The 70148-nt window shown below is 46.9% G+C and overlaps 4 protein-coding genes across 11 annotated transcripts in view; all 4 read left to right on the top strand.

Annotated features, from left to right (window-relative positions):
- The window catches only part of ZNF304 (zinc finger protein 304), a 23898-nt gene extending 20884 nt beyond the window's left edge, over positions 1-3014 (top strand). Inside the window, exon 4 of the mRNA XM_032388121.1 lies at positions 362-3014. Within this exon, the coding sequence (XP_032244012.1) occupies positions 362-1809 (1448 nt within the window). The 3' untranslated portion in view covers positions 1810-3014. The remainder of the gene's footprint in view (positions 1-361) is intronic.
- A 10060-nt stretch (positions 3015-13074) lies between these two features.
- On the top strand, positions 13075-22925 carry LOC116622022 (zinc finger protein 548-like). The gene is made up of 4 exons (XM_032388133.1): positions 13075-13288; positions 14967-15008; positions 18132-18258; positions 19889-22925. Exons 1-4 carry the CDS (start codon positions 13274-13276, stop codon positions 21454-21456), a joined length of 1752 nt encoding a protein of 583 aa, XP_032244024.1. The 5' UTR covers positions 13075-13273; the 3' UTR covers positions 21457-22925.
- A 5769-nt stretch (positions 22926-28694) lies between these two features.
- LOC116622030 (zinc finger protein OZF-like) lies at positions 28695-45111 on the top strand. Of its 8 annotated transcripts, none has more exons than XM_032388152.1 (9): positions 28695-28910; positions 29536-29695; positions 34346-34531; positions 37097-37315; positions 37774-37874; positions 40505-40543; positions 42242-42319; positions 42455-42581; positions 43427-45111. In XM_032388152.1, exons 5-9 carry the CDS (start codon positions 37782-37784, stop codon positions 44761-44763), a joined length of 1674 nt encoding a protein of 557 aa, XP_032244043.1. In that variant the 5' UTR covers positions 28695-28910; positions 29536-29695; positions 34346-34531; positions 37097-37315; positions 37774-37781; the 3' UTR covers positions 44764-45111. The 8 variants fall into 8 exon arrangements, with proteins under 8 accessions (XP_032244043.1, XP_032244041.1, XP_032244044.1 ...); XM_032388150.1 differs by having other exon boundaries at positions 36856-37315; XM_032388153.1 differs by lacking the exon at positions 42242-42319 and having other exon boundaries at positions 36861-37315.
- Positions 45112-51727: 6616 nt separating this feature from the next.
- On the top strand, positions 51728-53533 carry LOC116622046 (translation initiation factor IF-2-like). Its single transcript, XM_032388180.1, has one exon. It carries the CDS (start codon positions 52619-52621, stop codon positions 53480-53482), a length of 864 nt encoding a protein of 287 aa, XP_032244071.1. The 5' UTR covers positions 51728-52618; the 3' UTR covers positions 53483-53533.
- Positions 53534-70148: the final 16615 nt, after the last annotated feature.

The following is a 70148-nucleotide window of genomic DNA, read 5'->3' as shown; positions in this document are numbered from 1 at the left end:
GCTGCTGTGTTGCAATCACACATTTCTGCGTCTGGACCCAGTCTTGTGTCAGTGCTCACCGGTCACCAGCAGCTCTGGCCTTGTTGAAAGTCATTTGCAGAGGAGGGAGTTGGGGAGCCCGCCTCTCCTCCCTGCACTTCCCCCTTCCTCGTGTCCTTCCCCAGAGTCAGGGCTCTCCCATCATGGGAGCATGCCAGGCCGAGCTCTGCACAGCAGTCCTTCCTCTCACTGTCTCGAGTCCCCCTCGCCCGTCAGCAGTCCCGTGGCCTCGTCCGTGGGTGTGTCTGGCACACGTTCCCGATGGGGCCGCCTCCTCCCAACGAAGTCAGCAGGCACTTCACCAGCATTTCTCTGCTTACAGGTTGCTGGCATGGAGCCCAGGATGAGGAGGCCCCTTCAGAGCAAGATATTTCTGTAGGAGGGTCACAGGTCAGGACCCCAAAGCCAGGCCCATCCATCCAGAAGTCCCAGCCCTGTGAGACGTGTAGCTTGCTCTTGAAAGACCTTTTGCACTTGGCTGAGCATGATGGAACACACCCTGAGCGAGGCTTGCACACTTGTGGGGGAAAGCATTTCCAGCACCAAAAGCATCAAATTAGAGAGAAACTTTTCAGAAGTGATGACGGGAGGCCTTCATTTGTGAAGAGCTGCAGAGGTCACGTGACAGAGACGACCTTTACATGCAGGGAAGGTGAGAAGGACTGCCCAGCCAGCTCAGGCCTTCTCCAACCACAGGTTCCTCATGTTGTAGGAAAGCCACACTGGGACATGGCAGGTGGAGAGGCCTTTCAGAATGAACAAAATTATTATAAGTGCACCCAGTGTGGGAAAACCTGCAGTCATAAACATATACTTGTTGACCATGAGAAAATCCACACTGGAGAAAAGCTTTATGAGTACAGGGAATGTGGGAAGGCCTTCCTTAGAAAGTCCCGCCTCCATCAGCACCAGAAGGGCCATGATGAAGATCAGCTTTATGAGAACCCAGAACATGGAGGATTCTTTACACAGATACCTGGCCTCAGTGACCACCAGGGTATTCACACCAGGCCGAGGCCTTTTGAGTGCAACCAATGTGGGAAGGGTTTCCTTAGACTCTCCCAACTTGTTGGTCACCAGAAAATCCACACGGGAGAAAGACCTTATGGTTGTAGTGAATGTGGGAATTTTTTTAGGAATCGCTCTACACTCATTAGACATCAGAGAGTTCACACTGGCGAAAGGCCATATGAGTGCAGTGAATGTGGAAAAGCTTTCACCCGCAAACATAAACTTGTTGAGCATCAGAAAATCCACAGTGGTGAAAAGCCTTATGAGTGCAGTGAATGTGGGAAAGCCTTCAGCCGCAAAGACAAAGTTGTTGAACACCAGAAAATCCACACTGGAGAGAGGCCTTATAAGTGCAGTGAATGTGGAAAAGCTTTCAGCCGCAAACATAAACTTGTTGAGCACCAGAAAATCCACACTGGAGTAAGGGCTTATGAGTGCAGAGAATGTGGGAAATCCTTTATGGACAGCTCTTCACTCATTATTCATCAGAGAGTTCACACTGGAGAAAGGCCTTATGAGTGTGACAAATGTGGGAAATTCTTTAGGTACCGCTTCACGCTCATTAGACACCAGAGAACTCACACTGGAGAAAGGCCTGATGAGTGCAGCAACGTAGGAAATCCTTTAGTTGCAACTCCACACTCATTAGACGTCAGACAAATCACAGTAGAGAAAGGCCTTATTACTGCAGCAAATGTGGGAAGTTTTTGTGGTACAACTCCGGTCTCATTACACAACAGAGAGTTCACACTGATGTGAGAGTCCTTATGAGAACAGCGAGTATGGGGACATCTTTACTTACAACTCTGGCCTCGTTAAACACTGTCAAATTTGCAACAATAGAGAAATGCCTTATGAGTGCAGTGAATGTGGGAGAGTCTGTTGATTTATGTCATTTTACACTAATTTGCATTTTTTTAGTATTTATATATACTTGGAATCCTACAGTCTACTTTTGCATGCCTGCTTTTTATTCTGTTTTTACATAAATGGAATCCTAAAGTATATCCTTGTATAGCTATTTTGAGATTTATCCCTATTGTGTTCATTCCTTTTTATTGCTGAGTGGTACTCCATTGGGTGTATATAACACAATGTGTTTACCTATTAATGGACATGTAGGTTGTTTCTAGTGTTGACCTATTACCAGAACAACCACTATTATAAGTAAATACCTGAGAATAGAGTGTTGCTCATAGATGAATGTTTTAACTTTTTAAGAATTGGCCAAATTGATTTCCAATGTGAATGTGCCATTTTATACTCCTACCGGCTGTATATAAGAGTTCCACTTGGAACACATCATTGTCAATAATAGGTATAGTCTGTCTTTTTTAAGTTAAAGTAAGTGTGTCATAGTCTTATTTTAATCTGCATTTCTGTAATAACTAGTGATATTGAGTATTTTTTATGTGCTAAGCAAGACTGCATTATGTATTAGAGCTGTATTATGTATAAACAACAAAAGGACTTTTAAGGGTAGACAGTGACTGAGCAAAGAGTAAAGTAAGAAAGTAAAGTTTAAGCTAAGTCACTCAAATTTAAGTTCAGCTGCATATAAAGTGATTGCCAAAAAACTTTATGAACCATCTGCCCTCTACACAAATGTCCACCAAGGCATTGTTCTAGAATTTTCTCTTACTTGATTACTTTTTTCTTTTAGTGTCTTCAGGGTATGTTTTTGTAACATAAAATTTCTTAGAAACGTTTTAAATAGTTAATCATTTTAATAGTGATAAAAATAAATAATATAAAATTTGCTATTTTAATCACTTCTAAGTATTTGGTTCTGTCGCATATTAGAATTATCCAGAAAAACAGAACCAAACTAGTGTATGTCTGTCCATATATGTCATATATAGAGAGATTTATTTTAAAGTATTGGGTGACACGATTATGTTGGCTTAGCAAGTCCAAAATCTTCAGGGTAACCTGGCATACTGGAGACTCAGGTAAGAAATTGCAGGGCAAGGGGCGCCTGGGTGGCTCAGTCGTTAAGCGTCTGCCTTTGGCTCAGGTCATGATCCCAGAGTCCTGGGATCGAGCCCCGCATTGGGCTCCCAGCTCTGCGGGAAGCCTGCTTCTCCTTCTCCCACTCCCCCTTCTTGTGTTCCCTCTCTCACTGTGTCTCTCTCTGTCAAATAAATAAATAAAATCTTAAAAAAAAAAAAAAAGAATTGCAGGGCAAGCCCAAAGCAGTCAGCAGACAAAATTCCTTCTGGTTTATGCAGGTTACTGCTTTTCTATTAATGCCTTTGAGTGGTTGAAGCCTACCCTCATTACGGAGTGTAATCTGCTTTATTCAGAGTCTACTGATTTAAATGTTAATTCAAAAAGCATTTGAAAGAAACATCCGGAATAATGTCTGACCAAATATCTGGATGCCATGGTCTAGCCTAGTAGACCCACAAAATCAACCATCACATGTATTATTAAGTACATCACCATCCATCTTCAGAACTTTTTCATCTTCCCCAACTGAACATATTTTTGTATCATTAAACACGTTCTTCCCAACTTCACTCCCACCAACCCCCAGAAACCACCATTCTACTTTGTATCTCTATTGTCTATGAATTTGACTACTCTAGGAACCTCATATAGGAGAAATCATGCATTTGTCCTTTTGTGACTTACTTCATTTAGCATAATAGTTTCATCTTGGACATTTTTATTATGAATACATTGCATAGAAAAAAAGATCTTGAATTAAAGTCTATCACTTCATTTTTAAGAGCTATTTTTCTAGACTTGAATCCACTGGTTTTGATCAAAATTCATGGCTCAGTCCCATTTTTGTTCTAAAGTGATCTATTTTTTTCTTGTTGTCAGCTTGCAAGATTTTCTTTATTCTGTGATACTTTATTTTAATGTGACAAACTATAGAAATGATCCCTGAAAGTACAGTAGTTATGGGTTATTCTTTTATAAGTATTTGTCCCACTAAATTTTCCTTATTCATAGATTCTGTGTTCATGTCCCTTATTTTTTTAAATGTTTTTAGATTTTTAAAGCATCCTGTGATCTGAAGTTACAGCATTTTAATTCATAGCTAGTTGTATCCATTATGTTATTCATCCCACCTACTCTATTTTTCACATATTTTGTATTTTATAGTTATTTTGAGTTGAAATCCTCATTACTTACATGACTCTGCTGTTGTCCTTTCCAGTTTTTAATAAAATTTATATGCATGCTTTATGACTTTTAATCAAACTATTTTAAATTTATACAGTAAACTTTATAATGCTTTTACTTTTCAGGTACCTAAAATACTTCCTATGAGGTCATGGCCCACTAGGGGGTATCTGTCCAGCCATATGCTGAGGATGGGATTGAGTGTCGCCACTCACTGAAAATAAAACATTCAGACTTAATACTGAGCAGACATGCAGGACTGCCTCCAGAGGAGAAAAGCAGCTGCACAGGCTTAAACATGGTTTTTTTTTTTTTTTTGAAGATTTATTTATTTGACACAGAGAGAGAGACAGCTAGAGAGGAAACACAAGCAGGGGGAGTGGAAGAGGGAGAAGCAGGCTCCTGGCTGATCAGGGAGCCCGATGCGGGGCTCGATCCCAGGACCTGGGATCATGACCTGAGCCGAAGGCAGACGCTTAACGACTGAGCCACCCAGGCGCCCCTTAAACATGGTTTTTATTGAAAATCTTATCAGACAAATTCATCAAAGAGCTTCAAAGCAGGGAAGGCTTAGAACAAAGGGGAGCTATTACTTTTAAACATTAACTACTAACTCATCCATAGGATATGTGCAGTTATTCAGAAAGTACGTATAGAAAAAAAGATTGGTTATAATTACCCCTGCCCTCCTGAGCCTTGAAAGGGTCATGAGAGCTTTGTCTCAAATACCATCGCGTGAGACGGGTTGAGGCAAAGCTGATGCTGAGGTTTCAGTAAATGCCTTGGACTCATGCCCAGAAGTCAAATCATATTTTCTTTCTTTCTTTTTTTTAATTTTTTTTATTTTTATTTTTATTTATTTTTATTTTTTAAAGATTTTATTTATTTATTTGACAGAGAGAGACACAGCGAGAGAGGGAACACAAGCAGGGGGAGAGGGAGAGGGAGAAGCAAGCTTCCCGCGGAGCAGGGAGCCCGATGCGGGGCTCGATCCCAGGACCCTGGGATCATGACCTGAGCCGAAGGCAGACGATTAACGACTGAGCCACCCCGGCGCCCCTTTTTTTTAAAGATTTTACTTACTTATTTGACAGAGAGAGACACAGCGAGAGAGGGAACACAAGCAGGGGGAGTGGGAGAGGGAGAAGCAGGCCTCCCGCAGAGTAGGGCTCGATCCCAGGACCCTGGGATCACGACCCGAGCCGAAGGCAGATGCTCAACGACTGAGCCACCCAAGCGCCCCTCAAATCATATTTTCTAAAAACTCCACAATTGAGTTCAGGCCTTAGTTTTTGCCCCTTGAGTACGGTTGAAGCTGGCAAGAATAAACCCCTCACAACCCAACACTGCTGGTAACAACACCCACTTCTATCTTCCACTTTCAGATAGAACTTTCTCTTTTTTTTCAATTTTTGAAAATTTTAATTCCAGTGTAGTTAACATACAGTGTTGTACTAGTTTTGGGTGTACGATACAGCATTTCAACAATTGAGGCAGAACTTTCTCTAAATATTTGGAGACTGATAAACATAAATGCAAAAATCCTCGAAGAAATGCTAGCAAACCACATTCAGCAGCACCTTAAAAGTTTTATACTATGATTAAATTAGATTTATCCCTGGGATACAAGGATGACTCAATTTATGCAAAATGTAATACTCCACATTAACAAAGGATAAAAATCATATAATCTCAATAAATGCAGAAAGCATTTGACAAACTTCAACATCCTTTTATGATAAAAAGTTTGTAACAAATTAAGTAGAGGAATATACCTTAACATAATAAAAGGCATATACGAAAAGCACATAGCTAACATCATACTCAACGTTGAAAAGCCAAAATCTTTTCCTTTAAGATTATAAACAAGGGTGCCCACTCTCTCCACTTTTATTCAACATAGTACTGGAAGTCCTAGCCAGAGCAATTGGGTGAGAAAAAGAATTGAAAAGCATCCAAAATGGAAAGGAAGAAATAATGTCTCTGTCTGCAGATGAACTGATCTTATATGTAGAAAACTTGAAAAGCTGGGGCGCCTGGGTGGCTCAGTCGCCTTCGGCTCGGGTCATGATCCCAGGGTCCTGGGATCGAGTCCCGCGTTGGGCTCCGTCCTCGGCGGGAGGCCTGCTTCTCCCTCTCCCTCTCCCACTCCCCCTGCTTGTGTTCCTGCTCTCGCTATCTCTCTCTGTCAAATAAATAAATAAAATCTTTAAAAAAAGGAAAAAAAACTTGAAAGGCTGTACCAAAACAAACTGTAAAAACTAGTAAGTGAATTCAGTAAAGTTTCAGAATACAAAATCAACATACAAAAATCAGTTTTGCATTCCTACACACTAACAAATTATCTGGAAAAGACATTAATAAAACAGTCTGACAATAGCAACAAAAAGAATAAAATACTTAAGAATAAATGTAACCAAGGAAGTGAGAGATCTGAACACTGAAAGCTATAAAACATTGATGAAAAAAATCAAAGACACAAATGGGAAGATACCTCATGTTCATTGATCGGAAGAATTAATAATGTTAAAATGTCCATTCTACCCAAGGTAATCTACAGATTGAATGCAATCCCTATCAAAATTACAATGACACTTTAGGAAAAAAATCTAAAATTTATATGGAACTACAAGAGACACTGAATAGCTCAATCTGGAGCAAGGAGAACAAAGCTGGAGGCATCAAACTTCCTGTCTTCAAACTACACTACAAAGTTACATTAATGAAACCAGTACAATACTGGCATCAAAACAGACACATAGACCAATGGAACAGAGGAGAGAGCCCAGAAATAAACCTGCACATACAAAGTCAACTAATTTTTGACAAAGGAATCAGGAATATACAATGGGGGAAAGGATGGTCTCTTTAATAAATGGTGTTGGAAAAACTGGATATCCACATGCAAAAGAATTAAATTGGACCCATATCTTGCACCATACACGAAATCAACTAAAGATGAATTAAAGACTTAAAGACCTGGAACAGTAAAGCTAGAAGAAAACATAAAGGGAAAGCTCTCTGACGTTGGTATTGGAAATAATTTTTAATAGCAAAGCACAGGAAATAAAAATAAACAAGTGGGACTACATCAAACTAAAAAGTTTCTGCACAGCAAAGGAAACAACAAAATGAAAAGGCAAGGAGGTTATGCTATCTACTTTTCGTGTGTATCGAATAGCAAATACCAAAATGCATATGTCAATTTGTGGTGAGTTTTCTGAAGAGTTGGCATTAGATGATAAAACTTCCTTTCAAATGTATTTGTGTGGTATGCAGTTGTTCACTCAATATTGAAAATGATGAGTAGTCAAGTTCACAGTTCTCTCAGGAGTTTTCCCAGGTGTAGTCTAAAACCAGCTCCTGTATGCAGAGGGTGGGGAGAGACCAAAGAGAGAGGCCAGTCCAGATTGGTAGGTGCTGTTTTAATAAGCAAAGGGAACTTACGTACGAGGCTTGTCTTGGGTAGCTGCAAGACGAATGGATCCCTGCACCGCTTGCCAAATCTTTTAAGTTTATAAAGAGGCCTTACTTGGGTTCAGTCACATACGCTGTGCAGGTGTTCTCAACACCACATCATGATCTCAAGGCTGTGTCCTTGGAGCAGTCTCTGGGAGAGAAAGACAAGCAGGACCCACATTTCAAGGACAGGGGAGGGGGTGAGGAGCCTCGGAGTGCCTGGGGTCTAGCTCACAGGTCAACTGGCAGTCACATCTTTTTGGTGACGTTTTCCAACAGATATAAACCAGTATATACTAACAGTTAAACTTGAGAAATGTAGGATTTCCTTTAATAGCAAAGAAAATTATTAAAATAACATTTTATGTTACCTAACTGAAACTTTATGCCTGTTGATTAGTAACTTCTCATTTCCCCCTCCCTCCAGCTCCTGATCACCATTCCAGTCTGATTTTATGAACTTGACTATTTTAGATTCCTCATCATCTAAGTGGAATCATGCAGTACTTGTCTTTATACTGTGTCTGGCTTATTTCACTTGGCATCATCTCCTCAGGGTCTATCGCGTTGTCATGTATTGTAAAATTTCCTTTTTATTTTATTTTTTTTAAGATTTTATTTATTTATTTGACAGAGACATAGCGAGAGAGGGAACACAAGCAGGGGGAGTGGGAGAAGGAGAAGCAGGCTTCCCGCTGAGCAGGGAGCCCGATGCAGGGCTTGATCCCAGGACCCTGGGATCATGACCTGAGCCAAAGGCAGCCACTTAACAACTGAGCCACCCAGGCGCCCCTAAAATTTCCTTTTTAAAGATTGAATAATATTTTGTTATTTGTATATATCATGTTTTCATCATCCATTCATCTGTTGATGGGCACTTAGTTTGTTTCCACATCTTAGCTATCACGAATAGTGTTGCAGTGAACATGGAACTGCTAATATCTCTTCCAGGTCCTTTTGGGTGTATACCTGGAAATGGGATTACTGGATCATATGGTAGTTCTGTTTTTAGTTTTTTTGAGGAATGTCCATGTTACGCTCCATAGCAGCTCTACCATTTTGCATTCCCACCAACGGTGTGAAAGGGTTCCAGTTTCTCACATCATTGGCAAGACTTGTGTTTTGCTTTTTTGGTAATAGTTGTCCTGTCGGGTGTGAGGTGATATCTCATTGTGGTTTTGATTTGCATTCGCCTGATGATTAGGGACGATGAGCATTTTCTCATATACCTGTTGGCCATTTGTATGTCTTTGAGGAAATTTCTGTTCTTTGGGTGTTGAGTTTGGTAAGTTCTTTTTTTTTTTTTTTTTTTTTAAGATTTTATTTATATATTTGTCAGAGAGCACACAAGCGGGGGAGTGGCAGGCAGAGGGAGAAGCAGGCTGCCTGCTGAGCAAGGAGCCTGATGCAGCGCTCAATCCCAGGAGCCTGGAATCATGACCTGAGCCAAAGGCAGACATTTAACTGACTGAGCCACCCAGGCATCCCAAGTTTGATAAGTTCTTTATAGATTCTGGATACTAGCCCTTCATCTGATATGTCATTTGCAAATATCTTCTCCCATTCTGTCAGTTGTCTTTGGTTTTGTGACTGTTTCCTTTGCTGTGCCAAAGCTTTTTATCTTGATGAAGTCCCAGTAGTTCATTCTTGCCTTTGTTTCCCTTGCCTTTGGAGACGTGTCTAACAAGAGGTTGCTGTGACCAAGGTCAAAGAGGTTGCTACTTGTGTTCTCCTCTAGGATTTTGATGGATTCCTGTCTCACATTTAGGTCTTTCATCCAATTTGAGTCTATTTTGGGGGTATGGTGTAAGGATATGGTCCAGTTTCATTCTTCTGTGTGCGGCTGTCCAATGAAGAGACTGTCTTTTCTTCATTGGATATTCTTTCCTGCTTTGTCAAAGATTAGTTAACCGTAGAGTTGAGGGTCCATTTCTGGGCTCTCTATTCTGTTCCACTGATCTATGTGTCTGTTTTTGTGCCAGTACCATGCTGTCTTGATGATGACAGCTTTGTAGTAGAGCTGGAAGTCTGGAATTGTGATGCCACCAGCTTTGGTTTTCTTTTTCAACATTCCTTTGGCTATTTGGGGTCTTTTCTGGTTCCATACAAATTTTAGGATGATTTGTTCTCTCTCTGTGAAAAAAGTTGATGGTATTTTGATAGGAATTGAATTGAATGTATAGATTGCTCTAGGTAGCATAGACATCTTAACAATATTTGTTCTTCCAATCCATGAGCATGGAACGTTTTTCCATTTCTTTGTGTCTCCCTCAATTTCCTTCAGGAGTGTTGTATAGTTTTCTGAGTGCAGATCCTTTGCCTCTTTGGTTAGATTCATTCCTAGGTATCTTATGGTTTTGGGTGCAATTGTAAATGGGATCGACTCCTTAATTTTTCTTTCTTCTATCTCATTGTTAGTGTATAGGAATGCAACTGATTTCTGTGCATTGATTTTCTATCCTGCCACTTTGCTGAATTCCCGTATGAGTTCTAGCAATTTGGGGGTCTAGTCTCTTGGGTTTTCCACATAGAGTATCATGTCATCTGCATGACTTTTCTGTAACATATTGTAAAAAGCTGTGATACGGATATTTATGGTGTCCTGACAAAGTCAATGTAGGAATCAGGACCAAATCATTAAACACAGGACATGTCCTTGAATTGTGACAGAGTCTTGATTTATAAAGGTGACTGAGTGCAACATGGAGGGGTCAATGCCATTGAAAGGAAAGTTGTGCTACTCAACAGTTTCCTGTGTTATGACTGGTAAATTAACATTTGCTAAGTATAGCACGGGGTGCTGGATGGTGGGTCAGGTTGTGGTTCAGTGACAGACCATAAGAGAAATTGAAAAAGAGAAGTTTATACTCACAGGTCCTGGAGGAATTACATGGCACACTTCCAGGGGCCACACAGGGACATCAAGGCAGAGTGCAGGCAGAAAGAAAGGCATGACCTGGGGCACATGCCTTTACTAGGGTCCATGGGTTTAGTGCTTCCAGATTTCCCATTTAAGCCCAGATTGGTCAATTCTTTTTTTTTTTTTTTTTAACGTAGGCTTCACGGTGGGCATGGAGCTCAACACGGAGTTTGAACTCATGACCCTGAGATCAAGACCTGAGCTGAAATCAAGAGGCAGAGGCTTAACTGACCGAGTCACCCAGGTGTTCAGTTAAAACCAAAAAGAGCTGGGTTTTGGTAAGCTCCAAGGAGGTCTTATCTAAGGGTGAACATAAGGCATACAGGTGCTGGGAGGCTGGGGATGGTTCATTACAAGGGTCTTTGGCAGTCCTATCAGGAACTTTTATTTGCTTGTGGCTCTTTGGGCTGTCATGTAGGGCATGTGCTTCCATGAGGGGGTGAATGTCAGTGTCCCCGCAGGCGGCTTGGCCAAACAAAATGGATGCTGAGACAGTGACAGCATGAAGTAACTTAGCTAAATTCTCAACACCCTGGAAATAAGAGGCACAGCACACCATGGAGGGCCACATGAAACCATGTGACATGCAGGAAGGAGGGGGCGGGAGGAGGAACTGAGAGTATGCCCTTAAGACTAAAGTGCCTTATTGGGCAGGAAGTAAAAACAGATTAGGGTTTGTTCTTGTGTTTATAATAGCAGTTTTGCAAGTCTGTGAGAAGTATACATCTTTGACTATTAGTTTGGCCTTCAGATAAATGAATGCTAAATAAACAACTACAGAAAACACAGAACAATCCTGTATACAGAGAACAGCTGGCAACCCTATCCCCAGTGTGTCCTGTGCACCCACCATTGTGCCTGAAATCCAGCAGGTATGCACCGTACATTTCTAAGATCAGTAAATAGCACAGCACAGATGGTTGTTCATTTTCACCTTTGAGGTAACTCTTTAAAAATATCGTCTCTATCCCTTCCAAGCAGTTAATAGCCACATTGTAAAGTATAAAAAAGAATCTCAGCAAAAAACCTGATTGTGGCCAAGATTCATGCACAGCCATAGGCTTGGCTTCATCCTCTTGCTTTTCAGATTTCACTGTCTCTCAAACTTCACTGAGATCTTAACTTTTCTTAATGTTTTTTTTTTTTAAGATTTTATTTATTCATTTGAAGGAGAACATGAGCAGGGGGAGTGGCAGAGGGAGAAGCAGACTCCCCGCTGAGCAGGGAGCCTGATGCGGGGCTCGATCCCAGGACCCTGGGATCATGACCTGAGCTGAAGGCAGACGCCTAACTGACTGAGCCACCCAGGCGCCCCATGTGTTTAGTTTTGTGTGTGTGTGTGTGTGTGTGTTTAATGTATTACAGGTATGTTTCCCTAGAAGTATTTCTGCTAATCTGTCTAAATAACTGACCTGACTCTTAATTTTGGCTCAAGTCTTGATGTCAGGGTCCTGCAATCAAGCCCCACATCAGGCTCCGTATTCAGCACGGAGTCGGCTTGTCCCTCTCTCTGCTCCTCCCCCTGCTCTCGCTAAAATAAATAAATAAAGACATCCTTAAAATATAAAAATATAAATAACTGATCACTTCAGTAATTTCCATTTCACAAGTGTTTTTCTCAGGTAATTTCTACTCCCTGTGATGACACTGTTGCTAGAATTTCAGTGAACTGATCAATCTCTTCCCGGCAAGGAGATGCGATAGTGGATTCCTCCCTTTGTCTGAAGAACAGGATGCTCCCTTTTCACTGGTGCCCCAACTATGAAAGGAGCACACACCATCCTGGCAGGAGACGGATGTGTGAAGTCACTATTCTTTTCAGGCAGAGATCCGATTCTTAAAGGAATTGACAAATACCTCAGGTATGGAGTAGTAGTTGAAGAAATGCTACTCACTGTTCAAACACAACCACTGACTGATCAGGCGGGAAAGATGTTTTCCTGGGAATCCGAGGACAGCTTCACCCTTTCTCCCTGCTTCGGTGCCCCGTCATGCCTCCCCCGTCTTCCCCTCCATGGCTCCGTCTGAAGCCTTTTCTTTCGTGTCCTCGTTAGAACGGACTCCAGAGATTCAGTCTGTATTTGAACAGCGACAAGGTCGTAGACAGCTAAGCGGCCGTGCTGTCGTGACACGGTGTGTCCCTTTGGCTGTGTGGCCTCTGGGAACTTCCCGAGCTCCTTAGCATATGAAGTAACAGGTCCCTAACCGTTCTGTGACTTCCGGGACCGCGCTCCGAGAAACCTGGATAGATCCCCTTTAAGAGCAGGCGAGACCCCGCCCCCCGTTGGAGCCGCGGAACTCCATTTCCCAGAGCCCCTGACGAAGCCTCTAGTCTCATCCGCCGCAGAAGGGGGCGGGCCTTCGCCTGAGAAGGGAGGGCGGTGGCAACTACGAACCCCGTGAGTCTGCGGAGCGCGGCGGCGGCGGCCCCTGAGCCAATGGAGCCGTGAGGGCGTGGCGCCTGCATGCGCGCGCATCGCGAGGGGCGGGACATCCGGCGTGCCTTCGCGTCAGTTTGCTTGCTCTCGGGCTCGGGGTTTCAAGGCTTCCCAGGCGTTTGGCGGGTGCGGAGGTGACAGGGCGGGAGAACGCGGGGAGAGGCGTCGTTCCGGCCGCAGAGCCTGTGCGAGGCGACCTCGTCCCCGCCCGGTCGCCCGACGCTCCCCGCACCGCTCTTCCCACCGGTCGTTGGCGGAGGCCGCGCAGATGAAGCCGGCTCAGGTGGGTGCTGCGACCCCCGGGCCCTCAGCCGCCCGCCCCTCGCCCCGAGCGCTGCTTCCGGATGGAGGGGCGCCCGCTCAGCTCCCCACAGCCAGGCCCGCGGGGCGGGAGCAGAGGGCGCCCCGGCGTGGGGTCCCGGCTCCGTCCGTGCGGTGGGGCGTGGCGGGGGCGGGGATCCAGCAGGTGCTCCTGAGTCGAGACCAGGGGTGGGGGCACCGGGACCCTTGTGTGTGCGGGGAACAGGGGGCGGGGTGGAGTGTCGCCTGCAGTGGCCACGCCGGCGTCCGCGGGAGGTCGCAAGGGGCCGGGGATGGGAGGGGCGCGCCCCGAGTCGGAAGTTGGAGGTAGGGGGGAGCAGGACGGGGCATGCAGGTCCCCCCGGGGGGTTCTGGGGGGCTGGACCAGGGCGGCGGCGGCAGAGCGGGATGCGCGGAGATGCTGCGTAGAGTTGCACAGCAGAGCCGACAGGATTTCCTGCTGCATCGCACACACGTGTGAGCAGAAGTAGGGAGTGAGGGGCCCTGTTAGGCTTCTTTGCCTGAACATCTGAAGGGCGGAGGTGGGGTGAGCGAGCCCAGGGAGCGGGTGTCGGGGAGACCATGAGTTTGATTTTGGACGTGTTGATGCTGAGATATCTCAGGGGGAGACCTGACAGGAGCCTGTGGAGGTAAAGGTCTGGAGGCCGGGGAAGGGCTGGGCTGTCACAGGTGGGGAGGGCGTGGACGGCACCAGAGCGTGGCCGGAGGGCCGGATCAAGGAGGGCGTCTTAAGGTGATTTTAGATGGTGAGGGAGGCAAGGGCTGGAGAGTTACTGGTGGGCAGGGTATGGGAAGCAGGTGTTGGCATCCCTGATGCTTCCTTCAAAAAAGAGGTTTGCTGTGGGAGAGACCTTTCGCCTGTGTCTTTAGGAAGGGAGATGGTGGTGGGCTGAGGAGTTTCCCTTCGGTGCAGCCGCTGTTCTGTGCTGCTGTTGACTCTCCACTTGCAGCTCAGCTCAGGGCCACTCCCAGTGGAGCAAGGGCAAGGTCAGCCAGGCTGATGGAGCCTCAGGGTCCCAGACAGGGGACTGCTTCCTCGCCCCCAGCCCTCAGGGCGAGAGGGGCGAGCTGCTGTCCAGTTGAGGGCCTCCAACAAGCTCTCTTTTGGGGGTTATGTAACAGGCAGGTCTTGTTGCTGTATGGACTAGTAGCTTGTCTGCCTGTTCAGCCTTTTCCTACAACTCCTTAAGAACGTATAAAAAAGTTACTGACTTAAGTACTCAATCAATATCCTTTTAAATATGTACACCGAGGTAGACAATTAGAAATGAACCTATTCAACAAGTTAAATTTATGCAAACACTTCATGATTGATTTGACATTAATTTACCTGTTTGTTTACAGTGTGAAGTTTTATGTATAGTATCTTATGAAATCTTAGAAAGCGGTAAAAATAAAGACCTCAAATTTCAAAACCCTACTAGTTCATTTGCACTGAAAATATAACAAAACTGTTGATCCTGTGGACAGTAACAGTTGTCACCCAGTTGATAAGAGGCAGCACTGTTTTCTGGAGGAGCTGAACTTAGACCACCAGGCTGAGATCACTTTGCTCCAGGACAGGGCAGGGGTGGTGGTCCAGCTCAGTTCATAAGATCCTTCCATGGTACCCATTTCTCATGGTCTCCTTCTTACCATAGGGTCCCACGGAGGTGGCAGAAATGCTTATGGACCCGGTGCAGGTGAGTGGAGGATGTCCCACTTTTCAACCATCCCGGTTGTCACCCAGGTGTTTTTTGGCACCCCAGTATATATATACCCTCAGGGAGTGGTAGTGTCCTGAAACTTCTCTTATCCTTCTCACTCCCTTAAGTCTGAAGACCATGGGCTTTCCCCAGGCCCAGGATCCTATATTTAGATTATATGTAGAGCAGTTCCCTTTTCTAACTACTGGTGCAAGAAGTGGCAGGGAATCCTGGCCACAGGATTCAGGATGTTCACATGCTTGGAGATGAGACTTAGCTGGGATGTTCAGGAAACTGCACGTCTCTTTTCTAGCTGGTGAGAATGGGGAGCCAGCTTGGGGTTGGGTAGGGGTGCACAGGTATCAGACCTTGAGTGACAGCCTGGGGCTCTGGACCTCTCGTCTGAGGTTGGTGGGAGGTAGGGAAGGTTTGAAACAGAAGAGGAAGGTGCTATGACTGAGATTTTAACAGGTTCCCTTTGGCTACAGAGTGGAAGACAGACGGCGGTGTAAGTGAAATGCTTGCCGCAGTCCAGGGGAGTGTTGTCGCGGTGCCTACAAGGAGTGGTGGTTGTGGAAGCAGAGGGGGCACTGGTTTCCGGATGTGTTTGCAGCTAGAGCTGCTCGTGTTTCAGGATGTGGAGACTCAGGGAGATGAGGAGGTGGGATAGAGGGAAAAGTTGGGGATGCCCCCAGGTTTTTGGCCTTGTTAGGAAGGATGGATGCTTGAACTAAAATGGAGGAAGTCAGTGGTATGAGGAATTTGCAGGTGGAACATGAAGAGTCAGTTTTTGTCTATGTCACAAATGCCCCAGAGATTCCCAGGAGAAGTGTCAAGTAGGCACTTTTTTTTTTTTTAAGATTTTATTTATTTATTTGAGAGAGAGCGAGTACGAGCTGGGGGTGGGGGGGCGCAGAGGGAGAGGGAGAAGTAGACTCCCCACTGAGCAGGGAGCCCAACGTGGGGCTCCATCCTGGGACCCTGGGATCATGACCTGAGCTGAAGGCAGACGCTTAACCGACTGAGCCACCCAGGCGCCCCTCAAGTAGGCACTTGAACACAGAGTCCTGGAGTTCTGGGGATAGATTGAAGTTGGAGACAGCAACAGCGTGCTGGCTGGGGTGCGGGCTAGGATGAAGCTAGGGATCAGATTTAGGAGGCAGCATTTCTAGGTTATGGTGGCGATGCCATTAGAGGAGCAGGAATGGGAATGAAGGGCCTGAGTATTGGGTTTGTTTATTTGTTTGTTTTTAAAAGATTGATTTATTTTAGAGAGAGAGCACGTGAGTGGTGGGAGGGGCAGAGGGAGAGAGAGAATCCCAAACAGACTCCCCGCTGAGCGCAGAGCCCAACGTGGAGATCGATCCCATGACCCATGAGATCGTGACCTGAGGTGAAACTCAGAGTCAGATGCTTAACTGACTGAAGCCACCCAGGCGCCCTGAGTACTGGGTTTCTTCATTGGGCACCTGGGTGGTGGTGGGGGGCATCACAAAGCTGAGGAAGCCGTGTTTCTGTGTTTGTGTGTGTGTGTGAGAGAGAGAGAAACACGGGGAGAGAGAAAGAGAGACGGGGGTTTAGGAGTGAGAAAGTCTTCTGAGACTGGAGTGCACATGAGATAGATGTTGAGGGGGAAACTGGTCAGCCTGAAGCATTGCTAGACCTCATGTGGAGTGGGCATATGGGTGGAGAGCTAAGTGTTCCTGGGCTTCAAATGAGGAGAAAGGAAGGTTCTGACTGCTTATGGGACAGTTGGTGCGATACGGAAGGGAGAAAGGGCCGAGAGTGTGTGACGTCCTCACATAGGCAGGTGGCTGAGGGTGAAGCAAGAAGCTGGGCCTTCAGGGCGCCTGGGTGGCTCAGTTGGGTAAGCGACTGCCTTCGGCTCGGGTCATGATCCTGGAGTCCCGGGATCGAGTCCCACATCGGGCTCCCTGCTCAGTGAGGAGTCTGCTTCTCCCTCTCCCGCTCCCCGCTCTTGTGCTCTCTCTCAAATAAAAAAAAAAAAAAAAGAAGAAGCCGGGCCTTCAAAGCAGGGCTTGGGGCTGGACCTGGCGCTAGGGGCCTTTGGACTTCTGGTGTTCAGGGGCAGGGCCAGGGCTGAATTGGATCCTCGATGTATTTGCCTGTTAGGACGTGAAGGAAATGCCAGTGGTGTGGGCTGGGGGTGTCTGTGGAGGAGTCAGAGTTGTGAGGGGCGTGAGTCCGACGACCAATATGCAGGTGAGGTGGAGTGTGAGTGGTTGGCTCTGGTGCTTAAGGGAGAGGGACAAGTCTGAGTTTGACTTGAGGGTCTGAGTCTTACCTCTCAGACGAGCCCTGGGGAACCCCAGGGAAACTGGCTGGCTGGAGGGAGGGAGAGCCCTGCATTGCCAGGCCCACAACCTAGATGATGTTCTTCTGCTCCTTCACTACTCATGTCTTATGCTGTGTTCTGGACACAGTGACCGATGGGAATGAGGCGAGAGCAGGCAGCAGTGCCACCAGCCGCTGGTGACTCTTCCACATTGGGAAGTCAGGGAGGAGGACGAGCAGGGATGGATGTGTGCAGGAAGGACCGAAGGGCCTGGTGAGAGAAGTGTATCAGATACTTGCACCCACAGGATTTTAATTTATGGAGGTGGGTGAGTGATGACATGGAGAGACCAACGACACTAAAAGAAGGTTTTTATTCTGTTTCTCGAGGGGTGGGAGCACACCGAGTAACAGGAAGCACCAGTTTGGGTTAGGAGACAAACGCCAGCAAAGGGACTCCTTAGGTCAGAGGCTTTATGGAACTTTCTGGGAGAAATGCCGGAAGGGTACGGTGAAAAGCTTACTGATGGCTATTTTCTATAAATTTCGTGTACCTTTTCTATAATTTTCGGGGTAGAAGGGGTGTCCCTGGTTGTCTGGTACCTGGCCCTGGTTGATCTAGGGCAGGGGAAGTGTCGACTTGGTGTGTGAGTTAGTGAAGGAGGTGGTTCAGTGTGGGCCCCGGATTGCGAGGGAGATACAGAAACACATTTGGCTGTTCGTTTAGCCCTGTAATTAACGGATGGCAAATAGATAATTAGAGAATCCACGAGACACAGGTAACACAAGAAGCTGCTCATGAACCAAATGTTCCAACTTCGGCAGAGCCATGTGGCCTTCGAGGACGTGGCCATATATTTCTCCCAGGACGAGTGGGGCCTCCTTGATGAAGCTCAGCGATTTCTGTACCATGCTGTGATGCTGGAGAACTTTGCGCTCCTGTCCTCCCTGGGTAAGGCCCGTACACCCCCGCCCCGTGTCCTGGGCTGGGCTCTGTTCTTCCTCTTTGGTCCGGGGCAGCGCTGTCCTTTCCACAACAAGACCGTGGGTACGACTTCCTCTCCAGTTACTGGTTACTGGTGCCGGGACTGGGCCGTGCGCACTGCACCCACTCTCCCCACGCGGTCCCGTCCCTGCTGCTCTGAGCACTTGCAAGATCAGGCTCAGAGGTCAGAGATGTTGAAGTTTGTCTGAGATCCTCAGACCTGTCTCGTCCCTGGTTGGGTCATTTAGTCTGGATGCGTGGAACCCTGGTGCCCCGGGCTTTCCCCCGTTCCTCTTGCTGACTTTTCTTGGGTCCTGCCCGTGCTAGGAGTTTCAGGCACCAACCTAATTACTAATTTTGGGGAACACTGGGTTGTTTCTACAGTCTCTCCTGTGAAGTTCTTGTAATTTTAAGATGTTGGATATCCTGTGTTGGGTTACTCTGGGCGCACACTGGCCATGCCTTCTCCTTTCTTTCGTCTGGGCCTGGCCTGTCTCAGGTGCCACATCAGTGCTCACCTCGAGCAGTGGGCAGGACCCCAGGTCCCTAACAGGTGGACATTACTGTGTCACTGGCAGGAGACACTCCAAAGTACACGGCCCTGGTGGGAAGGAGCAGGGGAGGGGTGTGTCAGAGCGGGGAACCTGTCCTCTGTCCACCGTTGTGTGATGCCAGGGCCAGGGGCCACACCTCGTTTCTCCCTTTTCTTCTCCATTTTCATGTCTACGCTGAATTCGAATCCCCTTTCCACCACAATCCAACGCCTGTTGGCCTTCACCCGGATTCTGTTTCATTGCTCCCTTTGCAGGGCTCACCAACATTTGAGCTATAGTTAGGATATTGTGAGGCCTGCACGTATCCCTAAGTAGTTCTTGAGTTGCAGTATCTCCGTGTGGTTAGGCATTTCTAGGTCTGTTTACGGTTTTCTGCACCGTGCTCACCGGTCACCAGCAGCCATAGCCGTTTGCACAGGAGTGACTTGAAAACCCTGCCTCTTCTCCCTGCATAGCACCTGCTTTGTTTTAAGTGTTTTTGCCCCACCACCCCACCACCAATTCTTTGTTGCAAACTTCATGCCCGGTGTGGTGGTATTAGGAGATGGTGCCTTTGCAGGGTGCTTAGGTCATGAGGGCAGAGCTCCCATGAATGGGATTAGTGCTGTTGTAAAGGAGAGCCCACAGAGCCCCCTAGCCCCTTCCGCTGTGTGAGGACACAGTGAGAAGTTGGCAGCCCGGGAGGGGGCCCTCACCCGACCATGCTGGCACCCTGATCTCAGAATTCCAGCCTCCACGACTGCGAGAAATAAATTTCTGTCGTTTATAAGCCACCCAGTCTGTGGTATTTTGTTGTGGCAACCCAGATGGACTAAGACAGGACCCCTCCCTTATGTTCTTCCCCAGAGTCAGGGCTCTCCCATCACAGGAGCTTGCCAGGCTGAGCTCTGCACAGTGGGCCTTCTTCTCACGGTCTTGAGTCCCCCTCACCCGTCAGCAGTCCCGTGGCCTCGTCCGTGGGTGTGTCTGGCACACGTTCCCGATGGGGCCGCCTCCTCCCAACGAAGTCAGCAGGCACTTCACCAGCATTTCTCTGCTTACAGGTTGCTGGCATGGAGCCCAGGATGAGGAGGCCCCTTCAGAGCAAGATGTTTCTGTAGGAGGGTCACAGGTCAGGACCCCAAAGCCTGGCCCATCCATCCAGAAGTCCCAGCTCTGGGAGATGTGCGGCCCAGTCTGGAAAGACATTTTGCCCTCGGCTGAGCATGGTGGAATGTACCTTGATCAAGAGCTGTCCATTTGTGGGGCAAACCTGCACCAGCACCAAAAGGATCAGATTGGAGACAGCTTTTCCAGAAGGGATGAGGGGAGTCCTTCCTTTGCTGTGAACGACAATGTTCACATGGCAGAGAGTAGCTTCACATGCAGCAGAGGTGGGAAGGACTTCCCAGCCAGTGCAGGCTTTCTCCAGCACCTGGCCCCTCACGGTGCTTTGAAGCCACACAGGGACACTGAGTGTGGGGAGGCCTTTGAAACTGGACAGAAGGATTACAAGTGCACTCAGTGTGGGAAAGCCTTCAGCCAAAAACAGGTACTTGTTGAGCACCAGAAAATTCACACTGGAGTAAGACCTTACGAATGCAGCAAATGTAGGATGGCCTTCATTAAAAAGTTTCACCTTGTTCAGCACCAGAAAATCCACATTGGAGAAAGGCCCTTTAAGTGCAATGAATGTGGGAAATTCTTTAGGTACAACTCCACACTCACTAGTCACCAGAGGGTTCACACTGGATTAAGCCTTTATGAGTGTAGCAAATGTGGGGAGTTCTTTAAGTACAATGCCAACTTCATGAAACATCAGAGAATCCACAATGGAGAAAGGCCTTATGAATGCAGAGAATGTGGAAAATTCTTTAGGTACAACTATCGCCTGATACGACACGAGAGAGTTCATACTGGAGAGAGGCCTTATGAATGCAGCGAATGTGGGAAATTTTTCAGGTACAGCTCCACATTCATTAGACATCAGAGAGTTCACACTGCAGAAAAGCCTTATGAGTGCAATGAATGTGGAAAATTCTTTAGGTACAATTCCACACTCATTAAACATCAGAGAGTTCACACTGGAGAAAGGCCTTATGAGTGCAGTGAATGCGGGAAATTCTTTAGGTACACCTCTACACTTATTAGACATCAGAGAGTTCACACTGGAGAAAGACCTTATGAGTGCAGCTTATGTGGGGAATTCTTTAGGTACAAGTCGAAGCTCATTAAACATTGGCAGAATCACACTGGAGAGAGGCCTTATGAGTGCAGCGAATGTGGGAAATCCTTTAGGTACCACTGCAGACTCATTAGACATAAGAGAGTTCACACTGGAGAAAGGCCTTATGAGTGCAGTGTCTGTGGGAAGTTCTTTCGGTATAACTCCAACCTTATTAAACATTGGAGAAATCACACTGGAGAGAGGCCTTATGAGTGCAGCGAATGCGGGAAAGCCTTTAGCCACAAACATATACTTGTTGAGCATCAGAAAATCCACACTGGAGAAAGGCCCTATGAGTGCAGCAAATGTCAGAAGGCCTTCATTAGAAAGTCCCACCTCGTTCATCACCAGAAAATCCACAATGAAAACAGGTCTATGAGCACCATAAATGTGGGGAAATCTTGAGATACAACTCCAAGCCATTGACCAGAGAATTACACTGGCAAAGAAACTTAAGAGTGCAGAGAATATGGTGAAGCCTTTAGGTACTACTCTAGGCTCATTACACTGGAGAAGCACCTTATGAGAAGGGAATGTGCAAAATTGTTTTGGGACAGCTCGCCATTCATTAGACATCAAGAGGTCACCAGAGGAAGGCCTTCTGAGTGCAGTCAATGTGAGGTCTTAGGTGCAACTCCAGCCCCATTACACATCAGAGAATTCACGATGGAAAAAGACCTTACTTGTGCAACAAATACGGGCATTTGTTCATCTAAAACTCTAACCTTGTTCAGTACCAAAAAGTTCACACCATGCCAGAGAGTATTGTAGAGGGGGAAAGACTTCAGCCAAATACCTGCTCTTACTTGTTGCTGGGAACTACTGTAATATATATTTTACATTTATGTCGTGGCAAAGTACATGTAGCACAGTTTACCCTGTCTTTGAATTGTACAGTTTAGTAGTTAAAAAATTCACATATTTATGAAACTAATTTCCAGAATTCCTTTCATCTGGCAAAACTGAAACTATACCCATGGAACAGCTCCTCCTACCCGCTCCCTGCCACAGCTGGCTACTGTGGTTTTATACCCCATCTCTATGAATTCGGCTACTCTGGGTACTATACGTGAGTGGAATCATACAGTATTTGTCTTTTTGTGACGGGCTTGTTTTGCTTAGCATGATTTCTCCATTTGTCAGCATTTTCTTCTCTGAGCATTTCCTTCTGTTTTGAGAAGGAATCAGAGTTGACGTACCTAAGATAGAGGGAAGGGTGTTGATGGAGTCAATACAGATTTGCCAGATGTTATATTATTTCTAGAGGAAGAGGACATCCAGATTTTATATGGAATCTTTATTTCTTAACAGCTTTATTGAGGTATTGACATAAACTGCATTTATTAAAAGTGTAAAATATATTTTCATATATGTGTGCACAATGGGAGCATCACCAGAGTCTTGATAATGAGTAATCCATAGGCCCTGTAGTTTCCATTAGCACCTTTTCATATTCTCTCTCTCCCGGCCCTACCCAACTTGCCATCCCCAGGTGGACACTCTAGTTTGCATTTTCTAGAATTTCATATAAAGGGAATCCTACAGTTACTGTTGTATAGCTGTTTACACTGAGTGCATATATGTATTTTTAGTATTATCCACGTTGTGTGTGCAAAAGCATGGCATCAAATAACAAGGCTCTGTGTTACGTATTAGAGCTGCATTGTCTATAAACAACAAAGGTGCTAATCACTGAGCAAAAGAGTTGTGTAGAATGGGAAAGTGAAGTTTAAATAAAGTAAATTTAAGTTCAGTTTCATATGAATTCATTATCAATAAAAGTTTTTAAACCATCTGAACCACCTTTCTAGAAAATTCTTGTTTGACTTCTTTTTTTCTAGCAGTGTTTTTAAGCTATGTCTTTGTGTCATAAAAATTCTTAGGGCATTTAAAAAAATATTTGTTATTGTGTAAAATACACATAAAGTGTACTATCTTGTTATTTTTAAGTGTTCGGTTCTGTGGTATATTAGGTTCTCCAGAGAAACAACCATCAGGGTGTGTGTGTGGTGGGGGGGATATGTGTTTTAAAGAATTAGCTAAATTTGTGATTGCTTAGCAAGTTGAAAATCTGCAGAGTAGGCCAACAGGCTGGGGATCAAGGAAGTGTTGTAGTTCAGGCCCAAAGGCAGTCTGCTGGTAGGATTTCTTCTTGCTTGAGGTCATCTTTTCATCATGTAATCTTCAAACCAGGTGCCTTATTGAGAAATTTGAAATTTAGAAAGGAAAGCAACAAGCATTATAGAATAGGAAAGGGAGGGGCGCCTGGGTGGCTCAGTTGGTTAAGCGGCTGCCTTCGGCTCAGGTCATGATCCTGGAGTCCCTGGATCGAGTCCCGCATCGGGCTCCCTGCTCAGCAAGGAGCCTGCTTCTCCCTCTGACCCTCCCCCCTCTCATGTGCTCACTCTCTCTCATTCTCTCTCTCTCAAATAAATAAATAAAATCTTTAAAAAAAAAAAAAAGAATAGGAAAGGGAAAGAAAACAGTTTGAGAGTGAGACATGGGAAACAATTCCCAATTCCACTCTCTGATTGCATTTTTCAAATCTCAACATGAACAAAATATTTAATGAAAAAATTATCTAAATTTATATTTACATTTAACCTTTCTGTTTCATGAATCACTAAATTCTACACCTGAAAACAATTTTACCATATATGTTACTAACTAGAATTTAAATAAATTGAAATTTTAAAAAAACTTTGTTTCATCAAATTTTTAAGATTTGAGTGATTGAGAAGATACTTAAAATATCTAAATAAGCCTAGTTTTAGGTAATTATAGACATGCACATTCTAAATTCCTAGTAAGAAACAAGTCAAAGACTAGAACAAAATATGAGAAGATAGGGACTTTTGTTTTCTGTCCCAGCATGTAAGAAGCTGGAAGTTGCCATTACATCCTGACAAGTAAGCTGAAAATAATGGAAAATCAACAACTCTTCTTAGGTCTGTAAGACAAGTGAGGTGGCAGGACAAACTGCTGTTCCCCAAATTAGTCCAACAGAGGAACAGAGAATGAAGGAAACCCAGGAGCTGACCCTCCTCCACAAACCCCAGTGCTATGGTAGGAGAACATAAATCATCATACTTTTGGGAATTTGAAATACATCAGAACATTCTGTTCTTAACAAGGACTGCTCTCAGAAGAATCAGCTGGGGACTTTTCAGAGCCTGGGAAATACCCCAGTGCAGGCCACTCTAGCCATCTTGGCCCACTTACGTGGGGGTGCTGGAACTGGGAGAAATGTATGAAATTCATAGCCCAGAAGCAAAGGTTTACTGAAAGTCCTAATTGTAGTCCTATAGTATGCTTCCTCTCATAACTTACCACCAGTTACTACCACGTTGTGAAAAGTCTATTTATAGCAGTTTATTTTACCAGTGCCTCATGTCCAAGTATTAAGAAAAAATTACAACACATACTAAAAGGCTAAAAACAAAATTTGAAGAAACAGAGCAAGCATCAGAACCAGACTCACACAAGGCAGGGATGTTGGAAGTATCAGACCAGGAATTTAAAAAACTGTCATTAAGATGATAAGGGCTCTGATGGATAAAGCATACAGCATGCAAGAACAGATTGGTAATATAAGCAAAGAGATTGAAATTCTGAGGGGAAAAAAAAGTAACAGATCAAAAACACTAATAAAAATGAAAAATGCCTTTGATGGGCTTATTGGTAGACTAGACATTGCTGAGAAAAGAATCTTGAGCTTGAGGGTATTTCAATAGAAATGGTCAAAACTGAAAAGCAAACATACAGAAAATATACTAAAAAAAAATAAAATAGAATATCCAAGGACTATGGAACAACTGGAAAAGTGTAACATGAATAATGGCAATACCAGAAGAAAATGAAAGAGAGAAAGGAACAGAAGAAAGGTTTGAAACAATAGTGACTGAGATTTTCTCCCCAATTTACCCAAATTTAAACATTCAGGTACCAATCCAGGAAGCTCAGAGAACACCAAGCAGAAAAGACGCTAAAAGAAAAAACTACACCTAGGCATATCATTTTCAAACTACAGATAATCAGAGATGAAAAAAACAAAAACAAAAAACCCTGAAAGAAGTTAGAGGAAGGAAAACACTTCACCTCTGGAAGAGCAAAGATAATGACATCCAATTTTTCAGAAACCATCCAAACAAGAAGAGTGGAGGGAAATATTTAAAATGTTGACAGAGGGCGCCTGGGTGGCTCAGTCGTTAAGCGTCTGCCTTCAGCTCAGGTCATGATCCCAGGGTCCTGGGATCAAGCCCCGCATTGGGCTCCCTGTTCAGCGGGAAGCCTGCTTCTCCCTCCCCCACTCCCCCTGCTTGTGTTCCCTCTCGCTGTGTCTCTCTCTGTCAAGTAAATAAATAAAATCTTTAAAAAAATAATAATAAATAAATAAATAAAATGTTGACAGAAAAATCCGCCAACCTAGAATCCTATACTCTGTGAAATTATCCTTTCAAAAGTGAAGGAGAAATAATTTCTCAGAAAAACAAAAGTGGAGAGAATTTGTTGCTAGTAGACCTGCCTTGCAAGAAATGTAAAAAAAAAAAAAAAAAAAAAGTTCCTTAGAGAAAAGGAAAATGACATAGCTCAGAAGCTCAGATCTACAGAGAAAGAAAAAGCATCAAAAAAGGAATAAGTGAAGGTAAAATAAGAACTTATTTGTCTTATTCTTAACTGATCTAACACATTAGTTTGTCAAAAAATAATAGCAACACTGTACTTGAGTATGTATGTGTGCAAATATATATATGTGAAATGAATAACAGCAATGATACAAGGAATGAGACAGAGGAATTAGTATTATTTTGTTATATTAAGGTACACACACTACCTGTGAAATGGTGGTGTTACTTGAAAGTGGATTTGGATTAGCTGTAGATATATACTGTGCCTGTACAGCAACCACTAAACAAAATTTTTATTTTTTTTATTTTTAAGATTTTTTATTTATTTATTTGAGAGAGAGAGAATGAGAGACAGAGCACATGAGAGGGGGGAGGGTCAGAGGGAGAAGCAGACTCCCTGCCGAGCAGGGAGCCCGATGCGGGACTCGATCCCGGGACTCCAGGATCATGACCTGAGCCGAAGGCAGTTGCTTAACCAACTGAGCCACCCAGGCGCCCTAAACAAAATTTTTAAAAAAAGGAAGTATAACTGTTATGGTAAAAAGGAGAGAAAATGGAATCCATAAAATGCTCAGTTAAAACTACAAAAGGGAGGAAAAGGGTGGAGGACAAAAACAGGAACAAATTACAAGGGCAATAAATAGAAAACAATAACCAATGTGGTAGATTAGTAATCCAACTGTATCATTAATTACTTTGAATGTCTAAATGCAATCTAAAGGAAGACTGTTAGAGTGGATCAAAACACAAGACCCAATTACACATTATCTACAAGAAACCCACTTTAAATGTAAAGACATATCTAGATAGATTAAAAGTAAATGGATGGAGAGGGCGCCTGGGTGGCTCAGTTGGTTAAGCGACTGCCTTCGGCTCAGGTCATGATCCTGGAGTCCCTGGATCGAGTCCCGCATCGGGCTCCCTGCTCGGCGGGGAGTCTGCTTCTCCCTCTGACCCTCCTCCCTCTCATGCTCTCTGTCTCTCATTCTCTCTCTCTAATAAATAAATAAATAATCTTTAAAAAATAAATAAATAAATAAAAAATAAAAGTAAATGGATGGAGAAAAACATACCATGTAAACACCAAAAGAAGCAGGAGTATCTATATTACCTTTAGACAGGGCAGGCTTCTATGATTGAAGGGCACACACTACCTTGGCAGGAAAATCACATGCGATAAGCTGCTCTCATTTTCAGATAGGTTTCAGATTCTTAAATGCGTGAAAATTAATAAAAGAAAACCTCATTTAGAATGGATTCAGAGGGCAGCAGGGGCCTCCCAGCACTAGTTGTCAATTGCAGACCCAAGAGGAAGAGTAAAGGTGGACAAGGCAAGTCCATTCTACTTTACTATCCCATCAGGGGGAAGAAACATTTCTTCCTCCACCCCCACCTGCAACAGCCCAGCCAATGAGAATCCACTATACTTACAACTCCCAGTTTAGTCCAATGGACCTTTAGTTTATAACAGCCCATCCAAATCCCTTCCTCTATAAAAGACAGATATTCATCTTTGTTCTCCAGACTTGCCTGTGACTTTGCCAAAGCTTGCTTGTACCAGGTTACAATTCTGAGCTGTTCTCGAATAAACCCATCTTTTGCTCGCAAAATAACCGGCAGTTTTATTTTTATTTTATTTATTTATTATTATTTTTAAAGATTTTATTTATTTGACAGAGAGAGACACAGCGAGAGAGGGAACACAAGCAGGGGGAGTGGGAGAGGGAGAAGCAGGCTTCCCACTGAGCAGGGAGCCCGATGCGGGACTCGATCCCAGGACCCTGGGATTATGACCTGAGCCGAAGGCAGTCGCTTAACCGACTGAGCCACCCAGGCGCCCTGGCAGTTTTATTTTTAAAGTTAACAAAAGAAATGGAAAATATCTAAGATATGAAGTACGAAATATATTTCAATAAAAGTGTTGCTTGCTGGTTTCGAACAGTCACTGATTTATCCAGGCCAGAAATATATCCCTCCTCCAACTCCCCATCGTGTCCTGTCTAGGGTCTTTTCTTTCTTGTCCCTGACCTAGCATATTGAAGGTCATAAAACAGCCTCCAAAACTTCAGTCAACATGTATTTGGCAAGCAACAAGGTCAGTGGAGAGCTATGAGTGGATGCTGAGTGTTATTATGGAGTTTAGAAAACCACAGGGGGACGCCTGGGTGGCTCAGTCGGTTAAGCAGCTGCCTTCGGCTCAGGTCATGATCCCAGGGCCCTGGGATCGAGTCCCGCATCGGGGCTTCTCCTTCTCCCTCTGCCTGCAGCTCCCCTTCTTGTACTCTCACTCACTCTCTCTCACCCACGCTCTCTCTCTCTAGCAAATAAATAAATAAAATCTTAAAAAAGAAAAGAAAAGAAAAGAAAACCAGAGGCCCTAAATATTGTCATTCAGGCTAAGTCCCCAAACTGGGGCTTAATACCCAATCTAATTGCAATTTCCACTTCCCCCAGAAATGTAGTCTTAACCAGTCAGGAATTTTCTGATCAGCACCAAGGAAGGAATCTGCCACATGGGCCTTCTCCATCCTCTAAAGGAAAATGCATCTGCATGCTTTCCCTGGTTGATAAGATGTTTAATAAAGCCAATTAGATCTTCAAAACTACTTGGTTGAATTTTATTTTTTAACAAATACTATGGTATGTCCCTTTGGTTGTGCGGCCTTTGGGAATTTCCGGTGCGTCTTAGAGTCTGTAATAACAGATCTGTTTCTGGCACTTGACCACTCAGAGGCGATCTGGGCACACCGCTTTAATTGCCAGCGACCCCACGCGACATCATAGGAGCCCAGGAACTCCATTTCCCGGTGCACCCCCATGCTGTCCCCTGGCCTCCGTCGCCGAAGGCAGGAAGGACCTGGCTCCCAGATGGGGGCGGGTAGCAGCCAGGGAAATACACATTACCCAGAAGGCTCTGCGGCAAGCCGGATGGGGAGCTGAGCCAATGGAAGCGCGGCATGGAGCCCTTTTCCTACGGCTGCGCATGTGAGGCGGGACTTCCGGCGGCGTCCTCGAGGTGTTGGGCGTCCCCGCGTTCTCGGCCTGTTTGGCTGGTGTGGGCTCCGGGGATCTCCGGGTTGGTTGGACGCGGATGGAAGTTTCAGAAGAGGCGTCGTCCCCGCCGCGGAGGCGGCTGCGAGGCGCCTTCGTCCCCGCCCGGTCGCCCGCCGCTCCCTGCCCCGCTCTTCCCACCGGTCGGAGGCGGAGGCCGCGCAGATGAAGCCGGCTGAGGTGGGTGCTGCGACCCCCGGGCCCTCAGCCGCCTTCTCCCCGCCCCGAGCGCTGCTTCCGGATGGAGGGGCGCCCGCCCAGCTCCCCACAGCCAGGCCCGCGGGTGGGGGGACTCCCGGCATGTGCTCCCCAGTCGGGGCCCCTTGTGTGCGGGGAACAGAGGGCGAGGTGGAGTGTTGTCCGCGGTGGCGGCGTGGGCCCCCGGGTCCGCGGGAGGTCAGAGGGGGCCGGAGTGGAGGGCTGCGAGGGGGACTTAGGAAGAATACGTACCGGTTCATTCAGATGACCGAAGTGTGTTTCTCGTGTGTATCTGGTCTTAGTCCGTAGTTCTTGACTCACAGCTTCCAAAGACTTTGGAATTTCCTAAGTGTTGGAAGTGATAACGTTGTCCTTCGCTGTGCGAACGAGAAGACTTTGGAAGCACCCAAGCTGCTTGCGGGCGGCGGTTGGAGGGGGACCAACCATGTGACTAGACAGTTGGAAATTTCCGGTCCTCCCCTCCCATTGCCCATTTTCCCCCCACGTCGGGGGAAGGGGGCGGGGCTGGAGGTTGAACCAGTAGCCAACAGCCCGTGACTTAATCTACGTGCTATGTAATACTGCGGTCTCCGTAAACACCCTGCAGGACGGGGTTCGGAGAGCTTCCAGGTCGGTGAACACGGAGATGTGAGGAGAGCGGCGCGCCTGGAGAGAGCTGGACACTGCGCCCTGTCTTCATCCCTGCCTGGCCATATGCGTCTCTTCCGTCTGGCTGTTCCCAAGTTACATCCTTTTATAATGAACTGGTAATCTAGCAAGAAAAAGGTTTTTCTGAGTTTTGTGAGCCATTCCAGCAGATCGCTTAAACCTGAGGAGAGGGTCTTGAGAAGCACACGTAACAGCCTGGCTTGCAAATGGCATCTGGAATGGCAGGGTGGTGAAGGTGGGAGTGCACTCTTTTAGGACTGACGTTAACCTGAGAATCTGATGCTACTTCCTGATAGTGTCAGAATTGAATTGAATGCTCGGACATCTTGCTGGCTTTTAAGAATTGCCTTGTGTTGGGGCATCCGGGTGGCACAGTCGGTTAAGCACCCGACTCTTGGTTTCGGCTCAGGTTGTGATCTGAGGGTCATGAGATCGAGTCCCACCGCAGGCTGTGAGCTAAGCACAGAGTCTGTTTACGACTCTCTCTGTCTCCCTTTGTCTACACACACACACACTTCTTGGAATTGGTTCCAGGGACCTAATTTAGGGGCATATCCAGATTTGAAGGGTTTTTTTTTGTTTTTAAGATATTATTTATTTGCCAGAGAGAGAGAGAGAGTAAGCACAAGCAGGGGGAGCAGCAGGCAGGGGAGAAGCAGGTTGCCTGTTGAGCAGCACGCTTGATGTGGGACTTGATCCCAGGACTCTGGGATCATGACCCGAGCTGAGGCAGACACTTAACCGACTGAGCCGTACAGGCGTCTCCAGATTTGAAGTTTAAAGTTGTTGAATAACGGATAGGAAATGGAGGCAGGGAGACCCATGAGGAGGACGCTGCAATAGATCCAGGAGAATTTGTGGTAGGGCTAGACCAGAGCAGCACTAGAGCAAAGCTGTGATGAGTTTGGATAGATCGTAAAGATAGAGTCGACGATTTCCTGCTGCATCCAATATGTCTGTGAGCAAAAGGAGGGAGGTGAAAGACCATCTGAAGTTCGTTGTTGTTGTTTTTTAGAGGGGGGAGGGGCAGAGGGAGAGAGAATCTTAAGCAGGCTTCCTGCCCATCATGGAGCCTGACGTGGGGCTTAATCCCAGGACCCTGAAATCATGACCTAAGCCAAAAACAAGAGTTGGATACTTAACTGACTGAGCCACTCAGATGCCCCTAAAGAAGGAGACTCTTAAGATTGTTCTTTCAGATGGGCTCTGCAGTGAGGTTCGGCCGGGGGAGGGTGGGGGGTGGGCGCTGAGACCAGAGGGCAGGGCACAGGTGGGCATGTATCCCTGATGCTCCTTCAGAAAGGAGCAGTCCTGGTGTAGGATGAATTCTGGCCTGTGTATGTAGAAAGGGAGGTCCAGGTAAGGTAAGGCGCTGGCCTGGCATGGAGACTGAGGTGTGCATTGGTGTAGCTTCTCCGCCTTGTAGGCTAAGCAGACTTTCAAGACCACTCCCTATGGAACAAGGCAAAGGTCAGCTGGGTTGGTGGAGCAGCTGGGTCCCCGGCCAGGGTACTGCCGCCTCACCTCCCATCCACCGTCCAGTCAAGGGCTCCCTGCCTGCTATCTGCAGAGGATTATAGGACAAGACTAGTAGGGCTCAGTGCCTCCCTTTGAACACTAACGAAGCAACCACCCTCCAGATACGTACACATAGGCAGGCAATTAGAAATGAACACACTGAATTACTGAAATTTATCCAAATACTTAATGAATGGTTTAAATGTTAACTTACCTTTAAGTATTGGGTTATGATAGAAGTTTTGTGTATCACATCCTCTTAAACCTTTGAAAAGTGGGAGGAATACACAATCAAAATTTTTTTTTAATTTTTTACTGTTATGTTAATCACCATACATTACATCATTAGTTTTTGATGGAGTGTTCCATGATTCATTGTTTGCGTATAACACCCCACAATCAAATTTTTAAAGCCCTACCACTTCACTTGCCCTGAAAACATAGAACCATTGATGTTGTGGACGGTGATAGCTGATACATAGTGTGTACTTTGTAGGTGCGGTATCAGTGTCAGCCCGCTGAGGTGGAAAACCGTCTTCTTCCCATTTTATGGAATAAGGGCACTGATGCTCAGGAAGGTTCAGTCTTTCCAGAGTCACACAGCTAGTAAGAGGCAGCACTGAGGCCTGAGGAGCTCAGTTTGGACCGTGGTTCAGCTCACCTTATAGGATCCTACCATGGGTCCCATTTCTCATGGCTTCCCTCCTTCCACAGGGTCCCATGGTGGTGGCAGAAATGCTTCTGGACCCTGCAACAATGAATAGAGGGTGTCCCAGGCTCTCACCCACCCTAATTTTCACCCCTGTGGTTAAGGCGACCCAATATCGGGAATGGTGATGTTCTGAGAATCTTCATCTGTTCTTCTCTCTCTTTCAGGACAATCCTGTGGTTCCACAAAGCCCAGGGTCCTGAACTCAGTCTGGGTTCCATGGGTCAGTTGCATTGCTGACAACCGACTGGGTAGGATGTAACATGCATCCTGGGCACAGACCCAGAGTGTTCAAACGCCTGCAGGTGCAAGTTAGCTGGGGTTGTTTAGGAAGCTTCCCATTCCTATTATACCTGATGGGCTAGGGAGTGTGGTGGCGAGGTGGTGGGGTGAGAGGTCAGGGCACACAGAAATCAGGCCTAGAATGACAGCCTTAGGTTCTAGGCCTCAAATCTGAGGACAGTGGGACCTAGGGAAGGTTTGGAGCTGAGGAGAGAGGTGATCTGATCCAGATTTTAACAGATTCCCGTGGCTACAGAGTGGTAGACAGACTGGGGGTCTGCAGATAGACACTGCAGCGAGTGACTGCTGGTGGTGGCCAGACAGGAGGGAGTTGCCTTCTGGATGCGTTCTGCACAGAGTGCAGAACATTTTCTGATGTGGGGAGAGAGGGAGCTGGGAGATGACATGGAATCGGGGAGTGAGGAACAGGCCCGTTGTTTGGGGCCTTATTTGGAAGAATGGATATTCCATCAATTAGGATGTGGGAAGTCAGTGGTAGAAGGGATTTTCAGAGGAAATGTGAATAATCCGTTCTTGGCTGCGTCAGAAATGTTCCGGAGACTTTTAGCTGTGTCCAGTTGGCTGTTGGACCCACAGATCTGGAGTTCAGTGGAGGCCTTCAGATTGGAGACAACCGCAGTATAGTACTTGGCATGTGGAGCCCAGTAAAGCTGTGGGCCTGATTTCATAGGAGGCATCTTTATATTATGGTGGTAGCACCACTAGGGACAAGGCAAGGGAAGGAGGGGGCTAAGTCTGTGTCTCAGGTGGGCACCTGGACAGTCGTGTTGGGGGGGGTGTGCATGTGAGGTGAAGGGTGGAGGTCGTAAAGCCTTCTGAGTGGACATAAGATGGATGCTGAAGTGCCTCTCCAATGAAGGCCAGATACCGGGGCAGGACGGGGCCTTTCACCCCTCAGTGGATGCAGCAGGGTTCCTGGTGACTCTTGCTGGGATTGTTTCATTCAGGCTGGTAGAGTAGTTGAGGGAAATGGGATCAGCCAGAAGCATTGCTAGTCTAGGGCTTTGAACAAGGGTCAGGTGGTGAGAGAAGGTCAAGCTTGCTTATGAGCTAGATCCTCACACAGGTCTCTGCGGCTGAGCTAAAGCAAGAAACAGAGTTGGGGGTGGATACCTGAAAATGAGAGCTGTTCTCTCATGCCAGGGGACTTTGGTGTTCTGATGCAGGACTGGGGCAGATGAGGATGCTGCTTGCATTTGCAGCGTACCCCCTGGGCTCTGTGTGCAGACTGGCACGTGAGAAGGCCAAAGAAATGCCTCCTGTGTGGGTCTGGGGGTTTCGGCGCCGTTGCCTTGCCTGTCCGTGGTCGGGTGCCTCTCTCTGCGTGCTTGGAACCTCTGTGCCCCAGGCCTTCCCATCCCTCTTGCTAATATACTTTCAGGACTGCCTGTCTCAGTAACTTCAGGCACTGATCTGGTCACCACTTGTAGGGACTGTTTGGGTGGTTGTTTTTTTTAAAGACCTTCCTCTGAAGGCATTGTAAATTTAGAATGTGGGATGTCGATGTGAGGTAGGTCACTCTCGGTGTGTCTTGGCCACTCGCTTTCCCTGTCTTTCCCCAAGGAGTGGCCTCTTCAGGCCCAGGTGGTTGCTCACATTGAGCAATAGGAGGGCCCCGTGTACCTGACAGGTTGGACATTACTTCTGCAACATCAAGAGAGGCTCAAAGGAATGTGGCCCTCACACGGAGCATCTGTCCCGTGTCCACCATCGTGTGATGCCTAGGACAGTGGCCACACCTCATTTTTACCTTTTCTTTCCCACTAATATTTCCACTCTGACGTTGGGCTCTCATCTTTTGCCTTCCACTGCTTCCTTGGAGGGCTGCACATATCTTTAAATGGTCTCTGAACACCAGCTGCTGTGTTGCAATCACACATTTCTGCGTTTGGACCCAGTCTTGCGTCAGTGCTTACCGGTCACCAGCAGCTCTGGCCTTGTTGAAAGTCATTTGCAGAGGAGGGAGTTGGGGAGCCCGCCTCTCCTCCCTGCACTTCCCCCTTCCTCGTGTCCTTCCCCAGAGTCAGGGCTCTCCCATTACGGGAGCATGCCAGGCCGAGCCCTGCACAGCAGGCCTTCCTCTCACTGTCTTGAGTCCCCCTCGCCCGTCAGCAGTCCCGTGGCCTCGTCCGTGGGTGTGTCTGGCACACGTTCCCGATGGGGCCGCCTCCTCCCAACGAAGTCAGCAGGCACTTCACCAGCATTTCTCTGCTTACAGGTTGCTGGCATGGAGCCCAGGATGAGGAGGCCCCTTCAGAGCAAGATATTTCTGTAGGAGGGTCACAGGTCAGGACCCCGAAGCCAGGCGCATCCATCCAGAAGTCCCAGCCCTGGGAGATGTGTGACCTGCTCTGGAAAGACCTTTTGCACTTGGCTGAGCATGGTGGAACACACCCTGAGCGAGGTCTGCACACTTGTGGGGCAAACCTGCAGCAGCAGCAGAAGCAGGAGAATAGAGAGAAACTTTCCCTAAAGGAAAATGAGGGGAGCCCTTCATTTGGACCACATAGCTTATATGGCAGAGAAGACCTTGGTATGGAGGGAGGGTGGAGAGGACTTTACAGTCTTTCTCCCCATCCCCCACCCTCCCACCCCACCCAGCCACTCTCAGTGGGTTGAAGCCACATAGGGGCACCGAGTGGAGAAGCTTTTGAAAGTGGACAAAATGGTTGTAAGTGCAGCAGGTATGGGAAAGCCTTCAGCCACAGGACATGCTTGTAGAGTCCCAGAAAGTCCACGCTGCAGAAGGGCCTTAGAGTGTAGCGAAAGTGGGACATTTTTTAGGTACAACTCTAACCTCAGTAAACATTTCAGCAATCACAGTAAAGAAAGGGTTTTTTTGTTTGTTTGTTTGTTTTAAAGATTTTATTTATTTATTTGACAGAGACCCAACAAGAGAGGGAACACAAGCAGGGGGAGTGGGAGAGGGAGAAGCAGGCTTCCCGCTGAGCAGGGAGCCCGATGCGGGGCTCGATCCCAGGACCCTGGGATCATGACCTGAGCCGAAGGCAGATGCTTAACGACTGAGCCACCCAGGCGCCCCAAGAAAGGGTTTTTAAATGCAGCCAATGTGGGAAAATCTTTAGGTACAACTCCACACTTACTAGCCACCAGGAAGTTCATAGCGTAGAAAGAGTGCAGTGAATGCAGGAAGTCTTTCACACAAAACTCCAGTCTCCTTAAACAGCAGAGCAGTCACATTGGAGAAAGGCCTTGTTTGTGCCGTGAATGTGGGAAGGCCTTCATTAGAAAGTCCCATCTCCTTCAGCATCAGAAAATGCGGGGAATTACACAAAAATCTTGACTTAACACCGAAGAATACACCAGGCCGAGGTTTTATGAGTTCAGCATATAGCAAGGCCTTTGTTAGAAAGTCTTGCTTCGTCGGTCACCAGAAAATGCACACTGGAGGAAACTTTACAAGTGCAGCTAAAGTGGGGAAGTATTTAGGTACAAACCAATCTCATTAAGCAAGGCGTGCGTGCAGGGAATGTGGGAAATTCTTTAGCCAAGACTCCCAACTCATTCAGCATCTGGGAAAGAACTTGAACTCGTGAGTAGAGCAGATGGGGAAAGATGTCAGCCAAAAGTGTGTTCTAAATTAGCATTGGAAAAAGAACTCGTACATGGTTTTGTTTTACATAGTTTTGTTTTAAAAGTTGTGGTAAAATACACATCACATGAAATTTGCCATCTTGTTTTTAAGGGTACAGTTCAGGAATGTTAAGTACCTTCACCTACAGTGGATATCTATAACTCTTTTCATCTTGTTAAAACTTAAATCCATTACCCAGCTCGCCATTTTCCCCTTCCCTCAATCCCTTGAAACCCACTGTTCTGTTTCATATAGCATAGTATCCTCGTCAGGTTCATCCATGCTGTATCTTGTGTGTTAATCTGTCTGAATTTCCTTCTCTTTAAGGTTGAATAGTATCTCATTGTATGTATATGGCACATTTTCTTTATCCATTCATTCTCTCTATCCATTCATCTGTCCATGGACCAGGAGCTGCTTCTACCTCTTTTGGGTATTATGAATAATGCTACTATGGGCACGCTTGTACAAATATTTCTTTAACACCTTACTTTCAAAGATTTCTTCAGCACCTTGCTTTCCAATTATTTTTGCATATATCCCCCAAAAGTAGAACTGCTGGATCATAAGGTAATATGGTCTTTTTTTTTTTGAGGAACTGTTTTCCATAATGCTGGCACCATTTTGCATTACTGCTAACTGTGTGTGAGGTGTCCAGTTTCTCCTCATCCTTTTCGTCTCAGTGTTCATAAGCCCCCTTTCCCCATGTGGTAAGTCACTCACTCTTTTAAGATCGGTCTTAGGATCTAAGAAAGAATGTAATATGTGGAGTAAGGGCTGGATATAATTATCAGCTTTTTGTTTTAAGATTTATTTGAGAGTGAGCACAAGTGGGAGGAGGGGGAGAGGGTCAAGCAGACTCCCCTGTGAGCTGGAGGCAAGCTGATCCCAGGACCCTGAGGTCATGACCTGAGCCAAAGTCAGATGCTTAACGGACTGAGCCCCTCTACCTTGTTTCTAATAGAAAAACTCCAGTTGATTCTGAAGTTTCAGTCTAACGTGTACCTGAAAAGCAGTAAGACAGTATTTTAGGTCCCAGCTGTGCGTGGATGCACTTTGTGTCTGAGTAACCGTTTGTAGTTTGGGGGAACATCAGAAATCATACGTATGTCTCAGTACATTTCTGTGATCAGCACAGACCACATTCCATGGAAATCTGGGTGTGACCCAAGAAGCTGGAGCCCCGCCCCTTCCTCAAAGCCTGCAGCCATCCCTACCCAGCGCCTTTCTTGGTGTGGCTGGGCAGTTCTGAGGTCAGGAATGGAGACCGTCGTGGGCCGTCTGGCTCCCTCAGAACTACATTACCCGGAAGGCAGTGCGCCGCGCGTCCCCTTGACGGCGAATGAGGGCTCAGGAGAGGCACTTCCGTCCTAGGGACGGCATCTGGGCGGGCCTTCCGGCGTTGGCCTCCAGCGACATCTTGTAAAGTTGGTTCCCTCCCGCGGTCGGAAGCTCTGGCTTGCTGGGCCTGCCTGAGGTAACGGGAAGAGAGACGCCGCGCCGGCTGCTCTGAGATCCGACATAGCCGTCGCCGGGGCTGAAGACTGCGGTGCCACGCTCGTCCCCGCAGCTGCCGGGGTGATACCAGTTCAGGTAAGTGCTGCGTTTCCCTGCATCTGGGCCCTCACCCAGCTCTGCTTTAAAATTTCGTATTTTTGTTCTTGGGACGGTGTTCCAAATTTTGAAATAAGACATGCCTGAAGAGACTTGCACAGAACGTACATGTGCAGTTAAGTAACCAGCTGTAAAATTAGTACTTGTAATTGTTACTGTGAACCTTAGAAAGTAAAACGGCTAGTTATTTTGCCACCACGAATGGGTTTGTTTGGGTTTAATTCGGGAATAGCAGGAGTACTGCCCGTTGGGGCAAAGTGGGCGTTGTGAGTATGGTGGCTTCTCATTGGCTGGGCTGTCGCAGGGCTAGTGACGTCGTCGCTCTTAGTAGATTCCACCTGTCTGCCGTTGAGTTTGCAAAGGAAAGCGCGTGGTGGGGTTGAGAGCGCCCCCTGCCGGCTGATCGCTGCATTCTGATTAATGTTCGCACTGGCCAGGTGAAGAAATGGGGTATAAATGGACCCCAGGAGCCGCTGTGCAAGTCTTCCCACAACAGTTATCCCAGTCTCCAGAGTTAAGCTGTTGTCTGATGTTTCAAGTAAGCATCTTTTGTTGTCTTGATGTGTATTGGTTTCCATGTGTTTTGAAACACTCTGTGAAAGGACTGACATCACAAGAGTATGTTGTGACTTTAACTTTTTACGTCTGTCCGTTTTCTGTGCAGTATTCTGTGGTATGAATATATGAATAACATGTCTTCTTAGGTGTTGCCCATGGTTTTCTGCATTTATACATTGCTACTATAGCCACGTGTTCTGGGATAAAGCACAGTTGTCTAGCATATATGTATTAGGGATAGATTTCTACAAGTAGTGAAAGGTTTAAATTTACTTTGTAATGCCAGACTGGTTTTCAGAATGTTACCAAATCTATATACCCATAGCAGCTTACAGTATTTACTAATTTCTGTAGTGTTACTAGCACTGGGCCAGTGTCAGGCTTGCGAGGTCAGCCTTACTGAGTTTTGCTTTAATGATTACCATTACATTTGTAAAAAGTGCTTGCTGGAATTCTTGTTTACATACCCAAGATTTCAATTTATTAGATATTCAAATCTTAGATTTTTTTTTTTTAACAATAATGGGGGGTTCAAGAATTTGTGTAATTTTTGCTCACCTGTGTGGTTTGTCATTTCAGTTTTTATGACAACAGGAGCCCTTTTTTTTTTTTTAAGATTTTATTTATTTATTTGACAAGAGAGAGACACAGCCAGAGAGGGAACACAAGCAGGGGGAGTGGGAGAGGGAGAAGCAGGCTTCCCGCGGAGCAGGGAGCCTGATGCGGGGCTCAATCCCAGGATCCTGGGATCATGACCTGAGCCGAAGGCAGACGGTTAACGACTGAGCCACCCAGGCGCCCATCAGGAGCCCTTTTGTTATAATGTAGTGGGGTTCTTTACTACGATGCTTTGGTTTGAGAAATCTGTTCATTTATTAACTCAGATGTAATTTTTGTCTTCCCATCTAAGCCTCTCCAGCTGGAATTACTTTTTTGTGTGTGCATCATTTAAAGTGGAGGTCTAAATTTGTTTTGCCACACAGAGTAATTTATAAGCTCTTTTAATGCTCCATACCACCACTGAAGCATCAAGACCCATGGGTGCCCCACTTTATGAGATCGAGTTTTTTCAACCTAATTTCTGTGCCAGTACTTTTCTTACCGGAACAGCTTTATAATGTTATATCACCTCTTTTGCAGTCACACCAAGCATGCACTTATTTTTATGGTGAAACACACATTGTTTCTGCTTTGTTCCCTCTTACTTTCCAGGACCTTAATGGCTTTTCCTATTTGAATATTTCCTCCAATCCTGGCATCCTTTTTTTTAAAAGATGTCTTTATTTTAGTAAGAGAGCATGAAGCAGGGGGAGGGGAGGAAGGAGAGGAAGAATCCCAAGCAGCCTCACATGGGGCTTGATCTCACAACCCTGAGATCATGACCTGAGCCACCCAGGTGCCCCTTGGCATCCTTTAATAACACATAGAACGTAAAGGTTTTGGCTTTGGTTGCTTTGAATCTTTTAGTAGTGTTGGGTTCGGGTTTTGTGGCTCCAGTTTGTTATGAAATCTAGGTGTGAGGTGTGTGTACTTTTCTCCACATTGTTTTGGGTACTCTTATGAATATTGTCAAGATTTGTTCTTCCTTTCTCATTAATCTTACCCTTTATGGATATATTCTTTGGCTGGGTTTTTGTTGTTGTTGTTTGTTGTTTTTGAGATTCTTTTTGTCTAATGATGCAGTTTTCCTAAATTGTGATTTAAATTTATTAAAATTATTGTGCTTAAACTAACATTTTCACTTTCTGATCAATCTTTTATCTTTTTAAACACACACTTAACATTACCATAAACTTTTATACTCACACCCACAAGATTTTTGTTTTTTAAGTGGTTATACTCTTCTATCATCTGCCTTTGGTATTACTCCAAGAGAACATGATGATGGGGTATCTCAGTTAAGGTATTTTGCTAAGATAGGCAGAAATTTAATCATTGTAAGGATAGAAAGTAATGCTTCAAAGTAAAGAATTTTATATAATGAGGATGGAAGAAAGGTTAGGTCCTAGCTTGTTTCCTTTCCTTTCTCTTAAGTTGAAACAGTCAGAAATGCAGTTGCCCTAAGCACCTTTACTGGAGCCCCAGCGACAACCTCTTTAGCAGAGATTTATTTCGAAGGTGTAATCAAGTGACTAGGAGTTTGGTTTACTTCTCTACCATAGGAGAAAATATATTTGCAATATCTTTCTGAACATTTATTGACAAACTTGAAAAAAAAGTATAAGGAGTCACATACCTAACCAGCTATTAGCGCCAACTACAAGGTATAGGAAGAGAAGAATGTATTTTTGGCACAGGAAGAATCAGAATAAAATAATGAATAAAATGGAAGGTTCAGAAGCACACCCACACATAAACCTGAACATAATTTATCTCTTATTCTTGTTGTTCATTCGCCTAAGGGATATTCCTCAAACACAACACAACCCTGACAGACATTTCTGAGGATGCACACATGCTTTTGGCATAACTCCACACTTTCTACTTTCTTGTATAAATGCTTTCTTTATCCCCTTCAGCTTTCATCTTTACGTGAAATAACATTACGTGTTTCACTTTGTCTGTATCCCTCATGGGAATTAAACTAACATGGCCCTGCTCTTCCTGCAGGTTCTGCTTTCAGCAGAAGCACTTATGGACCCTGCACCGGTGAGTGTCAGGTGTCCTGGAACTCTTTTGCTGCCACTCTTCCTGCCCTTGGTGTCTCAAGACTCTAGATAAGCCCCTAAGGCCGGGTCAGACGTTATATGGAGAGAGGTGCCCACTTTCGGCAAGCAGCAGGGTGAGGTGTGAAAGGTGTCTTAGGTGTCAGTATGTACAAAGCCTTGGGCTTGGAGGTGAGACTGAGATGAGAGTGTTCAGGGGAGTGTTCTAGGTCTCATATGTCTGTTGAGAACAGAGGCCGGGAGCCGAGTCAGGGTTCCGTTCTGAGAGTGATGGTAGCAGTCAAACAGTTCTGGAGAAGAGGAGAAAACTGAATCTGGCTCAGGTCTTGAGAAGCTGCCCTTGGTGATAGAGTACACCACAGACTGGGGAGGAGGGAGACAAGGAGATCATTAAACGAGGCTAGATCAGGATTGGTAGCTGGGCTAAAGTGGTAGATGTGGAGGTAGAAGACTGTTTGGCTTCTGGATTTGTCTTTTGGGTTTTTAAGATTTCTTTATTTGAGAGAGAGTGAGCAAGAGAACACACAAGCAGAGGGAGGGGGAGAAGCAGACTCCCCTGCTGAGCAGGGAGCCCGATGCCAGGACCCTGAGATCATGACCCAAGCTGAAGGCTGACACTTAAGCAACTAACCCACCCAGGTGCCCTGGATTTGTTTAAAGATTTATTTGCAAGAGAGAGCACAAGAGCAGGGAGGGTCAAAGGGAGAAGCAGACTCCCCAGTGAGCAGGGAGCCTGATGCCGGCATTCTTGGATCATGACCTGAGCTCAAGGCAGATGCCTAACCTGCTGGGTTCACCCAGGTGCCCCTGAATTTGTTTTTAAAGTAGGGCTGACCAGGTCACAGGTGGCTCCATGGTTTTTGGTGAGAATATCAAGGTATTAGGATTTGGCCATGTTGAGTCTCAGATGTTTCAGATTCCCAAGTATAGGTGACAAATGGACAGCTGGTCCTGCATTTCTTAAGATGTCCACACTGTGGCATCTGTTGTGTATCCCAAGATAGAGATCTAGAACTCTGGATCTCATATAGGAGGAGGCATGTTCAGGTTACAGTGGCGTTGCCATTGGGGGACAAGGGAGGAGAGCTGTGGAGGATAGATGGCACGAAGATGGACAAGACAGAATAGCAGTAATCGGAAATGCAGAGGGAGGTATGGGGAGGGGAAAGTCCAACAGGTAGCCAGATTTTCAGAGGAGTGAACATGATACCAGAGCAATAATGGTCAGACTGGTACTTAATCACCCTTCTAGGCACTCACCCAACCAGGCTTTTGTGGTGGTTCTGTCAGGAAGTCATAAGATAGCTTACATAAAAAGTGTGTTACTGGGATCTGGATTATACCTGGTAAAGTGGCAAGACACACAAAATGTGCAATGTAGAGGCAGAATGTGACCAAGGGTATTTAGATCTGCATGTGGTCTAAGCCAGGAACAAGGTCAGGTGGAGAAGCCCCTTCTATGCAGGGCTGGAGGCCATTGGAGGTTGGGATTTATTACTGCACTTGCCATGCACTTCTAGATGCCACACACAGACGGAGTCAGTTTTATGGGCTAACTGGTGGTGGGGATCAGATGTATGATGGAGGTATGATCCAATGAGTAGGAGTTTGAGAGAATGCTAGGCCCAACATGGTTATGTCTGGGAGGCATGATCCTGGGGGACTCACATATGTCTTGCAGGAAAAGGATGGGGGTCCTGCATCTGAGGCCCAGAGCTCAGAAGGCATCACTCTGACCACCTGCCTCTTTGTTGAAACGGTACCACTGCTTAAGCTGGAGAGCTAGGGCAGATAAGGAGCAGGGATGGGAGTGAATGTGGGCTGGGGTTCGGGGTAGTTTTGGGGTCCTGCAGAGAGAGGCTGCTCATGGACATAACTGTCCCCCTCATCCCAGGGCTCTGTGACCTTTGAGGAAGTGGCTGTGTACTTTTCCCAGGAGGAATGGAGGCTTCTTAACGAGGCTCAGAGACACCTGTACCGTGATGTGATGCTGGAGGTCTTTGCACTTGTTGCGTCACTGGGTAAGGCCCCTCACACCAACCCCAGTGGCCTGGGCTAATCTGTCTTTCCTCTTCTTTCTGGCTGCTGACGCTGGGGCATATATACTACACCTGCTTTCACAAAGAGCTCACCAACCAACCCCAGTTCTGAAGCTCTTTCAGTAACCATTTCCAGGATAGTTTTGTTTCCTGAGATGGTTTTGGGATTGGCTGCCCTGGACCAGTGCGGCCCACTTACCTGTCCTGTCTTCCCTTAAAGGCTTGCATCTTCTAGATCCCATGTTGTCCAACTGGAGCTGGGAGAACACCACATAACATGACAAAGTGGGCATGACTCCAGCTGGGGGAGGATGTGATACAGAGCTGGGAATCCTATCAGGAACATGTCATGTCCTGGGCTCAAACACTGTTTGGTGCCAAGGTCAGAGGCTTCTCCCCTTTTTTGACATTTTGCCCACTTGTCATTTTTCCTCTCAAAAGAGACCTAGGAGTATATCCCTCCCCTGTCTTCCACCCTTCATTGGGGTCGCCACTGATCATCGCCCCTTCTGCTGTGCCCCCCAGCACTGGCCTACACGTCCTGTGTCGTACAGTCTGTGTGTAGCCATGCCCTTAAAGTAATGCTTGAACACGGGCATAACCAAGGCACTAGCAAGAACACAGTTCCGAAGATACGAGTTGCGGACCCAGCCCCTCCTCCCTGTGCTACACCCCATCCATGTTTCTTCTGCATGGTGAGTCCTGGGATGCAGCCCTTGCCTTCAAACTACCCCACCCCAGCTCCTTTTGTCTTGATCCCCTGGTGTCAAGGCAGGGGGAGGGTAGGCGGCCTCCTGCCCAAGCTCGTCACTGTTCTCTGCTTTCAGGTTGTGGGCGTGGAACAGAGGATGAGGCAGCACCTTCTGAGCAGAACGTTCCTGTAGGAGGGTCACAGATAAATTCTACCAAGAAGGCCTACACCCAGGAACGTGGCCTGGACTCAGAAGGTGATTTGCATTCACCTTCTGAGTGCCTGGGAACAAACCCTGGCCAGAAACTGTGTGGGACACAGGGGAACGTTCACCAGCGTCAGAAGCAGCACAGTGGAGAGAAATGCCTCAGAAGGAACGCAAAGAGCTGTGTAACACACACATCAAGGAAGCCCTTCCCCGAGAGCTCAGGTCTTCTCCAGCACCAGCTCATTCACAGCCAGGGGCCACCACCTAAGGACACCAGCTGTGCAGAGCCTTTTCGCAACGGACAAAAGCACTATAAGTGCAGCGAATGCGGGAAAGCCTTCTGTCGCAAATACAGACTTGCTCAGCATCACAGAGTCCACACTGGAGAAAGGCCTTATGAGTGCAATGAGTGTGGGAAAACCTTCAGCTACAAACACATACTTGTTCAGCACCGGAGAGTCCATACCGGAGAGAGGCCTTATGAATGCAGCGAATGCAGAAAAGCCTTCAGTAACAAACCCACGCTTGTTCGGCACCAGCGAATTCACACTGGAGAAAGGCCTTATGAGTGCAGCCACTGTGGGAAATTCTTTAGCCAAAGCTCCAGCCTTAGTGAACATCAGAGAATTCACACTGGGGCACGGCCTTATAAATGTAGTGAGTGTGGAAAATTCTTCACCTCCAACTCCAACCTAATTAAACACCGGAGAGTGCACACAGGAACAAGGCCTTATGAATGCAGTGAATGTGGGAAATTCTTTAACCAAAGTCCCAGCCTCATTAAACACCAGAGAATTCACACTGGTGAAAAGCCTTATGAATGTAGTGAATGTGGGAAACTCTTTAGCCAAAGCTCCACCCTCATCAAGCACCAGAGAGTTCACACTGGAGTAAGGCCTTATAAGTGCAATGAATGTGGGAAACTTTTTAGCCAAAGCTTTGGCCTCACTCAACACCAGAGAGTTCATACTGGAGAAAAACCCTATGAGTGCAGTGAATGTGGAGAATTCTTTAGCCAGAGCACACAACTTACTCAGCACCGAAAAGTTCACACCACAGAAAGCCCTCATGAGTGCAGCAACTGCGGCAAAGTCTTCAGCCAGAGGTCTGCTCTGATTGACCACCAGAAACTTCACAGCCCAGCTAGACCTTACAAGTGCACTGAATGTGGGAAAGCCTTCAGCCGCAGGTCTAACCTCATTCGACACCAGAAAGTGCACACCGGAGAAAGGCCTTACAGTGGAGGTGGAGATGGCAGGGAATGAGCCAGGTGTTGAACACAGGAGCATACCACAGAAGCCTACCACCACCACATGTCTGAACACGCAGGTCATAGGGAGCGATGTTCTTTCTAACCTGTCCAGGGCCCTTGCCACATTTGTCACTGGAAGTTTCTCGGTGGGTGTCCCAACTTCGTATGTGTCAGTGGGGATAGATCGTATCATGGCACAGGCTAGCGGTCACTCTGGTTTTGGCCTAATTTACATTGCAGCCCCAAAGCCGCCTAGGATAGACTACAGGGCAGTGCTTTTTGTGTGACTAATCTTATAATCCAGATGTTGGGGTTTTCCGTGGGTCTAGAGGTCTCCCTGAGAGGACAGCTGTAAGAATCATGTGTTTTTTGATTCAGCTTCTCTTTTTCACCTTGGAGGTTCACATAAGGTCCCCAGGTCCCAAGAGAGAGGTTTGGAAGGCTGGTCTCCCTGACTCCAGGCGTCAGGTAGGAACCACATTCAGTACAAAAACACTGGGGGCAGTAGGCAGTGACGAAAAAAACGGCAAACTGGAGGGACTGTGGTTTACAGTAAGGTTCTTGCAGAAATTCTGAGGCCCTTTAGAGCTAACTGCTCCTCTTGCTCTCCAGTTAAAGAAAGGTGGGGCGAAGGGAGAGTTGAAAACAGAACTAAGAAGTCCAGACCTCCGAAGGCAGTAGGTATGTGATTTTTATGACCAGCGGAGACTTGGCTTCCCCATTTCCTTGAACCTATGCAGGTGAGCTCCAGTGGAATTGCTTGCCAGCTAGTACACACAGCAGAGCTCCCACCAGCAAACCTAGGGTTGCCAAATTCCTACTTTTTCCAAAGAGAGGTTCAGATTTTTATGTGAAACCATTTCTGCTTGGCATGCAATATACTTAAAATGTACTTTGTAAGGTCACACTTAAGAATGGGCGTGCACAAAACAAAAATGCAACAGCTGGTACACTAGTAAATTTTAACCATAAGTATTTTCATCTTTTAACTCTGTCTGGCCGCCCAGGCAAATACTATTTTGTGTTGTCTAGAATTTTACATCATTGGAATCTTAAAAGTGGGTACTACTCTTAAAAAGTTGGCTTAAGGGTACATAAGTGCATAATTAATACTCTGACGGCATTGAATAGTGCGATTTTTTTTAATTGCCAAGGTGATACACTTACTTGTTCATCCATTCACCTAACACATGGGTCTTCTGCAGCTGACTGTGAACATACAAATGCTCCCAAAGTGGGTTTTGATACAGCTCGCAGTGCAGTGCCCGAGTCTCTAGAGTGCTGGTGGTTACTCTGGTTCTTCCGTCATCCTCACCACTTGAAACGTGGTCACCTTTGTCCCAGTCTTTGTCAGTAGTGGCTTTAAAAGGTGTGTAGTGGTGTGTCACCATGGTTGAATTAACGCATTTCCCCTAACAAACTCAGTTTGCCACCTGTACCCTTGCATAAATATTTGCTAATTCAGACAAAAAGTGTTGGAAAAGTTTGCTAGTGCAATAAAAATTAAAAAGGAAACCAATAACTTTCACAGTTGTTTGTGCTGTTGACAGTGTGACGGCCACATACACTTTAAGGTTAGTTCTGCATGTAAAAGTGTAAAAGTGTTTTTAAATCTTTCCCATTTCCAGCTGTGAGCAGGAAAGTTGCCCACCAAAATGTGCCTTTAGAAGAAACGGTCAGTAAATGGTCTGTTTTCAGCAACTACTGCTACACAAACATAGCAAATAGTAAAATGCACTGAGATATATGAAAGGGACAAAAGTTTTAAGAATATTACTATGCAAATAAAGGATTAAATCAATTTAAACGTAACAAATCAGTTAAAAGTTCTCTTGATCTCTCTCCACATTCCAGAGAAAGGTTTAAACATTTACCACTTGCCCTTAAATCCTGGGACCTAACCTCTGAGCCCTTGGGAACTTCTGCCATGATAAACAAATGCCCTTTGTTTAACACTACTTGCGGCCTTGGGTCATCCATATCCAATAGTGTGTGCTCATCCTGTGATTTATGGGTGGTGTAGAGCTTAGGCCTGTCAACTTGACCTCTGGAGCTGCTGGGGGAGACTAAGGCCAGGCCCAAAGGGCTCCCCTTGTCCACAAGACAGAGCTCACACAAAAAGGCCCCAGAGTTACATGCAAGCCAAACTTCACAGCTATTATAGACACAGTTCCCTAATGACCATGTGAGAGAGACCACGCCGGTCTCTCCTGGCCTCTGCACCCTTCTTTCCCTGTGCTAAATTGTCCTTATTCAAATAATTTAAAAAATGAACCAAAAAACACTCCCTTGGGTTCTTGGGCAGGCCTTTCTAGTGAATAATCACTGAACCTGAGGAGTGGTCTTGGGGGATTCAAACATAATTACTGTGTCTTAAAAGCGTTCCACTAAAATTAAATAGCAACTACCCCTGCAGGTAAAGTTTTGGCACATGCACTTACACCGTTCTGAAACCAAAATTTTCTCATGCCTTAAAAATCCTTGCAACCCATAAACCTAAATTCTCCCTTCATAGGATTTTCATATGGTACATGCCAGAAAGGGGAAGGAATGTCTCTGTCTGACATACCTCTCCACCCTTTTCTATCCTTTTTTTTAACCCATCATTATTTCTCCTAATATTTCTTCCATCTCACATACCCACACACACCCAATTTACATAGGATCTGAAGGGATCTGAACACCCTTCAATTCTTTAAAAATCAAATACACTTTTTTTCAAAATGCATTTCATAACTTCAGGACACCAAAACAAGTGTAAACCGTATTACTTCTCCATATAGCTGCCGAAACCAAATTACCACAGATGTGGGTGGCATAAAAAACCTATACCTGGGGCCGCCTGGGTGGCTCAGTCGGTTAAGCTTCTGCCTTCAGCTGGGGTCATGATCTCAGGAGTCCTGGGATCGAGCCCCACATCGGGCTCCTTCCTCGGCAGGGGGCCCGCTTCTCCCTTCCACTTGTGTTCTCTCTCTCAAATAAATAAAACCTTTAAAAAAAAAAAATAACACCTGGTTCCTCTTAACTGGTTCAAGAGCTCAGAAGAGTGTGGTCACATAGGCCCCGGATAAAGTCTAGGCCTCCGGAGGGGCACAGGCCTGGGTACCGGCTTTAGGGTTGAATCCTCATCCTTTACACCTTTTTCCACAGAGGCGCCACCTTTTCCTTATGTTCATCCTTGGCTCAAGATCACTTTCCCCTCATGTTCATCAAAGTTGAGCCCCTTAAAGTTTCCAGTCACCAATTTAAACTTCTTTGTAGAGTAGCAGTGTCTCTCCCTATGACTGCATCACCTGGGGCAAACAGCTGAAAATCAAGGTTTCCTCAAACTCAACATTTGCTAAGCCTTTGTCTTTTTTTCCTTCACCAAAGGACAGGAGAGGATTTTATTATTGTACATGTATCACCAATTCAGCCACAAATGAAAACACATAATTAGTCCCAGAAGTCTGAGAGGTCCAGGGCAATGGACCAAAAGGTCTAGGCATCCAGAGCAAGAAGACAGAGGTCTCTCATTGCAACCCAATGCCCATGGAATGTTGCAGATTCCATTGAATCCACGCTCTAAAAAGTAGGCCTGCAGTCCGGCACACTTGGCATCAGCATCCCTGCCTTCTGGCTTTCCTTGTCTCATGGTCCTATGGCTCCATGGGCGGCACCAGCCAGCAGTTTACACCTTGGCTCTGCCTCCTCTTTCTTTTATGGCTAAAAAATCCTGCAACATTTCTTCCTCTGCTTGGCTCTCAAATAGCACAGAGGTGGTTTCCAAGAAGATGGCACACTAAAGGCCAAGAGCCACCTTTGCAAAGGCTTGCTCCTTAATAAGGTTAAACCAATACATAAGGTGGTCAAGGAGCACAAAAGCTTTTAAAAACTTACTCATTCCAAAAAAATCAGGATGCAGAAAAGAAGTCCCACATCACCTATCAAAGGGCTCTGCTAGTCTTTCTTCTACTTTGAAGTTAACTAGGGTCATTGAACCTCCTAAGAATTTCCACATTCTAAATTTTGCTTCTTGCAGCAACCCCGTTGGATAAGTGGTGTAGAGTGCTAGGGTCATCGTGGGGGGCAGTGTCCTGCACACCATCAGAAACTCAAAACAGAAAACCACCTTATTACAGATACAGCACTACAGCACAATATACGCTAGAGGTCGTCATGGCAGAAAAGCAAGCTCATTTAAGAACACAGCCTAAGCACCTACAAACAAGCCTGTTAACATACAAAAGCGTGTTCTCAAGATGTCACCTTTATCCGAAGGAATACAATTTTTCCTACGTCTGAAACAGACACGTTACAAACTTGGAGCCAAGATGCCTAAAATTAAACCCCGCCGCGGGGGGGGGGGAGGAGCTGAGTGAAGAGCCGGACTTGGGGCTCGACCTCACGACACCGAGATCATGACGCGGGGCAAAACCAAGGGTGGGATAAGGCCACCCGAGCCACCCGGGCGCCCCGCCCCCTAAGCAACCTTCTAGGCTACGGTTTTCAGCTTCCGTATTTGCCTGGCTGGTCGGTTGGTTTCCCAGCGCCTTCCCGTCTCTAGAACTACGCCAAGCGCGGCGGAAGTCGGTTCCTTTCCAGAAGCACGTGAGCTCGTGGAGTGGGCGGGGCCCCAGTGTCCGCAGCCTCGCGGAGGCCGAGCCTCTGCCGCTGAGAGGGTGAGGGCCGCGCGGAGAGCCCGGGACTCGGGCGGGAAGGGGCGCAGGCAGGCCGGGGTTGGGGGGAGCCGGCCGGGCCCCAGGGCGCGGAGAGCGGAGAGAGCCTCTGGGGGCGCGATCCGGCAGGTGGCCGCACACGGAGCCCCCGGCAGCCGAGGCGCCACGACGCGCCCGGGCTGGAGACAACCTGGTGGCAGGAGCACGGAGGACGAACGTGGGGGCCTCGACACGCCTCGCGGGAGATGGTGCAGGAGGCGCGCAGGGCAATGGCGCACCCCGCGGCCCGCACCGCCCGGGGAGACCCTGGGGCGCCACCCAGCGCCGGCTCGCGCCTGCCGCCGCCGCCCCCACTGGTGACCCCGAGGGTCGCAGCTCCAGCCCTGAGGCGGCTCCGGCCCCGATGCCAGCGTCACAGCCACGCACGCCCACACGCAGGCTGCCTTTTCCCAGCGGCCGCCTCAGTGGCTCGTGGAGGCCCCAGCGCCTTGTCACAGGGCAGCAGCTGGGACGCAGCTAGGACGGGACTCCCCTCCACAGCCGCCAGCTTCCGTTCTCGGCAACCTCCTAGGCAAACACCGGCTGCAGCCCGCCGTCGGGCACGGCGACGATCCCAGCCTCTGGCCGCAGGAGACGACAGCCCGCGCCGGCCCTCGTCAGCCAGCGCCTCAGGCCCAGAAACCCAGCCACACAAACCACGGTCCGCAGCCCACGGTACCGGCTGCAGGATCCAGGGCCGCCTGGAACAAGATTCTAAGGAACTGCCCCTCGGGGGCCAACAAGGACACTCCGCTCGCGGGCACCCAGAGGCAGGGGGTGGGGACAATGGCTGCTGCCTCCCGCGGTGCCGCCGACTGCGAGCTGGTCCTCCTCCCCAGCACCTGCCTCCGCAGCTGCCGTCCCCAGGGCTGCCGGCCCCAGAGTCACCCTCCGCGGGCCTCCGCTGGAGGATCTCAAGGGCACTCCTTCCGAGGACAGGGGCCTCAGTCTCACCCTGGTCTGCGGCGACAGTGAGGTGTTGGAGCCCCTGCTGCATCCCGTGGACGGGCGCTCGCTGCTCAGGCTCCCTGTCCCGTCGCTCGTGACCATCTCCAGGAGCCACAGGAACCGCCAGAACACACAGCAGGGGCGGGCATCAGAGGAATGATCGCCGCCTCGGGGGCGTGTGGCCACCCTGAGGTCCCATCCCAACGCCAGAGGCGCACGGCCAGGGGCCCCGGGGGCTGAGGGCGCTGCTGCCGGCCTGTGCGCTCCCTCGACGGCGTGTCCAAGCCCGGGCAGATGTAGCGTGGAAACCGCTCCTCACGGGAGGAAGCGAGCGCCTAAAGGAACGATGGCGGTTTTCGCCCTTCTGCCGAGCCAGCGTGGAGAAGCGAGGCGCGCCGCCCCAGAGCTGCCCCGGGGGCGCCTCCGAAGCCAGGCCGGCGTCTCGCAAGGACGAAGGTCAGGGCAAGGTCCCCTCCCTGGGAAGCGGCGTGCCCACGGGCCGGGACGGCAGACGGGACCCCGCCGCCTTCCGAGATCAGAAGGGGGGGGACACACACGGCCGCCGTCCCGAACGGCCCAGAGGAACCCCCGTGGAACCCCCGTGGGCCCGGGAGCGCCGCAAGCAAGGCGGGGAGGCACGAGGCCGACGGGGTCGAGAGGCCTCGGGCCACAGCAACGCAGGGGGGACAGCTCGGCTGCAGGCCGGTTACACCAGGACACTTCACGGCCTAGAGCCCCCGACACAGAGTGGTGCCCGGGTACCCAGGACGCCCACTGGCCCTCACGGCCCCCACGTCTCGAGGCTCAGCCCGGCGGGCAATCCGCGGTGCTTCGGGAGCTCATCCGTTTGCCACCGGAGGCTTATAAATCCCAAGGAGACGCGTCTGGTCCCAAAGCCCCTGAAAGGGCAAAACACGAGCCACCTGAAGCACCGCCAGCGCCCTGTGGGGGCTCGAACCACCGCCGTCTGTCGGCCGTGTCACCCGTCGGCCCTCGGCCTCCCAGGCAAGGTGCCCACCGCACACGGGACGCGCGCCTCCGCCGCGCCCACTCGACCCCCGCCCTACAGAGTACTGGGGGCTCAGAGGCCACTGCAGACGGGCACCTGGGTACCGTCGGGGCTCCGGGTGGGGAGCACACAGCGGCCCGCAGGCGAGACGACGCAGAGATGAAGGCCAGCGTGGGCCGGCCACAACCGTGCGGCAGAGCGGGGCAGGCCAGGCTCCGCACCCCTGCCCGCGCACCGCGCACCCGCCCCGCAGGGGAGAGGAGCCGGGCCTCCCCCTGCCGCTGGGTCCGGTGCGGAAGAGGGCGCTCACTACGCGGCCCGCTCGTGAAAACGCCCAGCGAGAGCCCAACACGGACAACAGCCCTGGGCCTGCTTCAGCCCCCAGGCCCCTTCTGTCGCCGGAGTACGATCCGTAGTCTGGAGATTTCCACCTGACATAACGCTGAACCGTGTCGGGTGGCATAGCTGCCTAGGACCGCATCTCAGGGCCCGCAGCAGGAGCGAACCGGCCAGAGGACCCCGGCTGCCCCCGGGTGCTGGAGGCTGGGGACTGGAGACAACCCCGCAGCCCGAGATCCGGGCCCATGGTGCACAAGGGCTGCCACGAAATGACTAGTAACTCAACGTGAATCAGGGTTATCAACCCCACGGACTAGAGATCCGGGTGCACAACGGCTGGAACAGAAGGGCAGACTTGCAACCCCTAACACGGATCGGGGTTATCGTCAAGGTCAGACTTCGAGCTCCTCTGGATTAACCCCCTTGAAGCACAGGGAAAGCCGTTCCACCGCTCACCTAATAGCAAAAAATGCCATTTTTGAGCGAAAAAACTACGTTTCTTAAGAAGGAACCTATTTATGGATCCTAGGGGCCTCCTGGACGCTTGGTCCGCCTACTAACCCCCAGAACAACCACCACCACCAGCCAAGAGCCCCTGGGGCCATCTGGTCGACCCGCAGGGAGTCTCCAGAACCGAGAACCCTGCGGGCTGGTTACGGTCTGCCCACGGGCGCACGCGGCGGGGCTGACACCGGGGGCGCTGAAGTTCGGGATTTGGGAAAAACCCTCCCTGCGGCACTGCCCCCCCAGCAGACCCCACGCGGGACTGCTGAAAGGCCTTAAGCCCCTTATCTGGGCCAACTCGCAAGGCCCGGGACGGTTTTCGCCTCGAGCACAACTTCTAAAGGCCGAGCGCGACCCGCGCCCGCCCCGGGATGTGGGCCACCGCGGGCCGCCTTCCCTCCACCGCACGGGCGCTGGGCCGGTCCAACCACGTCTACGCGCTGGGACTTGGAAGAACTTCCGTGGAGGCGCCAAGGATCAGCGGAGCCCCGAGGAGCCGCAGCCACATCTCCGCGCCTCACCCCGTCCTTCCCGCACGTGCCGGGCCCGTCTCCACCCGCGGAGCCGCAGGCGTCTCGGCGCAGCGCGCAGGGCACCCTCCCCCTGCCCCGCGGAGTCTCAGCTCCCGCGGGCGGAGAAACACCACGCGGGTGCTAGTCGAGCCCCCTTGGGCGCCCCCACAAGTTCTCTCTTCCCTGCGGCTGCGGCCCCCACCACCCCGCAGACCTGCGCATCCAAATCTCCAGCGAGTGGATGTGCGGCGACGCGCCGAGAGAGCGGGACGACCCCGCCAGCGCCGCCGGCCTCCTGGAATCCGCCTCGGGTGTCGCGGCCAAATCCCGTCCCTTGTCGATTTCGCCGGAGCTCCGGGGGGAAGCAAGTGCAAGAGCGGCCCCCCGATGGCGCCGACGGCCGGCGCGAACGTCAGCGGGACGCATCTGCATCGCCGGCCGGCGAGGGCGCATCGCACGGCCCGGCGTCCGAGCTTCTCCCGCCCCCACGCGGAGCGCGTGTCTCGGCCGCGAGGAAGCCCTGCTACAAACCTCGCAGCCGCAGACTATGGAGTGTTTCGTTTCCTGCCAAATACGGGCCGCTGGCACCTAGTGTTTTCTCGCCACTGTGGTCTGACATGGTCCCCATTCCTCTCCTGCTTCGGGACCCCCGCATGTGACAGGCGTCATGTGGCCCCCCGCGGCATGTTGTGCCCCTCATTTCCAGGGGGAACTGAGCATTAAGAAGTCTTTCAAAGGCATTATTAGTCTTTCCTGTTGTTACCCAGTTACTTCCACAAATTAAAATACCACGGGCAGGGCGCCTGGGTGGCTCAGTTGGTTAAGCGACTGCCTTCGGCTCAGGTCATGATCCTGGAGTCCCCGGATCGAGTCCCGCATCGGGTTCCCTGCTCGGCGGGGAGCCTGCTTCTCCCTCTGACCCTCCCCCCCCATGTGCTCTCTCTCTCTCTCATTCTCTCTGTCTCAAATAAATAAATAAAATCTTAAAAAAAAAAATACCACGGGCACATTTTTACACACTTATAAAACTGGCAAAAGGCTTATTTAGCTTTTCAAAAGATTTAACATTAGAAGTTTGCCAAGGGAAATGCTCTAAAGAAAGATTGGAGGAAAAGTCTCCTTTTTTGTACCAAAGAGAATTCTCTTCTTATTCTTAATTTGCTTTTACACCTACGCACCTTCCTCCATATTTCTTCAGATTGGTGAGATGGGTGATTCAGGTCTACTCCAGGTGGACAGTTGTGCGTTGGTGACGCTCCTGGAGATACACAGAATGTGACAAGTGGGAGATTATGACACACCTCAGAAGAACCTGTGAGCCCCTACACATACATCCTGGGGACACTGTATGACAACTGAGGCATGCCGACACCCCTCAACAAGACTACGCATACACGTGCATTATACCATGTCCGTTGCCAGAAAAGATGCACAATAGACGTGAGACACACAACCGGCGAATACAGCTTTCACCAGGGGCTTGTGAGGACAGAGGGAGGTGCTGACCCGCCCTAGCAGGTATGAGGACACAAGGGCACAAATACTGCAGGGAGACTTGTGAGACAGGCATGGCGTAGGAACACCCAAATGCCTGGTGTGTGGATACACACACACACACAATCTCCATGGACTGAGCGTGACAAAATGATTTCAACCTGGCTTGGAGAGAACAACCATCCCTGGCCCCCATCCTAGCCCCTTCCTCGCGGGTTTGATGATGCAATGATGGTGGTCAGAACTGGGAGCTGGGTCCACACCTTGGGTCAAGGAGCAAATCAGCCCTAGCTGCAGTGGCAGAAAACTTAACTTGGAAATGCCTGCTAAAGAGCCACAGTGGGAAGAGGGCAGGGGCAGGGGTGGAGTAGGGGGAGGTTATGGGCTCTACTGGAGGGTTCAGCATGCACTGAGTCAGCTTCAGGGATAGTGGACCAAGGGTGGATTATTAGCCGTTGTTCAGGTGATTTGCATTTTCCGCGGAGGGGTGGGGATAACCACGTAGTGGGACGCCGGGCCCGGCAAGTCCCGATTCTCTCCTCTTCTGGTGTTTCTTAGGTTCTTTACTCCTGAGTAGTCAGGTGTTTCTAGGTCTACCTCAGCAGTTTTCTAGGTGTCAGATTACAGCTGCCACAAACAATAAAACACATAGCTGAGTGAAGTTCCCAATCAACTCAGGAAAACACACACGGAAAAGAAATCTCATTGCTTAATTTTATGAAAGTTTTTGTGGAGTGTTCTGAAGTGCCTGGAACTTTCACAGGCAAACCACTCTGCATGCATGTAGCTAGTTATGTGTGGGTTTCACAGTTACCACCATACACTTATTCTCAAGATGCTCTTAGCAGTCAGATGCTTTGAAATTCCTCCTTTGGATCGCCTTTGGGGCTAATTTCAAAGCTGCGTGGAATCATCAGTGTGACTTTTAGTTTAAAAAAATATATTGTCTAGAAAGATACTAAAATCACGTCTTCATTTTGAGCCCTCCTGGGAGCCTTTTATATGCTCACGTACATACTTTGTGTTGCAAAGGTTGCAAGAACCTTTTTTGCGTCTTTTATCCAATACCATTATTGCACACGTATCTCTCAGTGGAAAAGTTTCAGAATTCTCTCCAAATTTATAATGTTTTTAGGATAGCTTGTGTAGTTCTTATATTCTTTAGGAAAGCGAGTTGCTTTCTGAGGACCATAACCTCTTTTACTTCCCCTCAGGAGGAGTGTCTGGCGGTCGCTGTGGCTGGGCGTGGAGCTGAGCCTGGGGTCCATGAGAGGCACATAATCCACTCGGTTCCAAGCACAGGGTTATTCTTTCTGAGGCAGGCAGAACAGGGAAACGCCGGGTAACTGCGGGAGAAACAGAACACGGGTAACTGAGTCTGACCCCTGACGGCGTCCGTGATGTGATAGCTCTGGTTTCTCACGGCCCAAGCATCCTGTGGCTGCAAAGCCTACAGCACACATGCGCACAAAGAGCCCGTTCGCTTGCAAGTGACCGAGAATGACCCCTCCACTGGGGGGCGCTAGAGGACTTCTGGTAGATCCTGACTGAATACGGCGTATCCCCGAGAGAGAAGTCAGACTGCGCCTGCGCATAGGCTGGCCTGGAGAAAGTGTGATGATCTACAGATCTTGGAAGTCCCCGCCTATTCCCAGAACCCTACATGAATTTTCCACCCCGTTATTATAACTTCCCCTAAAGACCAGAGCCCCACATGTACCTGGCAACTCAGACCCCGTGTCTGACTGTGCTCGCACTCCCCCGCTTCTGCTTTGCAATAAAGCTGCCTCTGCTATGCTTTACTGTGACTCCTCCTTGAATTCGCTCTTTCAGGGAAGTCAAGAACTGGGCACTGACTGGTGGCTGAGGTCTCAGGGCCCGAGAACGCCCGTCTCCAGCAGCATTTCCAATACCGTAGAGACCAGGGCCCTAGACGACCCGAAGCAGGAATTGGGTGCATCCCAGCAGGGGAAGGACACATTAAGGGTTATTCCCTCATCATCCCGTTCTCCCGGTCAAGTCTTCACATATGGGGCCACTCAAAGGGGCCAGCTGTGGCCATGCTGCTATGAGTAAGAGTGTCCTAAGATCCCTGTCCTTTCTCCACACACCAAGCACTGTGTTCTGGAGCGTGGGATGACATGGATGACAGAGATATGGGACATACCCTTGCACAGGGAAGGAGCTCATCATGAAGTGTGGTAAATATACCTGAGAACACGTGGGTGCAATGAAATAGTTCTGCTGCTCTGAACATATCCAGGGTTCATGAGAGAGAGAAGGGTCAAATCTTGGGGTCCTGGCACAGGTGAGCAAAGGTAGTGTTCCCTAGTGTCTGAGACCTTTGATTCTGGGGAGAGGAATTCGGACCCTTCTGAACTCTGCTGATAATGTGGGGGTTGGGGGATGCCATGAACTGGTAGTTGGGCTTCAAATGGAAATGTCACTTGGCCATGTCACTTTTCCTAAGCCTCAGGACTCTTCAGAGTAAAAGTGGGAAGATGGGCATTTAGGTGTAAGGCACAGAGAAGATATCAGACAGTAAATAAAAGGTGATACTGTGTTGGAAAACCTAGGGCTGGTGTGTTAAGAATATGGAGAGGGGCGCCTGGGTGGCTCAGTCGTTGGGCGTCTGCCTTCGGCTCAGGTCATGATCCCAGGGTCCTGGGATCGGGCTCCCTGCTCCGCAGGAAGCCTGCTTCTCCCTCTCCCACTCCCCCTGCTTGTGTTCCCTCTCCCGCTGTCTGTCTCTCTGTCAAATAAATAAATAAAATCTTAAAAAAAAAAAAAAAGGAGTCCGACTCTTGGTTTCAGCCAGGTCATGATCTCAGGGTCCTGAGATTGAGCCCCATGTAGGGCTCCAAGCTCGGCACTCAGCATAGAGTTGGCTTGGGATTCTTTCTCTCCCTCTTCCTCTGCTCCTCCCCATGCTCGCATATGCTCCATCACTCCTTTTCTCTCAAATAAATAAGTAAATCTTTAAAAAAAACCCACTTTACAAAACACAGTGGTAATTTCTATAAAACTAAACAAGCACGCATCATGTGACACAGCCATCTCACTCGTAGGTATGTCCCTAGTGTGCACCCACAGAAATACTTGTACTTGAATGTTCACAACAACATTGTTATTGATAAAGTCAATGGCTAGGAACAAAATAACAACAAAATTCTTCAGGGACACCTGGGTGGCTCAGTTGGTTAAGTGTCTATCTACCTTTGGCTCAGGTCATGATCCCATGGTCCTAGGATCGAGTCCCATATCAGGCTCCTTGCTCAGCGGGAAGCCTGCTTCTCCCTCTGCCTCTGCCCCTCCCTCTGCTTGTGCTCTCTCTCTCACACAAATAAAATCTTTTTTAAAAAATCTGCAAATACCCATCCATAGGTAAATGAGTAATGATATTCGTTTGCTATGGCTGTCATGACAAAATACCACAGACTGAGTAGCCTAAAGCACAAATTTATTTTCTCATAGTTCTGGAGGCTGGAAGTCCAATATCAAGATGCTGGCCAGGTTGGTTTCCCCTGAGGCCTCTCTCCTTGAATTGCAGTCGGCCACCCTCTTGCTGACTCTTCACATGGTCATCCCTCGTGCAGATGCACCCAGGTATCTGTGTGTGTCCTAATCATTGTAAGACTCCAGTAGGATTGGATGTGTGCCCATCCTGATGGCCTCACTTTAACTTAATTACCTCTGTAAAGGCCCTATCTCCCAATACACTTACATTCTGAGATACTGGGGTGGCTTCAGCCTATGAATTTGGGGAAGCACAACTCAGCCCTGTAATGAGAAAGCAGCTGTTGTGAATTGCTGCCCAGGCATTTTACAGCATGACAACCCTGCTCACAACCAGTCTAGACACGTAGCTAAGGACCTGAGCTTAGGACTCCTATCACAAGTTCCTGCTGTGCTTTTCCTGGGGCATCTTTAAAAATAACCGCTCAGAGTTAAGTCTCAAAAGCTAGTGATTGCTGCCCCGGCCACCTTATAAGTAATAAGTGCTTGCTACTCTGATTTCTATCTCCTGCTCATTGTGATCTGGGAGGGAAGACTGCCCTTCCCCCGACTCACTGTGTCCCCTCTGTGGGATTTGTAATAAACCTTGTGACTTTACTTCCTTTGTGTGAATGTACTGAAATTACTCCTTCAATCAAAATGACCCTGGGTTTCCACTTCCCTAACATGGGGGCCCTGATGCTGAGGGAGCTTGCCTGCCAAACCCGTGTGGGTGGTTTGAGCCACCTCATTCGTCAGGTCATAATCTCCATCTTTTTTTTTTAAGATTTTATTTATTTATTTGACAGAGAGAGACACAGTGAGAGAGGGAACACAAGCAGGGGGAGTGAGAGAGGGAGAAGCAGGCTTCCCGCGGAGCAGGGAGCCTGATGAGGGACTCGATTCCAGGACCCTGGGATCATGACCTGAACCGAAGGCAGACGCTTAAGGACTGAGCCACCCAGGCGTCCCTCTAAAGTGGGCTTTAATGTGTTACATTCTCACTAGCAACGTATGGGAATTCCGTGTCACAACTTCACTGACTTGGTCTTGTCAGTTTTTGAATTTAACCATTTAAATGAGTGTGTACTTGTGTCTCACTGTGGTTCTTTGTTGTCATTATTTTGTGGATTTTTTGTTGTTTCATGTTTTTATTTAAATTCCAGTTAACTCACTATGGTTTTAATTTGTATTCCCCTAATGGTTAATGATGTTGAACATGTTCTCACATGCCTGCTTATCATTTAGATATCTTCTTTGGTGAAATATGATTTAAAATTTGTCTTTTTTTTGTCACCTTGGGTTATTTTTCTTATTACATTTTAAAATTCTGGTTACCACTTATTTATCAGTTATACTTTGCTAACATTTTTCACCAGGCTGAAGTTTGCATTTTTAACTTTATTAAATGTGTCTTTTTAATAGCAAAGTTTTTAAATTTTGATAAATTCTCAACTTATTATTTTATCTTCTTTAGGTCTTGATTTTTATGTCCATTGTGAAAAAGGTTTTGTCTAACCCACAGTCAGAGAGTGCTCCTCATATATTATTTCATAGGACATGTATACTTTTTATCTCAGGCATTCAGGTTTATAATCCATTTCAAGTTAATTAGTAAATGACTTGAGATGTTTGGAGTTTTTACTTTATTTTTCACATGGATGTTATAGTTTTAGAGCAGTTTGTTGAAAACATCATCATTTCAGCCTTGAAATACTTTGGCAATTTTATGGAGAATAAATTGACAACACATGTATGGGTCTATTTCTAGGCCATCCTTTCATCAGTATTATACATTTGATTACTATATCTCTATAGTAATCTTAAAGTCAGGTAAAACCTTTTAAATTTGTTGTTCTTTCCAATTTTTTTTGAATATTTTAGGTCCTTTGAATTTTCATATGAATTTTAGAACCAGTTTGTCAATTTTCACCAAGAAACAAACACTGGAAATTTGGTAATTCTGTGAACATATAAAATTAGGAGAGAAAAAATTAAAACATTAAGTCTTTAGATTCAGAAATGTGACATGCCCTGGTAGTGTCTTGTAAGTTTGCTTAATAGTTCTGGAATGTATTTTGTTAAATGTATTTCTTCCTAAATGTTTCATATTCTGATGGTATTGTAAGGGGTATAATTTTTCAATTTCCAAACATTCATTGTATATTGACATTTTATCCTGGGACTTCGGTTAATCTAACTTATTAAATCTATTAGCTTTTTAAGTAGATATCTAAGGATTTTCTAAATAGATAAGCATGCCATCTGTGAATAATGACTGCTTTGCTTCTTCCTTTACAATTTGTGAACCATTTATTTCCTTTAATTTTCTTATGTCATGGGCACAGATCTTCAGGGCAATATTATAAAGAAGTTGTGAAAGTGGACATCCCTACTTATTCCTAATACTAGGGGGAAAGCATTCAGACTTCCACCATTAAGTGTAATGTTAGCTTTGGGGTTTTTTTTAAGATTTTATTTCTTTATTTTATGGGGTGCCTGGGTGGCTCAGTTGGTTAAGTGTCTGCCTTCAGCTCAGGTCATGATCTCAGGGTCATGGGATTGAGTCCTGCATCAGGCTCCTTGCTCACTGAGGAGCTCACTTCTCCCTCTCCCTCTGCCATTCTCTCCACTTGTGCTCTCTGGCTCTCTGTCAAATAAATAAAATCTTAAAAAAAGATTTTATTTCTTTATTTTAGAGAGAGAGCATGAGCGGGGTGGGGGACAAAGGGAGAGAGAGAATCTCAAGTAGACTCCACACTTGCATGGAGCCTGACTCAGGGTTTGATCTCACGACCCTGAAATCATGACCTGAACAAAATCAAGAGTCACACGCTTAACTGACTGAGCCACCCAAGTGCCCCTAGCTTTGTTGTTGTTTTTTTTTAATTCAGCACTTTAAAAAAAAAAAAATTAATTAATTTGAAAGAGAGACAGAAATAGTGAGAGCATGAGTGGGAAGGAGAGGGAGAAGTGGGTTACCCACCAAGTGGGGAGCCCGACGCAGGCTCGATCCCAGGACCCTGGATCATGACCTGAGCTGAAGGCAGATGCTTAACCGACTGAGCCACCCAGGCGCCCCTAGCTTTCGCTTTTTAATAGATGCCTTAAACCAGGTTAAGGAAATTGATTCTGACATCAATTCTCTGACACCACCTACCCAGGGTTAGCATCAGTCTCCACATCTTTAAGGGTTCAGTCCTCCACAAGAAAGCCCCCACTTCAGATGTCAGCGGCAAGTCTCAGGGGCCACTTGTACATCTGACCTATTGGCTGTAATTTCAAGGGTTCCTATGATCCCCTCAGGTTCAATAACTTGCTAGAAGGACTCATAGAACTCACTGAAAGTGGTATACCTATGCCCCCAGTTTTGTTGCAAAAAACAGAACTCTGGAACAGCCAAATGGAAAGGATGCCTAGGGCAAGGTCTGAGTGGGTCCTGGATGTGGAGCTGCTATGACCTTTCCCCTGGGGAGTCAAGTGCAGCTCTCTGCCGCACATCAGTGTGTTCACCAAACAGGAAGCTCCACCGAGCCTCGGTGTCCAGGGTTCTGACTCGGGTCCAGTTACATAGGCGTAATTGATTAGATCACAGCCACATGACTGGACTCACTCTCTAGCTCCTTTCCCCTCCCCACAGGTCTGTCATACTCAAAGTTTCAACTTCTAATCATATAGTTGGTCTTTCTGGGAAACAGTTTCCATCCTGAAGCTTTCTAGGAGCCTACCACTAGTCACCTTGTTGGCATAAAAAGACTCCGATCACTCCAGGAATTACAAGATTTTTAAAACACTGTGCCAGGAACCTGGGATAAAAAGCAGTTATATTCTTTATTATACTTCACTTTCTAGCTAATATATGGTCATTTAATACATTTTTAATTGTTAAAACAACTTTACATTACTGGTAAATCTCACTAGATTATGACATTTTCAGGAATCCAATTCCCTAAAATTTCGTTAAAGATTTTTTAGTGTGTGTGTGCAACTATGCTCATATATTGGTCTGTAATTTTCTTTTCCTATCATTACCTGGTTTTGTTTTCGGGACAATATTGGCTTTATAGAATTAGTTGGGAAGTGTTCCACATGTTATTACTTTTTTTTTTGGAAGAAAATTTGATAGAATTTGATTGAATTTAGTTATTTCTTCATTAAATATTTGGTATGATTCATTGGCAAAACCATCTTGGCCTGAAGTTTTTAGTGAGAAGGTTTCTTACGTTTATACACAGATTAGCACTATTAGAAACCTGGATACTAATTAAATATTTTTATTTTTTAAAATATTTTATTTATTTATTGTCAGAGAGAGAGAGCACAAGCAGGCTCCCTGCTGAGCTGAGCCGAGGGCAGATGTTTAACTGACTGAGCCACCCAGGCGTCCCTAATTAAATATTTTTAATGGACAAAGTATTTTTCAGATTATCTATTTCTTCTTGAGTGAGCCCAGTAAGTTGGTATCTTTCAAAGAACTTCTGTCCTCCAAATTTCTATTTATCGAGAAAGAGTTGTTTAAAATAATCACACAGTATCCATTATATGTTTCAAAGTTATCTAGGGCTATACCTCCTTTCCTTGCTCATATTTGTTTTTTTATTTAAAGATTTTTATTTATTTATTTGAGAGAAAGCATGGGAGGTGGGAGGGTCAGAGGGAGCAGCAGACTCCCCGCTGAGCAGGGAGCCCGATGCAGGGCTTGATCCCAGGACCCTGGTACCATGAACCTCAGCCAAAGGCAGATACTTTTTTTTTTTTTTAAAGATTTTATTTATTTATTTGAGAGAGAGAGAATGAGAGAGAGCTCATGAGAGGGGGGGAGGGTCAGAGGGAGAAGCAGACTCCCTGCTGAGCAGAGAGCCTGATGCGGGACTCGATCCAGGGACTCCAGGATCATGACCTGAGCCGAAGGCAGTCGCTTAACCAACTGAGTCATCCAGGCGCCCCAAAGGCAGACACTTAACCGACTGAGCCACCTAGGCGCCCCTCCTTGCTCATATTTGTAATATGTGGTTTCTCTTTTTTCCTGTTGTGTCTGGAGGTGTTTCAATTTTACTTATTTATTCAAGCTATCTGCTTTGGAGAGGTTCAAAAGTTTTCTTGAAAATCTTTTTAAAATTTAACAAAGTATATGAAACTGATTCTCATTAGACAGGACATTAGGCAAACAACTTAATGCAAGATGGTGAGTTCAGGCAGACCCCAAAAGTCACCCTGAGTTAAGGACAGAGTTTGGAGTCTGGGTCTGCCGAGGTGTCTGGAATCCACAGAGCACAGTGCAGGAGAGAGAAAACTTCAGAGACATACATAGGGTCATCCTCAAGTATTTGGCTGAGTACTAATCTGTATATGTATGTAGGAAACCACCAGAGGCTGGGGGGAAAAAAACACTCAAAAGGTTAAGAGGAAACAATTCGAAGACTAATATAGAGAATGGAATAGTGGCTGTTCCAACCAGTTTAAGCGGGGAAGCTCATGAAGTATCAGGTAAGGAATATAGAATGATTATGTCTCAGTGCTAGGAGAGAAATTAGCCTTAAAATGAATGCTGCAATAATTCTATCTAAAAATGTTTAGAATCAAGACCCAGAAAGATCATACCATTTCCAAAGACATTAACCATGCAACAGAAAAAACAATCAAGACTATCTATAGAAATATATTTTCAGTACCCCCAAAAGGCAAAAGCGAGTGCTCACCCAAAATTATGCCATATTAACAATATCAGACAAAGTAGATTTTAGAGCAAAGAATATGATAATAGAAAAAGAGGGTCTGCTTATGAACTGTACATAACAGTAAGAAATTGTTATTCACCTAATAAAAAGACATCAAGGTGGCGCCTGGGTGGCTCAGTCATTAAGCGTCTGCCTTCGGCTCAGGTCATGATCCCAGGGTCCTGGGATCGAGTCCCACATCGGGCTCCCTGCTCAGCGGGAAGCCTGCTTCTCCGTCTCCCACTCCCCCTGCTTGTGTTCCCTCTCTCGCTGTGTCTCTCTCTGTCAAATAAATAAACAAAATCTTTAAAAAATAAAATAAAAAAATAAAAAGACTTCAAAATACACAAATCAAAAACTAATATAACTACACAGAGACATAGGCAAATCCACTTTTATTTTTTTACTTTCTTAAAGATTTATTTATTTGGGGGGGCAGAGGGAGAGAATCTCAAGCACACTCTGTGCCCAGCGGGAAGCCCAATGTGGGGCTCCATCCCACAACTCCAAGATCATGACTAGAGCCGAAATAAAGAAGCAGATACTCAACTGACTGAGCCACCCAGGCACCCAACAAATCCACTTTTATATTCAGGGATGTCAATAATCTTCAAATAAAGTTTGATAGAACCCCCTCCCCCCAAAAATCAGTAAGGACACAGAAAACTTAGACATTATCAACCATATTAATCTAGTTGACATTTGTGAAGCCCTCCATCAAACAGTACAATATACATTCATTTCAAGTTAACATGAAACAAAAGATAGCCCATATTCTGAGCCATAAAGCAAGTCTCAATAAACGTAAATAATCCTTCTTTTTAAAGATTTTATTTATTTGTCAGAAAGAGAGCATAAGCAGGGGGAGCAACAGGCAGAGGGAGAAGCAGGCTCCCCGCTGAGCAAGGAACCTCGTGTGGGACTCGATCCCAGGACCCCAGGATCAAGACCCGAGCTGAAGGCAGACAGTTAACAAACTGAGCCACCCAGGTGTCCCAAACGTAAATAATTCAAGTCGTAAAGTATGTACTCTGAGTGCAATGGAATTAAATTAGAAATAAATTACAAGAGGGGTGCCTGGGTGGCTGAGTCAGTTAAGCGCCTGCCTTTAGCTCAGGCCATGATCTCTGGGTCCTAGGATCAAGCCCCATATCAGGCTTCCCGCTCAGTAGGGAGTCTGCTGCTCTCTTTCTCTTTCTCCCTCTGCCCCTCCCCACTGCTCGTTTTCTCTCTCAAATAAATAAATAAAATCTTTAAAAATATTTTATTTTAAAAAAGTAAATTACAGGGGCACCTGGGTGGCTCAGTTGGTTAAGCAACTGCCTTCGGCTCAGGTCATGATCCTGGAGTCCCTGGATCGAGTCCCGCATCGGGCTCCCTGCTTGGCGAGGAGCCTGCTTCTCCCTCTGACCCTCCCCCCTCTCATGTACTCTTTCTCTCTCTCATTCTCGCTCTCTCAAATAAATAAATAAATCTTTAAAAAAAAAAAAGTAAATTACAAGAAAGATAAGGAAAATTTCAAATATTTGATATAACACAGTTCTAAAATGAGCCAAGTGTGAAAGAAGGAATTTGAAAGGAAAGTGAGAGAGATTTTAAATTAAAATGAAAACATAACATACTAAGTTCTATGGGAGACAATTAAAGCACTTCTTACAAGACCACTTTTGGTATTAAGCATCTATAATAGGAAAAAAGGGTTTCCAATAAGGATCTCAGCTTCCATGTTAAAAAGCGAAAGAAATAAAATCCAGTAAAAGCAAAAGGCAGGGTGCTTGGATGGCTCAGTCAGAAGAGCATGAGACTCTTGATCTCCAGCTCATGAGTTCCAGCCCCATGTTGGGTGTAGAGATTACAAAAAAACAAAACAAAAGCAAAAGGCAATGGTAAAAAAAAAAAAAAAAAAGAAAAAGATAAAAAAAAAAAAAAAAAAAAAAAAAGCAAATGAGAAAAAAATGAAACAGAAAAATCAGTGCAACCAAGTGCTTTAGGAAGATAATAAAAGTGATAAGCTTTTGATCAAGAAAAAGAGAGGTATAGACATTACCAGTATAAGGTGTGAAAATTCACAGAAAGGAAACCTCATTTAGGATGGAGTCGGGAGGAGAGCAGGGGGAGCTCTTACCCTTGGCAACCAGTTGTCCGTTGCAGACCCAACAGGAAGAGAGGGACCTCGCAAGCCAATACTACTTTACTATCTTCCTCTCCTGGCAACAGCCCAGCCAATGACAATGACAGCTCAGCTAATGAGCAGCCACTGTACTTAGAACTCTCAGTTTACTCCAATGGACGTTTGGGTTATAACAGCCTTCCCAACTTCCCTTTCCTCTATAAAAGAGCATTCCTCACCTCTGTTCTCTGGACTTGCCTATGGTTTTGCTGAAGCTTGCTTGTCCTGGATTGCAATTCTCAACTATTCCCAAATAACCACCCCCTTTTTTTGCTGGTATAATAAGTGGCAATTTTATTTTTTAAGTTAAAGTTAGTCGTTGGACCAAATAGGGATCCAGAGAAGATCCCCCACAACTCCGAGGCTTGTAAACAAACAGGTGCCGGTATCCACAATGCTGACTGTTCTCATTGCTTTCTCACCAACCCTGGGGCTTGACAGTAAATTTTCTTCTGGATTTCAAGCTCCACGCTTTGTGTTTGAGCCCTCCAGCCCCTATTCAGGATCTGTCTGAAGGCCTTGTCTTTAAAAAAAAAAAAAAATCTCTGGGGTGCTTGGGTGGCTCAGTAGGTTAAGCGTCTGCCTTCAGCTCAGGTCATGATCTCAGGGTCCTGGGATCAAGCCCCACATCGGGCTCCCTGCTGCTTGGGAGCCTGCTTCTCCCTCTGCTTCTCTCTCTCTGTGTCTCTCATGAATAAATAAAATAAAATCTTTAAAAAAAAAGATAAAATTATAAATTAACTGAAGCAATTAAAATAAGTCAAAATGGCCTGAGGCCTCTTTTTCACTTCTGTCTCATTTTTTTTTTAAGATTTTATTTATTTGAGAGAGAGAATGAGAGAGAGAGAGAGAGCACTAGAGGGGGGAGGGTCAGAGGGAGAAGCAGACTCCCTGCTGGGCAGGGAGCCCTGACGTGGGACTCAATCCCGGGACTCCAGGATCATGACCCGAGCTGAAGGCAGTTGTTTAACCAACTGAGCCATCCAGGCGCCCCGTGTCTCATCTTCTTTATTTGTAGACATGTGGCAACAAAATTCAGGCTTGCACACAGAAACCTGATGAACCTGCTCATGACTATTATAATCAACACAAAATTGTCTTTTAAGAATATTCTGGTCTACCTTTAGATGTTGAATCCACCTGGGTAGCATTTGACTCTATGTTTATTAATGGACTGAACCAGGATCTTTCTCTTTTAGTTAAAAGTACTGGGATGGAATGGGAAACTGCCCACTCAATTTAGTTAATATGGCAAACCAGCTCACTCACATCCCAGATGAGTCACCTAAAAGAAAGACCACTAAAATTCTCAATTTTTTTTTTTTTAAGATTTTACTAATTTATTTGAGAGAGAGAGTGAGAGAGATCACAGAGGGAGAGGGAGAAGCAGACTCGCTGCTGAGCAGAGAGCCCAATGCGGGACTCGATCCCAGGACCCCGGGATCATGACCTGAGCCAAAGGCAGACGTTTAACCGACTGAGCCACCCAGGCGTCCCCAAATTCTCAATTTTTGACCCTGGCAAATGAAAGTCCCTGAACAAAACAAAAGCCCTCTAGTTGCTATTTTTGCAAAAAGCCAGGGTATTGGGGAAAAAAGATTGTTACAAATCTGAGTGCTCCAGGTGCCTTCAGCCCTTAGTCAGCCTTGCTAATGTCTTCTAATTCCCAGTGATGGGGATCTGAGAAACTACAGGAGCTCGCCCTAATCCCCCCTCTTAACCAGCTTGGAGAGACTGTTTTCCGGTTTGGGAGTGAATCTCTGTCACTGACACGAGAGCTACACTCTCAGTGTTTAACCCACTGCTACAAAGCCGCCCCGGCCCCAGAGTACCAGAGCAGTTCAAATAGCGGGTCTCTAACAAACTTCAGCAGGTGCCTGTGCTGTACCTATTCCCTTTTGTCTAGGCCCTGTGAGAGCTACTCTCCCATCTTCTCCGTACTCTGCCCCTATTCATTTATTGGGCCAAGATTTCTTAGAAAAGTATCATGCCAGACTTTCTTCCCCCAAAGGGGGAATAACTCTAGAATTTTACAGTGGTAATCAAAACAGCCAGTCAGGAGAATTAAACGACCATTTGACATCTTTTATTCTTTTATTCTGTCTCTGACAGCACTATAGCCGACTCTGGAGATACTGATCATTTGTTCCTATTGTATCAGCTACCATCCTCTCTCAACAGATATTGGCAAAATCCACAGTGTACCTCCCATCAAGATTCAAAACCTCTTCCCATGATCAATGCCCTATAAATAAAGAAGCCCTTCAGGGTATCAAGCCCATAATAGATTACAAGGTCTCATTATCCCCTGCCTTATTTTCCATAACACTCCTGTTTTAACAGTGAGAAAACCCAAAGGCCAAGGATGGGGGTTTGTCCAGGACCTCTGAACAATAAATGCCAAATAACCGCTGTTACTCCTCAGCACCCTGTTGTTCCTAACCCCCATGTGCTACTAACATCTATTCCTGAAGTAAGCACATTTTTCCCTGTGACTGATTATGCAGCACATTTTTAGCATTCCAGTTGATAAGGATAGCCAATATCGTTGTTTTCACTTGGAAAGAACAGAAATACACCTGAACAGTCACGCCCCAAGTATCACAGAGTCCTTCTTACTTTTCACCAATCTTACCACTTGGTTTGGATGATAGAAAGTCCTCTGCAGGGTCTACTTTGTTGCAGCATGTAGATGATCTGCTTCTCGGTTCCCCTTCTCACGCCTCTTCACAGGAAGACCACATCCACCTGTTCAAACTTTTGGCCTTAAAGGGACATAAAGTCTCCAAAGAAAAATTGCAATTTACCCAGTCTCAAGTTAGATACTTAGGGAGCCTGATGTTGAAACAAGGACTATATTTGGATCCAGATGAAACTCCTCACAAGTGCTTAATGTTGACAGGTTACCTTTTGAATCCTCATGAGACCTTAAGGAAACTCCTCTAACCAATGCAGATTTTTCATGGTTTACTGATGGTTCTTAAAGAATGAAAATGGTAAATATCATGCTGGGTATGCTACTGTAACTCCTTTGAATTCACTGAGGCAGAACCTTTACCTTTGGCTACTTCACCCCAAAAGCCGAGTCCTGTGCCTTTACTCGAGCTTGCGCCTTAGCCAAGGGTAAAACTGCAAACATTTATACCAATAGCCACTATGCCTTTGGGGTCGCTCACAACTTTGGAATATTATGGAAACAACAACGTGTCCTTACCTCCAATGGGAATAATGTTAAAAATGGCTCCTATGTCCAAAATTTATTAGATGCCACACTTCTGCTAGCTGCTGTGGGTATTATCCAAGTTCCTGGACATTCCAGACTCAACTCCATGGGGGCCACAGTAACTTACCTCACTGGTATCTGTGCCACAAATGCTGCTCTCAAGGAAACCAGTAACCAAACCTTTGTCGTGGTCCAAAGGGATGTTCTCCAAAATGATAAATTTTGGAAAGATCAACAGGAGATACCCAGCAATTGGCAACAAAGAGGGAAAAACAATACTGGAAATATAATTGTTGCCTTAATAAAAAGAGATTAACTCTGGTTTGGGCCAAATAACAATTCAGCCATATCAGAAGTTCTGAAATTTCCACTACTTACAAATGCATACACATTACAGGCGCCTGGGTGGCTCGGTAGGTTAATTGGCCAACTCTTGATGTTGGCTCAGGTCATGATCTTGGGGTCCTGGGACTGAGTCCTGTGTCTGGCTCCATATTCAGCAGGGAGTCTGCCTGAGGATTCTCTCTCCCTCTCCCTCTACTCCTTCCCCCACTCGCAGGCTCTCTAAATAAATAAATCTTTTTAAAAAAGTGAATACTCATTAAACCACTGATCTACTGACAAAATGATAGCATCCATAAACCAATGTTGCTGAGAAAAGTTTAGTAAGTCCACAAAAGTATCAACCTCATTTGTCCCACCTGTCCAAAATACAATCTCAGGTACCTGTCCATACTGACCCTGGGCATTTCAAATTACACAATGGACAATTTCAAGTCTGGCAAATGGATTTCATACAACTCACCCCATCTCATGGATATGTTTTAGTTGTGGTTTGTAGGTTTTCTCATGGATCAAACTTTCCCTTGAAAACAGGCCAGTGCCTCTTCTGTGGCTCTTGGAAAAGATTATCCATAGGGGTGCCTGGGTGGCTCAGTCGGTCGAGTGTTCAACTCTTGGTCTCGATTCAGGTCATGATCTCATGTGTTGTGGGATCGAGCCCCACGTCAGGCTCCACACCTGGTGGGGAGTCTGCTTGAAGATGCTCTCCCTCTGTCCCTCCCCCCACTCTCTCTCTAAAATAAATCTTTTTTAAAAAGAGAAAAGATTGGGCGCCTGGGTGGCTCAGTTGGTTGAGCGACTGCCTTCGGCTCGGGTCATGATCCTGGAGTCCCTGGATCGAGTCCCGCATCGGGCTCCCTGCTCGGCGGGGAGCCTGCTTCTCCCTCTGACCCTCCCCCTTCTCATGTGCTCTCTCTCTCATTCTCTCTCTCAAATAAATAAATAAAA

The sequence above is a fragment of the Phoca vitulina genome, unplaced genomic scaffold, assembly GCF_004348235.1.
Source record: "Phoca vitulina isolate PV1807 unplaced genomic scaffold, GSC_HSeal_1.0 scaffold52, whole genome shotgun sequence".
Lineage (NCBI taxonomy): Eukaryota > Metazoa > Chordata > Mammalia > Carnivora > Phocidae > Phoca > Phoca vitulina.
Note: the sequence above shows the minus strand (reverse complement) of the source record. Positions and strands in the feature narration are given on the sequence as shown.

What these genes read in the sequence shown, in the direction of transcription:
- LOC116622022 (XM_032388133.1), top strand. An exon ending in TGCTTATGGACCCGGTGCAG is followed by an intron (nt 15,009 to 18,131) that starts GTGAGTGGAGGA and finishes CAACTTCGGCAG; the next exon opens with AGCCATGTGGCCTTCGAGGA. An exon ending in TGCGCTCCTGTCCTCCCTGG is followed by an intron (nt 18,259 to 19,888) that starts GTAAGGCCCGTA and finishes CTCTGCTTACAG; the next exon opens with GTTGCTGGCATGGAGCCCAG.
- LOC116622030 (XM_032388152.1), top strand. Translation starts at nt 37,782, where the DNA reads ATGGGGTATAAATGGACCCCAGGAGCCGCTGTGCAAGTCTTCCCACAA. An exon ending in CACTTATGGACCCTGCACCG is followed by an intron (nt 40,544 to 42,241) that starts GTGAGTGTCAGG and finishes TATGTCTTGCAG; the next exon opens with GAAAAGGATGGGGGTCCTGC. An exon ending in CCTGCCTCTTTGTTGAAACG is followed by an intron (nt 42,320 to 42,454) that starts GTACCACTGCTT and finishes CCCTCATCCCAG; the next exon opens with GGCTCTGTGACCTTTGAGGA.
- LOC116622046 (XM_032388180.1), top strand. Translation starts at nt 52,619, where the DNA reads ATGTGGGCCACCGCGGGCCGCCTTCCCTCCACCGCACGGGCGCTGGGC.